The sequence below is a fragment of the Lampris incognitus genome, chromosome 18, assembly GCF_029633865.1.
Source record: "Lampris incognitus isolate fLamInc1 chromosome 18, fLamInc1.hap2, whole genome shotgun sequence".
NCBI lineage: Eukaryota > Metazoa > Chordata > Actinopteri > Lampriformes > Lampridae > Lampris > Lampris incognitus.
This window is the reverse complement of record NC_079228.1, coordinates 2235320-2307408: the sequence shown is the minus strand read 5'-3', so window position 1 is coordinate 2307408 and position 72089 is coordinate 2235320. Positions and strand designations below refer to the sequence as shown.

Here is a 72089-nt window from a genome sequence, read left to right as displayed (position 1 = left end):
TTATTCTCAAGTCACTGACATATGATTCAATGGACTCACCAGCCCTCTGATTGCGTGTGTTGAACTTGTGTCTTTCCGTTGTAATGTTGGACCGTGGGCTGCATATTGTTGTGGTTACACCGCCCCGAGCTGCCTCCCCGGCACGTTCAAGCCACTCCCCCAGCTCGGACGTGCCGGAAACATCCGAGCGCTCGGCTCGCGCTCTGAGACGAGCGCTGCACTGCACCAGGTGTTTGCCATCATCCATCAGGCACACCTGTGGCAATCAGGCAGCCTTCTACAAGAAGCCTCCCAGAACGTCTCTCAGTGCTTCGACGTACTGAACCCTGCGGTAAAGTTCTGACAAGCCCTCCAGCGTTCCTTGCTTTTCTGTTTATTCCCCAGTGTCTTATCTTCGTGTCTCTGTTTCCTCCCAAGACTCTCCCTCCGCGATTTCCGCGTCTCCCTCGTCCCCAGCGACCTTCACGTTTCTCCCCGGACCTCTCCTGCGATCTCCCCCCTTGTCCCTCTACCTGGACCCCTCCTTTCGGACTCGACTTCCCGGATCTCGGACCTGGACTTTCTCGGACAACCCCTCTTGGATCACGGACTGGACTTTCTCGCCAGGTGCACGCACATTTCTTCAACACCTCCTGGTCATTTACATACCGCACCACACATTGGCTAAAAACACTCACACATAGTTATACACGCAAACCACGGGACACCACACATAGTTTATTCACACATCCCACTAACAGAACGCCTTTTTTCACCATACAGTTCCCTCCCACAATAAAACCCCCCTTTGTAGACTTGGAAGTCATCTCGTGTCTGTCTGTCTTGGGTTTCGCCACACGGGTCAGGTTCTGGTGCGCGAGCATAACACATATCTCACCAAACTGTCTTTTCAGGCATTCGGGATCCTCATTGGATTCAGCGGGAACGAGGACTTGTCCTCCCTCGCCGGGTGCTCTCACTTCTGCTGCATACACAAAAGACCGTTCGCGTTCAATGGCCTCTGGTCCTGCTAAGTTGAGGAGGATGTATCCACGGCACGGGTGCGGGCTGGCTTGTCAGAGTGCCGCTGCCGCCGCCCGCGACGAAAATATCATATTCCTGCTCGAAGATCCGCCAGTTTTCATTGATGTTGCCATCAAAGACGAGAGGGTCGGGCCGCCGAAATCCGTCCGCCATGTTCGCTGATTAGCTCCGTAGGCTAGGTGGCATCGTTGTCCTCGCTAGAAAAAATAAAAAGTATCGGCCGAAAAAATGTGCGTGAAAGTTCCAAAATCTTCCGCTTCTGACACCATGTTTCGTGTTCTCATGAATGACGCAGGGTTAGTACTCATAACCTGGTTTATTAACCAACACGACGAGGATGCAATAAGACGGCATACGTGTAGCTGGCATCCGGCACTACCACCACGACCACGGTAGAGGCTAGTTCCCATCGATGCAGAGAACGGTCAACTGAGCATGCGCAAGTACTCGTTGCCTCCGTTGTTTGGGTAGGTTAAGGTTAGGGTTAGGGCGGGGTTAGGGTTAAAGTTAGCTAATCAGACGCAGAGTAGGGGTGGGTCTTCCTAGAATCCCAGCGCCTGGATGCTACGCGGGGCGTGTGGAGGCATGGCAGAGGCATTTCGCGCATGCTCAGTTGACCGTTCTCTACTCCATTTCCGTTCTCTGCATCGATGGGAAATAGCCCCTACATAACCACGCGGGCCCCCACCCGGTAACCGGTATAACTGAGTGTTCCTCAGTATGGTGTCTGCAGTGGCTCAATAAACATCAGCAATAACACAGTGACTGGTCTACAATAAGTATTCACACCCTTTGCTATGACACTCAAAATTGAGCTCAGGTTCATCCTGTTTCCACTGATCATCCTTGAGATGTTTCTACATCTTGATTGGAGTCCACCTGTAGTAAATTCAATTGGTTGGACATGATTTGGAAAGGCAAACACCTGTCTATATAAGGTCCCACTGTTGACAGTACATGTCAGAACAGAAACCAAGCCATGAAGTCAAAGGAATTGTCTGTGGACCTCCGAGACAGGATTGTATCGAGGCACAGATCTGGGGAAGGGTAAAAAAAATGTTTACAGCTTTGAAGGTCCCGAAGAGCACAGTGGTCTCCATCATTCGTAAATGGAAGGAGTTTGGATCCACCAGGACTCTTCCTAGAGCTGGCCGCCCAGCCAAACTGAGCAATCAGGGGAGAAGGGCCTTGGTCAGGGATGTGACCAAGAACCCGATGGTCACTCTGACAGAGCTCCAGCATTCCTCTGTGGAGATGGGAGAACCTTCCAGAAGGACAACCATCTCTGCAGCACTCCACCAATCAGGCCTTTATGGTAGAGTGGCCAGACAGAAGTCTCTGCTCAGTAAAAGGCACATGACAGCCCGCTTGGAGTTTGCCAGAAAGCATCTAAAGGACTCTCAGACCATGAGAAACAAGATTCTCTGGTCTGATGAAACCAAGATTGAACTCTTTGGCCTGAATGCCAAACATCACGTCTGGAGGAAACCAGGCACCTCTCATCACCTTGCTAATACCATCCCTACAGTGAAGCATGGTGGTGGCAGCATCATGCTGTGGGGATGTTTTTCAGCGGCAGGAACTGGGAGACTAGTCAGGATCGAGGGAAAGATGAATGGAGCAAAGTACAGAGAGATCCTTGATGAAAACCTGCTCCACAACGCTCAGGACCTCAGACTGGGGCGAAGGTTTACCTTTCAACACGACAACGACCCTAAGCACACAGCCAAGACAACGAAGGAGTGGCTTCGGGACAAGTCTGTGAATGTCCTTGAGTGGCCCAGCCAGAGCCCAGACTTGAACCCCATTGAACATCTCCGGAAAGACCTGAAAATAGCTGTGCAGCGACGCTCCCCATCTAACCTTACAGAGCTCGAGAGGATCTGCAGAGAAGAATGGGAGAATTACCCCAAATATAGGTGTGCCAAGCTTGTAGCTTCATACCCAAGAAGACTTGAGGCTGTAATCGCTGCCAAGGGTGCCTCAACCAAGTACTGAGTAAAGAGTGTGAATACTTACATACATGCAATATTTCAGTTTTTTATTTTTAATAAATTTGCAAAAATTTCTACAAAACCTTTTTCGCTTTGTCATTATGGGGTATTGTGTGTAGATTGATGAGAAAAAAAGGAATTTAATCCATTTTGGAATAAGGCTGTAACATAACAAAATGTGGGGAAAGTGAAGGGGTGTGAATTCTTTCCGGATGCACTGTATGTTATTGTTGTTCTTGAGGTTAGCCAGTGAGGCGGCGTAATCCACCACTTTGCCCACACTCCACTTAGAATAGAAGAACATGGGCTGGCTGGAGTCTTTAGGGTCTTTGGGAAGATACACCTGAAAGTAGGTCCTCGCCATCTGTGGCATTACCTTGTCTCCTGCAGCATGCAGTGTCAGTTTCATTAATGCCACTTTAGCTGCCATTTGAGGTTTGGGTATCTCCAGTTTCTCACACATGTGGCCATCTTGATGATGATGAGCCAAACAGAAATGTTTTTCACAGTGTGGACATATGACTGACAATAATTATTTCTCCTTGCATTATTGGAGTGAAGATGGATTACATGTACTGCCACCAGAAGTCTGAGACTCCTTTTTCACTGGCATCTCTAGACAAGGCAAAAAACACCATTACATGAATTAAAACAAAAGGAAGGAAATCTTTTTGATGATAGGATTCAATCTGACGATGTTTTCCGATGTCCACTTCAGCCAGAGTTTCTCTGCCTTCGACTTCAACTTGCTGGATGCTGGAGCCTGTCCCAGCAGTCATTGGGTGGCAGGTGGGGAGACACCCTGGACAGACCACCAGTCCATGACAGGGCCAACACATTCACTCCTAGGGACAATTTAGTATGGTCGATTCACCTGACCTACATGTCTTTGGACTGTGGGGGGAAACCGGAGAACCCAGAGGAAACTCATGCAGACATGGGGAGAACATGCAAAGTCCACACAGAGAACGATCTGGGATGACCCCCAAGGTTGGACAAGCCCAGGGTTTGAACCAAGGACCTTCTTGCTGTGAGGCGACTACACTAACCACTGTGTCACCATGCTGCCCAAAAAAAAAATACCAGGGATATCCAAATTACAGAAGAGGCTATGTATGTCTATAAAGACTCTTATGTGCAGTCATATAGAACATTTGCATATACCGTCTCACTCCATAGCTGCTCTTTATGTAAAAGATACTCCTACAGGTTGCTTAGGACATTTTACAGTGATCAGAAAATGTTGTGCTAGTCTTTTCAAGATAGGCATGCCAGTTCATTTGACTGATTCCGAAAGCAAAGAATTCAAATATCATTACAAAACATCTGCGAACGGGAACAAGACTTACAACCATAATATAATCATGTTGCGGTGTGAAACTAAACATAACTACTATAGAATAGTGATCACCAAAGAGGACCCTACTGTTACTGAATCAGCCACATACCTTTTTGAAAGATATGTGAATGTGTCAACTCTATTAATGTACCACCAGCAGACACTCCATGTTCTCAAGGGAATGAGTTGCCCTTAACCTAAAATTAGCCATATAATACTGGTTGGTCCTGGCAGCAAGGGTAACAATGAGGTAGCCAAACTTGGGGGTTGTGGTCCAGAGGAGCTAACTAGTGTTGTGTCGACCATTGCAATGGAAAATTGTCTTCTTCACACCATTAGCCTCCTCAGCTGCAACCTGGAAAATTGCCTTCATTTTGTGATGTCGCTGTTAAAAGCATTAAGATCTTTGAATGTTGAAACTAAACTTTAGCTTTATTACAATCCATCCTCTCCGTTACTTCTGATGGGATGATATTGACTAAACACGATGGAATATGGAGGTACAATGACAGTTCCAGCACGGTCATAGCTGTACTTGACAAAAGTAGTAAACCGTTAACAACAGCTGGACATGAGATGGAGGATGGGTGATCCCAGACTATGTAGGAAAAGCTTTACATTTTCATACTCTGAAATGGCCAAGCCAGCCTCAGATGTTTGTTCCAGAAGAATTATGCGGAAAGTATACATCAATTTACTGCCTCGAGGGGGCGCACTTGGAGCTTGTTCTTTGAGGAAAATTAAAAAAAGACGTGCTCCAGATTATGTCACAGAAGGCATTTATAAATATCTAAAGGCAATTTGGCTCAAAGATCCGGACTAAAGCAGAGAATATTGAATGAAACATATTGTTACTATATCTATTCATTGCGATGTAGAACAAGGCAAGAGAAAAAGCTGCCTCAGATATTTACTTTTTTCTGAATGACTGTATTTACACGGTGCAGAAGACAACCTTCAGGTTCAGTTTGGTGGGCTAACTAAACAATCAAAACGAAGGGGAAATTTTTCTTGATACTTTCAATGACCAGAATGATCAGTTCTCCCTTCAAGAGCTGAGAATAGATTTAAAGGGCTCAAAATTTAATGACTTTTGCCACCAGACATTCCAACTGCCTCAGTGCACATACAGTTGTGAACTTTGGGGTCACTATTTTATGGGAGCAGTGTTTCCTGAATCCTTTCACAACTTTTGAACCTTTTCACTATTTCTCATGAGTGTCATCGCTTGTGAGGTAGGCCACTTAGAAGGCACCGAGAATTGTCTTTGCACAGCCTTCGTTGAAGATGACCACCCAATGGTGACAGATGACCCCTGACCTGAACTTCAAAGATGAGGATTCTATGGCTGCACTACTGAAAATTTCTAAATGTAAAAGTGAGACAGACTGGTTTGGTTGGATGAAGTTGTTGCAAAGGAAAATGCCCTTTTAGCCAAATCCAAGGGGATGATGAGTAATATTGGCCATGACCGGTGACATTGTGGGGGTAGAGCTAGACTCTTTGGCGGCGGTTTCTGTGAGGGGGATGCTGTTGAAGTTATGTGCCATCATTGGCATTGTCTCCCACTCACTCCATGATGTGCTGGTCGAGTACTTTCAGTAATAGATTCATTCTGCCAAAATACACCTCAGGAGGTCAGTCCTGCCTGTGGCCAACTAACTTTGCAACTCCTCCCTCAAAGTGTCATTAGACTGGCCCTTCCACTTATTTTACCCTGTCGGTGTTTGTTTGTGCTGTTTGATGCTGCAAGTAATACAGGATAGACAGGTTGTTATATGCCGGAGCATGGTGCACATACGTATGTTTACACATTCTTATTTCTTATTTTATCTTCTATTTCTATTTATTTCCGTTTTCTAATTGTTTTTTCTTTACTAGAGCATGAGTGTCACGTATCGGGAAGGAACCCAGAAGCAGACGGGACAACCAGGTAAGGGAAGAATCCAGTCTTTATTGAAGTGACCGATCTCGGGGGTAGAGCAGGAGGTGGCTCTGTGGCAGGTAGGCAGGCAGGCAGAAGTCCATGAATGGCGACGTTCCAGCGAAGACTGGTCCATAGTGGAGGCCTTTTAAGGGTGAGGGTGATTGCCGGGGTGAAGGGGAGGGTCAGCAGGTGTCGCAGGTATCAGCTGGTGTAGCAGGTGTCAGCTGGTGTAGCAGGTGTCAAGGGCGATCGCTTTGATGTCAAGGGCGAGAGGCTGTGACAGTACCCCCCCTCCGAGGGGCGCCACCAGACGACCTACCAGGCCCGTCAGGGTGCGTCCTGTGGAAGTCCCGGATGAGGTTCGCGTCCAGGACAAGGCGACGAGGGACCCAACACCTCTCCTCCGGGCCATATCCCTCCCAGTCCACGAGATACTGCAGGCCGCGACCGCGGCGACGAGAGTCCAGGAGACGACGAACGGTGTAAGCCGGATGATCGTTGATCATACGAGGAGGTGGGGGCGGGGGGGCCGGAGGAACTAGAGGGCTGGTAGAGACAGGTTTGAGGCAGGACACATGGAAGGAAGGGTGAACCCGGAGAGTGCGGGGCAGCTTCAGACGGACCACAGAGGGGTTAATGACTTTGACAATGGGAAAGGGACCAATATACCTGGGGGACAGTTTTTTAGCGTCTGATCTCAAGGGTTGATCCTTGGTAGAGAGCCATACCTGGTCACCGGGGGAGTAGTCCGGAGCAGGGGTGCGATGACGATCCACCAAGCGCTGGTAACGGCCGGAGGTCCTGAGCAGTGCAGCACGGGCTCGCCGCCAGGTCCGACGGCACCGACGGACATGGGCCTGGAAAGACGGAACTGGAATGTCTACCTCTTGAGAAGGAAAAAGGGGGGGCTGATAGCCGTAAAGGCATTGAAAAGGGGACAACCCAGTAGCGGACGATGGCAAGGTGTTATGGGCATATTCTACCCGGGGAAGTTGTGAGGACCAAGAGGATGGGTTGGCAGACACCAGACAGCGGAAGACAGTCTCCAATGCCTGGTTGGCCCTCTCGGCCTGGCCGTTGGTCTGAGGATGGAACCCCGATGACAGGCTGACGGTGGCACCGATGGCAGAGCAGAAAGCCTTCCAGACAGCAGAAGTGAACTGGGGGCCACGGTCAGACACTATATCACGGGGAAGACCGTGGACCCGGAAAACCTCCCTGACCAGCAGATCCGCAGTCTCTCGGGCCGAAGGCAGTTTAGACAAGGGCAAAAAGTGAGCAAATTTACTGAAGCGATCAACAACAGTCAGTACAACGGTGTTACCGTCGGAGGCGGGCAGACCAGAGACGAAATCCAAGGACAGATGCGACCAGGGACGGTGTGGAACAGGCAGAGGGCGCAGCAGACCGGCACTGGCCCGAGTGGAGGGCTTATTCTGGGCACAAACAGGACAGGCAGAAACAAAAGACCCAGTATCCTCCGTCATGGAAGGCCACCAGAACCGCCTGCGGAGGAAGGCTAGGGTACGGGTTACTCCAGGATGGCAGGTAAGTTTGGAAGAGTGAGCCCACTGCAACACGCTAGATCTAACAGCGTCTGGAACAAACAAGCGCCCGGGGGGACCGTTACCTGGGTCAGGCTGAGTCTGTTGTGCTGCCATGACCTCCCTTTCAATTTTCCAGGTGACAGCCGCAACCACACAGGTAGAGGGAACGACGATGTCAGGTTGGAGCTTGGGCTCAGACTCCTCCCCATGCACACGAGACAGAGCATCGGGCTTGGCATTCCTGGAGCCAGGTCTGTACGTCAAAGAAAAATTAAAACGACCAAAAAAGAGTGCCCACCTGGCTTGGCGCGCGGTGAGTCGCTTTGCTGACTGGATGTATTCCAGGTTCTTATGGTCAGTCCACACTATGAAAGGGAGCTCAGACCCCTCCAGAAAATGTCGCCATTCCTCCAGTGCCAATTTCACCGCCAAGAGCTCACGATTCCCCACATCATAGTTCCTTTCAGCTGGGGAGAGACGGCGAGACAGGAAGGCACAGGGGTGTGTCTTGCCATCCTCACTGGAGCGCTGAGAAAGGACGCCCCCACCCCAATCTCAGAGGCGTCCACTTCTACAAAGAACTGCTTGGTTGGGTCTGGCTGGATGAGGATAGGAGCTGTGGTGAAGCGGTGCTTGAGGGCTTGGAAAGCTGCCTCTGCTACAGGGGTCCACAGGAACGGTCTGGAGGTGGAGTTAAGAGCGGTTAGTGGGGCCGCAACGCGGCTGTAGTTGCGGATTAACCGTCTGTAGAAGTTGGCAAAACCGAGGGACCTCTGAAGCTGCTTACGGCTGGTCGGGCTTGGCCACTCAAGAACCGCTCTGACCTTGGCGGGGTCCATTCTCACCTGCCCATCGGCCACGATGTAGCCTAGGAAGGTGACTGAAGGGGCATGGAATTCGCACTTCTCTGCCTTTACGAAAAGGCGGTTCTCCAGAAGCCGTTGAAGGACTTGGCGGACGTGCATGAATGCTCTGACAGGTCTCTGGAAAAAATCAGGATATCATCCAGGTAAACAAAAACGAAACGATCCAACATGTCACGTAGGACGTCATTGACCAGACTCTGGAAGACAGTTGGGGCATTAGTGAGACCAAATGGCATCACCAAATATTCAAAATGCCCCAGGGGGGTGTTGAAGGCAGTCTTCCATTCATCTCCGTCTCGAACCCGGACCAGGTGGTAAGCATTGCGAAGGTCTAGTTTAGTGAACACTGTGGCTCCCTGGAGAGAATCAAAAGCAGAAGTCATGAGGGGCAGAGGGTACTTATTCTTGACTGTGATGTTATCGAGGCCTCTATAGTCAATACACGGCCGGAGGGTCTTGTCCTTCTTGGCCACAAAAAATAACCCCGCACCAAGGGGTGATGATGACGGGCGAATAAGACCAGCAGCCAAGGAGTCCTTGATGTACCTCTCCATGGACTCCCGCTCAGGCTTGGAGAGGCTATATAGGCGGTTGCTGGGGAGGGGAGCGCCCGGCAGCAGGTCAATAGCGCAATCATAGGGGCGATGAGGAGGCAGGGAGAGAGCTTGCTGCTTGTTGAACACGGCTTGGAGGTCATGGTACTCTGGAGGCACCAGTGACAGGTCAGACTGGGGACAGACTGAGGCAGAGCAGACTGGAGGCATATGGCATGACAGACGGGACTCCAACTTGAAATTCTGGCCGATGACCAATCAATATGGGGACTAAGCTTAACCAGCCAGGGATGACCAAGTATAATGGGAACAAAGGGAGAATTGATAACGAAAAAACTTAACTCCTCTTGACGGTTTCCCGACAACAGGAGGCGCACAGGCTCGGTCTTAGAGGTTATCCGGGCCAGGAGACGTCCATCCAGCGCATTAGCTTCAAGAGGCTGGTCCACACTCACAGTGGCAAGACCTAGCTTCTTCACAACACTTGCATCCAAAAAGCTTTCATCAGTTCCAGAGTCAATTAAAGCCAAAAGTTTAGTGGACTGACCTTTAAAGCTGATGGTAGCTTGCAACTGGGTACGTGGACGAGGAGACAGAGGGCAGACAGTTGGGCTCACGAGGATCCTCCCCCTCCCTCGTGAGCCTGCTAGTTTGACGGAACGGTGAGGACAGGGGGCGAGAAAGTGACCAGGCTGACCACAATACAAGCAGCTATTCTCGGTAATGCGGCATTGACGCTCATCCGGGTTGAGCCGGAAGCGGCCGAGTTGCATCGGCTCGGAAGCTGGGGAAGAGTCACGCCTCGGGCTTTCTCGGAGGACGGCAACCTCAGTCGAGCGAGCTCGGCCCCCAGAGTTTGGAGGTGTGGCCCGTGGTAAGTTGTTGTGACCAGGAAAGCGGCGCGTCCTCTCTCGCCTCCGCTCCGGGAGACGGTTGTCCACACGAATGGCCAGGGTAACCAATTCCTCCAACCCTCCAGGCTCGGGGTAGGAAACCATTTCGTCCTTTATGGGTTCGCTCAGCCCGTTGGAAAAGCCGGCCCGGAGGGACTCGTTGTTCCATCCGCTCTCCGCTGATAGCGTACGGAACTCAACTGAGTAGTCAGCGACGCTGCGGGAACCCTGGCGGAGAGAGATTAGTCTTTTTGACGCATCCTTTCCCCGCACGGGATGATCAAAAACCTAGCGAAAGGCAGTGGTGAACTCAGCGTAGGATGAGGAAGTGGAGGCCCGCATCTCCCACACCGCTGTAGCCCAATCCAGGGCGCTTCCCCGGAGAAGACCCATGATGTAAGCGACTTTGGCTCCATCCGTGGAATATGACTGGGGCTGCTGGTTAAACACAATCTCACATTGCATCAAAAAAGGGCGACAAAGTCCAAAATCTCCATCATACTTATCGGGCGGGGCAACCCATGGTTCCTTAGCCGAAGTTGATGGCGCTGGGGGTGGCGGAGGCACCAAGTTGGGTCTGGATTCCGGAGATCTTTGAGCTGAGCCCACGGAGGGCGTCAGCCATCCCCTGTAGCACCTGGCTGTGCTGGCCGAGGACCGATTCCTGGTTGGCTACAGCCTGGCAGACCGTGGCCAGGTCTGTGGTGGAATGGTCTGCTGGGTCCATAGTGGCTGGAACGTACTGTCACGTATCGGGAAGGAACCCAAAAGCAGACGGGACAACCAGGTAAGGGAAGAATCCAGTCTTTATTGAAGTGACCGATCTCAGGGGTAGAACAGGAGGTGGCTCTGTGGCAGGTAGGCAGAAGTCCATGAATGGCGACGTTCCAGCGAAGACTGGTCCATAGTGGAGGCCTTTTAAAAGGTGAGGGCGATTGTCGGAGTGAAGGGGGGGTCAGCAGGTGTCAGCTGGCGTAGCAGGTGTCAAGGGCGATCGATTTTATGTCAAGGGCGAGAGGCTGTGACAATTAGTGTCTGTAATAGGACCCAAATTCCCCTCGGGGATTAATAAAGTATTCTGATGACCACCAGACAGAGGTTGATGTTTTTGGAAGGGTCAAGATGATTAATACATATGTTTTCTTATCTTATCTTGACTTCTTTCGATTGACACCTGAGTGGGACAAAAGTTCAAAAGAAGATGTACCACCTCTTCTCAGAATTTAAATTGATCATGTTACACGTTTACCTTTGTGTCAGTGCTGAACCACAGGCTTGGACTCAAAACGCAGACTCAGTTCACAAAAATCTGTCCTTTTAATAAGAAGGGGGTCGTACACAGGTGATCAGATAACAAGGCAACAGTGTCCAAATCGGCAGATGAAAGGCAGGGTCAAAAAGGCAAAAACAGGTCAGGAAACGATAGGGCTCAAGAAACTCACACAAGGAAAAAAAAATGCTGGAACGCTGTCACAAGGAACAAGACGAACTGGCACAGAAGGAAGGGAACACTAAGACTATATACTCTGGAGGAGGGGAGACAATTAGACACAGGTGCAACACATTAGGGCAGGGCGACACATGAGGGCAGGAAGTAAAGGACCTGAAACGAGACAAGAGGTGAGTATCAAAATAAAACAGGAAATACAAGACAAAGAACACTAGGAGAAACAAAAATATAACTTAACTATCCAGACAGTACCCCCCCCCCACGGCCGGCCCCAGGGTGGGCCCGATGGAAGTCCCGGATGAGGGAGGGGTCAAGGATGTTGCTGGCCGAGACCCAGGAATGTTCCTCCGGGCCGTATCCCTCCCAGTCGACCAAGTATTGGAAGCCCCAGCCCCGACGCCAGACCGCCAGGAGCTGGCGGACGGTGTAATCAGGGACACCATCGACGAACCGAGGGGGAGGAGGGGGCCTGGAGGCAGGGACCAGAGGGCTCTCTATGGCCGGTTTGATCTGACTCTCGTGGAAGGATGGGTGGACTCTCATGGCTCTGGGTAGTTTGAGCTTGACTGCAACTGGGTTAAAGACTTTGGAAATAGGGAATAGCCCCACAAACCTGGGAGCGAGTTTCCGGGACTCCACTCTGAAAGGCAGGTCTTTAGCGGATAGCCATACCCTCTGGCCGCTCCTGTAAGTGGGGGCAGGGATCCGCCGTCGGTCAGCCACCTTCTTGTAACGCTCGGAATTGCGGAGCAGGGTGCGTCGTGCCCGGGCCCAGGTATGGCGACAGCGGCGAACCAGAGCCAGTGCAGAGGGCACACTGACCTCCTTCTCCAGGGCAGGGAAGAGAGGAGGTTGATATCCATAGGCACACTGAAAGGGGGAGAGACTAGATGAGGAACATGGAAGAGAATTGTGTGCACACTCAACCCAGGTGAGCTGATTGCTCCATGTGTTGGGGCTCTGGGAGGCGAGGCAACGCATGCTGGTCTCCAGCTCCTGGTTCAGCCGTTCCGTCTGACCGTTGGTTTGGGGATGGTGGCCAGATGAGAGGCTGACGGATGCTCCCAGGAGTGAACAGAAAGCCTGCCAGAACTGTGCCACAAACTGCGGACCCTGGTCAGACACAATGTCCCTGGGGAAGCCATGGAGGCGAAAAACATGACGCAACATCACCTCGGCTGTCTCCTTGGCCGAGGGCAACTTGGGCAAGGGAACAAAATGGGCCATCTTCGAAAATCTATCCACCACCGTGAGGAAGGTGTTGTTACCTTCGGAAGGCGGCAGACCAGTCACAAAGTCCACGGAGATTTCTGACCAGGGTCGATGTGGCACAGGGAGTGGGTGAAGCTGACCAGAAGCTGGGCGTCGGGAGACCTTACTGCGAGCACACACAGGACAGGCTGCCACGTACTCTGTCACCTCCTCCTCCATGACCGGCCACCAGAACCGCTGTCGTATGACGAACAAGGTCCTTGCGTACTCCAGGGTGACAGGATAACCGGGAAGAGTGGGCCCAGTGGATGACCTGTGAACGCAAGACAGGAGGCACAAACAGCCGGTTCGGCGGGCAGCCGGCCGGAGGTTGACAGTTCACATTGGCCTCATTGACCCTTCTCTCAATGTCCCAAGTGACAGAACCCACAACACACGAGGGAGGAAGAATGGGAGTAGGAACTTTACAAGAGTTCTCAGAGGGAAACAAACGGGAGAGAGCATCAGGCTTTAAGTTCTTGGAGCCAGGGCGATAGGACAGGGTGAAATGGAACCGGTTGAAAATGAGACCCCACCTTGCCTGCCGAGAGTTGAGCCTTTTTGCTGTCCTCAAGGTTTTTATGATCCGTCCAGACGAGAAAAGGCTGTTCGGCCCCCTCCAACCAGTGCCTCCACTCCTCCAATGCCACCTTGATGGAAAGCAGCTCACAGTTGCCAACGTCATAGTTTCTCTCAGAGGCCGACAGCTTGCGGGAAAGAAAGGCACAGGGGTGTAGCTTATTGTCCTTAGCCGACCTCTGAGAGAGAACAGCTCCCACCCCCACATCGGAGGCATCCACCTCCACCACAAACTGCAGGTTGGGGTCAGGCAACGTGAGGACAGGAGCTGAGGTGAAGCTGGTCTTCAGTCTCTGGAAAGCGAGCTCAGCCCGGGGCTTCCACTGGAAGCTAAGCTTAGAAGAGGTCAGTGCATGAAGGGGGGCAGCAACAGAACTGAAATTTCTGATCAACTTTCTGTAAAAATTAGCAAACCCCAGGAATCGGTGAACCTCCTTACGGCTAGTGGGAGTGGGCCAATCACCAACAGCGCTAACCTTTTCTGGGTCCATCCTGACACCCCCCCCCCCTCAGACACGATGAACCCCAGGAAGGACACGGAGGGCACGTGAAACTCACACTTCTCAGCTTTGACAAAGAGTTGATGGTGGCGGAGGCGCTGGAGGACCCGCCGGACGTGCCGAATATGAGTTTGCTCATCTGGGGAGAAGATTAAGATGTCGTCCGGGTAAACAAAAAACAAACTCATTCAGCATATCCCGGTGGACGTCGTTCACCAGGGCCTGAAAGAAAGCTGGGGCATTGCCAAGTCCAAACGGCGTCACCAGGTACTCGTAATGACCACTGGGAGTGTTAAATGCTGTCTTCCATTCATCCCCCTCCCTTATTCCAACTAGGTGATAAGCATTCCTTAAATCCAGTTTAGTGAAAACCTTAGCACCATTTAGTAGTTCAAAAGCAGTGGAAATTAAAGGGAGGTGGTATCTGTTGCGAACGGTGATCTCGTTGAGTCCTCTGTAGTCAATGCAGCACGTGTACAGCCAGTGTATGGTTCCACAGCCGTGGTCAGCATTTCGTAATTCGGCACGCTGTTGTTCAGCAAGTTGTGTGTGCAGCTAGCCGTGTATCAGTCAACCAAACGATCAGCTTATGTTAGCTCATGTACAGTTTAGAAACAGCTAATGTTAGCTTGTGTACAGGAGGAAACACATTGTCAACCAACATTTGTATCATCTCGTCATTTATAGGCTGCGTTCACAACGCCACTAAATCTCAACAATTGCGACAGATAGTAAATCTGTGTCAGTCCAAACGTTTGTAGCTCAAACGTTTACAACAGGGATTAGAAACAGTCAAAGTACAGTCAAAGTACGGCTCACCAGTGCCCTCACCTTCACTGGCGAGCCCGGTCTTTTAACGGGCAGAAGGCGATGAAATGGCCCAGTTGGCCACAGTAGATGCAGCGACCCTCTGAAACTCGTAGCTGGCGTTCCTCTGGGGTCAGGTATGTTCGGCCAAGCTGCATAGGTTCCCCCGTGCCTGGGGGAGGCGCTGTGATAGAGACAGCAGGAGGAGTGCGTCGCCTGGAAGAATAATAAGAACAGTTGCTGACCTGTTGCCTCCGCTGGAGCGGCGGGGAACTGCAGGGTCTGGTTCTGCCTCTCTCTCTCTCACACACAGACTCTTGTCAAGCTTTATAGCCGGGGCTATAAGGGAATCCAGCTCTGCAGGTAGGTCCAGAGGGGCTAATTGGTCTTTGAGAGTGTCAGAAAGTCCATCAAGAAATGCATCAAACAAGGCTGGCTGGTTCCAATCACTCTCTGCTGCTAGAGTGCAGAAATATATGGCGTAATCAGAGGCCCTCTTCTTACCCTGTCGCAGTCTCACCAGGGCTCGGGCTGCCTCCCGTCCGGAGGCTGTCTGCTGGAAGATTTGGGTGAAGGTCTTAGAGACCAGCGACAGTGAATTGCAGATAGGTGGTTTCCGACTCCACTCTGCCATCGCCCAGGCTTCCGCTCTCTCAGTCAGGTGAGAAATAATGTATGCAATCTTTGAGCGGTCAGAGGGGAAGGCAGCAGCCGGAAGCTCAAAATGCAAATCACACTGGGTTAGAAAAGCTCTGCAGTCACCTGTGTCTCCGGAGAAACGCTCTGGTCTGGAAAGGTGGATAGGCAGGGACGGAGTGGCGGGCGCAGGAGAAGCAGCATCGGACCCAGAACCAGGAGGTGCCGCCGGTATCGATTCGCCAGAGCCCGGCGGGTTCTGTATCTTCCGCATTTGGTCAATGAGATGGTTGAGCTGGGTTCCGAAAGCTGCCAAGAGGGACTCCTGACGGTCTGTCAGCTCCTTCACTTCATGGTGAAGAAGACTGATCTGTTCATCTTGACTCTGGATCTTGTGAACCTGTGCCCGGAGCACAGAGCGTACTGTATCTGAGTCCGCTGAGTCCATGTTATGGCCAGTTCGTACTGTCAAAGCTGAACCACAGGCTTGGACTCAAAATACAGACTCAGTCTCAGGTCACAAAAATCAGTCCTTTTAATCGGAAAGAGGTCGGTACACAGGTGATCAGATAACAAGGCAACAGTGTCCGAATCGGCAGGCAGGCGAAAGGCAGGGTCGAAAAGGAAAAACACAGGTCAGGAAACTACAGGGCTCAAGAAACTCACACAAGGGAACAATGCTGGAACGCTGTCACAAGGAACAAGACGAACTGGCACAGAAGGAAGGGAACACTAAGACTATATACTCTGGAGGAGGGGAGACAATGAGACACAGGTGCAACACATTAGGACAGGGCAGGTAATCAGACAGGAGGGCATGAAGTAAAGGACCTGAAACGAGACAAGAGGGGAGTATCAAAATAAAACAGGAAGTACAAGACAAAGACCACTGGGAGAAACAAAAGATAACTTAACTATCCAGACGGGGCTTGACACTTTGTGCATCAACTTACATTATTTGCTTTTGTGTGTTAGTAAAGTATCCTTATGGGTTTGTGAATATTGTTTAATTAAAAAAAGTCCAGCAAGTACGTTGTGATGAGAAAAGTATTTTTATTTAGCACATCCTTCTTAGTCACTTCTGCTGTGTCCAAATCGTAATGATTAGACTTTATGGCACAAATGCAAATTACTGGAACGTTTGAAATGTTAAAGCACAAACAGATAAATGTAAATGTTCTTACAGTAATAAGTATTAGTTAGATAAGCATAAGCCAAAAAAAAGTCTGCACGACTTTAGCTGCAGAGCAACTTACGATGGTGATTCCTTTTGTTTAATTCTCTAATGACTGATCAAATCAAATCAAATAATCTGTAGTAAAACATGTTAGATTTCTGAGAAAAAAAACTGTCATCCAAAGTAGACAATCATGAGTGAGTAATTGTGCTTTCTTTAGACGTTTATTACACAATTGTTTTTTGTTTTGTTTTTTCCTTTGGTGTCTCATTGGCCAGAGTAGAAAGAATTACAAAGTATAAATACACAGAAACTGCAACACCACAGGATTAAATCACTAAACAAAAACATGAGATGGTTACTGTGAAAATGTTACTGTCATGGTATTTGTGATGCTGTGTTTTGTGGTGGAGGCTTGCCAGTATTCAATGTCAGCTGTAATGAGATTCAGAAGGTATCAACACGAGTCTTCTGTCGTTTTCTGATACACACTGAACGCTGTAATGTCTTGTACAATATCTAATGAGTAAGGAAGGTTGTACTACAGTGTACATCCTTATGGCTATCCATACTGCTAGCACTGAGGAAATACTGCAAAACGGATTAGACCCTTAGTATGTAAAACTGGTAGTCTGCTTTAAATCAAACCACATTGCTGTGAACTGGAATGAACGCAAGTAAGGAAGCCAACTAGGACGTGTTTAATGTACTGAAAGAAATACGCAAATGTCTCTGATGGTACCAATGCTGGGCTGAGCTAGAAGGTTATCATGATCTCATACTTCACTAGGCACGCAGAATGAACAGAGGTGTGGTGAATAAGGGGAATGGATAGCGTTAACATGCTGGGATGGACTGCAGAGCTGTAAGGGGGCGGCTGGGTTGTACATGCTTTATTTATCATGTGTTGTGCATGCGGTGGTGTGGAACACATGCTGGTGGCCCTTTATCATGTTGTGGTTTGGTGCCTGGTCCTCACTGGAGAATGCAGCTGCATTTGGACACCTTTTCCGCACTAAGGAGACCATGCTGTGTGGTGGCTAGCGACTGGATTAAGCTCCAGAAATGCTTGAAGGAGATGCCCTCGCCATCAGACACACCCATCTTTTGGAGGATCTCACTCAGTCCCAGCTCCGAGCCAGCACTCTGTCAACACACAATGCAACAAAACATGCTTATCATTGGGCTTTCACATTTTTGTTATTATAATAATAAGCAAAGGAAATAGTTTTTGCTTGGCTGATTTTATGCATGCTGAATATCCACTGTTGAGTTCAGTTCCTTCTCAAGCAGCTATAAATTCAGTCAAACTGCAGTTCATACTGTGAACATCTTATCCAGTCAAATGCAGCAAAATCTATGCTTAGTCTTATAGGCTCCATTTCCATTAAATTCCGTTTCAGAGTATTCCAAATGTTATCTTACATACCGGTTGGTGAAAGGAAAGTCTTTACAATGTTATGAATTCAACATGTAAATCATCGCCTGACCAGGTGGAAAACAAAGCCCAGCAAACACCGCCCTGAAAAAATGTTTTCTGTCTCAAACGTTGCATTCCCAGCCAACACGCTATTCACATATTTCATGGAAAGTAATAACCTAATAATAACTCTAACATCCTGCTGGTGATTGTAATGACTACAATGTTGTCTAGTGACGAGGTATTTTGATATTAGCTGCTATCTCTCTAACATAATTTCACTCCATAGAATAACCTTGACAGTGGGTCCGCGGTGGTGTAGCGGTCTAAGCATGTGTCGATGCAGTTTCCCACTGGGGACTGGGGTTCGCGCCCCGGTCTCGTCAGTTCCGACCATGGCCGGACTCGATGAAGCTGCAATCATTGGCAACGCCGTCTTGGGGAGGGGGGCGGAGTCGGCTTGTTTTCGTCACGTGAAGGCGTCCCTGTGTGTGTCGGAAAAAGCAGTGGTTCGGCCTGGAGTCGCCTTGTCACGAAAGTGGGGAGGCGTCTCCTTCCAGACTGCCGGCCGGAGAGATGCAGTTGGCGAACGCATGCAGTACGAGGGTGGTGTTTGAATTAAAATAGGGATCGATTGGCCACTAAATTGGGAGAAAATCAGAAATAAATTTATAAAAAAAAAGAATAACCTCGACAGTAAAAACTGCATTTATGTTTATTGAGCAGGTGAAAAAATTTACCAAACTAACTCCTCATCACGGTGCAAGACACAGATGAAAATCTTGCTGCAGTTCCCTTCTCTCATTATGTGAGAAATTTTAAATCATATAAATAATTTAATTTCAACTAGCATGTTTCAGAGAAAGAAAGGAATGAAGTATGTTTCAAAGTTAAGACTTTCATTCCTCTTTGAAACATGCTTGTTTCAGAGAAGAGGAATGAAAGTCAGTAGGAGGACGGAATACCTATGTGTGAACGAGAGGGAGGACAGTGGAATGGTCAGGATGCAAGGAGTGGAGGTGACGATGGCGTATGAGTTTAAATACTTGGGGTCAACTGTCCAAAGTAACGGGGAGTTGGCAAGCCCACAAGCAGAGATCCTGCGGCAGTTGCAAACCATCACGGCGGCTCTCACCATCCAGCCACTGGGCCAGCCTGCCGCTGGAGTCGTGGGTAACCCGCCCCCCTGGGCCCGCTGCCCCGGTTAACCCTGTGGGGCTCAACCCGGTTCCCCGGGAGCCCTGCCTCTCCAGCCCACGACCGTTTGATGGCAACTTTGAGACCTGTGGCACGTTCATCATGCAGTGTTAGCTGGTCTTCCTGCACCAACCCAGCATGTTCACGTCTGATGCTGCCCGGGTCGCTTACGTGACCAACCTGCTCACAGGCCGAGCAGCTCAGTGGGCCACTGCTTCCTGGTCCATGAAGGCCAGTTTCCGCCTCATCTACGAGGCCTTTGAGGCGGAACTATGGAAGGTTTTCCACCATCCAGTCGGTGGCCAGGACCCTGGTGCTCGGCTGAGCAGTATCCAGCAGGCCAGAGGCAGTGTCACAGACTACTCGGTGGAGTTCAGGCTGGCCGCAGCTGAGAGCGGCTGGAACGACCGGTCACTTCGGGTCACCTTCCGGAGAGGTCTCAGCAAGGCTGTCAAGGACCAGCTAGCCACCCGGGAGGAGCCCACCTCCCTCGGGGACCTGATCAAGCTCGCCATCCGCATCGACGGACGCCTCCGGGAGAGGAGGCGTGAGCGAGCCCTGCGTGGATCCCCGTCCATTCCCCAGTCGTCCAGCACTCCTAACAGGACCCCTACTCCTGATCGCCCCACTTTCCCTGTGGCCGACCACGACGGGGGAGGAACCTATGCAGCTGGGGCACACGCGCCTTAGTCCGGCCGAACAGGAGGCCCGGTTCAAGGCGGGTCAATGCCTCTACTGTGGCCAGAAGGGACATCTGATCAGCGGCTGCCCCACTCGGTCAAAAGACTAGGCTCACTGGGGCCCCGGGAGATCCTAGTGAGCTGCCTTTCCTGTTCCCGCCGTCCTGCCCCACAGAACCATCTAGTTAGCGTTACCCTGGCCTGGACTGACCAGCGGCTCACGGTGGGTGCACTCCTCGACTCGGGGGCTGATGAGTGTTTCCTGGACTCAGAGTTTGCTGCCCAGGCTAACATCCCGCTAGAGATGCTGGAGAAGCCCATGGAGGCCTTCGCGCTGGACGAGCGCTGCCTGGCCAGCGTCACGCAACGCACCCACCCTGTCTCTCTCACCATAGCAGGTAATCATGTGGAGAGACTTCGGTTCTACATCATCCAGTCCCCGTTAGTCCCTGTGATCCTAGGGCGCCCCTGGTTCGCGCAGCATGAGCCACACATCGCCTGGGCCTCCGGTGCCATCATAGAGTGGAGCTCCTCCTGTCATGCCCAATGTCTCCAGGCTGTTCCCACCCCATCCCCCCGACGTGCCCCTAGTGCCCCGCCTCCCGACCTCTCCTCTGTTCCCCCTGAGTACCATGAGTTAGGTGAGGTTTTCAGCAAGACCCGGGCCCAATCTCTTCTTCCTCATCGGCCTTTTGACTGTGCTATCGACCTCCACTCTGGGGCACCCCTTCCCAGGAGTCGTCTGTACAGTCTGACCATCCCCGAGAAGGCTGCGATGGACGAGTACATCTCCGAGTCCTTGGCAGCGGGGCTCATTCGGCCCTCGTCCTCCCAGGTGGCAGCTGGATTCTTTTTCGTGAAGAAGGACGGGGGACTCCGACCATGCATTGACTATCGCCAACTCAATGAGATAACCGTCAAAAACAAGTACCCCCTTCCTCTCATGAGTCCCACCCTTGAGCCCCTCATGTTATGTCTGCACACATCGACAGTGCTGCATTTGATTTGGTGCTGTTCTATTGTGCTGGGATCGATTGGTGATGCCTGCGGGCTCTGGGTTGTTTGATCGGGTCTGCCTGTGATGCTGTGTCAGTCTAAATAAAGAATGCAACGTAGCGGTTGTGTCGAGCGACAGCGCTGTGTCCTGACGTGATTTCTAAATACAATATTGGCGACGAGGATGGCTGATATCTCTCTCCCACCACCTGCCCCCTTCCTGGCGTTACCTGGCGAGCCTCCGGTACCATGGACTCGCTGGCTACATAGTTTTGAAAATCATATCATCGCCTCAGGGCTCGACGACGTGAGCCAGGCTCGGAAGACGGCTCTGTTGCTACACTGCTTGGGAGCAGAGGGTCATCATGTGCTCGGGACTCTGGGGAACGTCACAAGCTTTGACGAAGCTGTGGGACTTATGAGCACCCATTTCGCTGCTCCACAGAGTGCCCTCCTTCGGCGATCTATATTCCGTCAGCGACACCGACTGCCTGGTGAGTCTGTGCAGCAGTATGTAGCTGATTTGCAAGGGCTAGCTAGCTCATGCAAGTTTGGCGCGCTTCAGGACGAGATGGTTCGCGACCAGCTAATCGAACACACCAACAACGCAAAGGTGCGTTGCGAGACTCTCCTGCTGGAAAAAGACGATCTGCTGCTGTCCAGAGCAATTACCATCGCACTACAGGTTGAGGGAGCAGCTGAGTGTGCTGCTATGCTAAATACACAGCAAGTGGCCACCTCCAGTCAAGCTGCCAACGACTCCTCCCTCTACTCACGGCTGCCCCTCGGGACGCAACCCAGCCAGAGCGAGGCGGGCGCCGACTCCACTGGGGACGTCTTGCAACTGCAACGACGGCGGTCTCGGCCCCGCCCTCAACAGTCCTGTGGTAACTGTGGGTCTCGGTCTCATGTTTCAAGGGCTCAGAACTGCCCTGCCCGTGGCCAGACATGCCGTAGCTGCGGTAAGCAAAATCACTTTGCCAGCGTCTGTCGATCTTCACCGGCTGGGTCAGAGGGCCACACCCCCCAGTCTTCAACCGCCGTCATTCACAAGGTGAGCTCTGGGCCAGTGTCATTCAAATCATGCACAGTCAACATTAATGATGTGTGCATCCCCCTGCTGTTGGACACCGGTGCAGGTATGTCTCTCCTGAATGTTGATACCTACATTCAATTTTTCGGTTCACTGCCACTGTCCACACCCTCAGCTGTCCTCTGTGGGTATGGTAACTCCAAAATCGATCTGGTTGGCTCTCTCCAAGTGACTGTCCGCTATGGAACCAAGCTGGTGCCCAATGCAGTTTTTCATGTGGCACGCCGTGGGGCCAACCTGATGGGCCTGGACCTGTTCTCCGCTCTGGGGTTCTCCCTCTTAGACACAGGGGGGGCAGCAATCCTGACTGTTGCCACACCTTGGCAGCAGAAGTGGCCATCGCTGTTTATGGGGCTGGGCTGCCTCTCCGCCTTTGCCCATCAACCTCTCCTCAACCCTGCTGTGAAATCTGTCATCCAACCACTGCACCGCATCCCGTTGGCTCTCCGTGATGGGGTCTCCGCCGAGCTGCAACAACTGCTGGAAGCTGGCATCATTGAACCGGTGGATGCGTCACCTTGGGTCTCAAACCTCGTGGTGGCTAAGAAGAAGTCAGGGGGCCTGCGTGTCTGCGTCGATCTACGTGCAGTAAATAAGGCAGTGGTCCCTGATAAGTATCCACTGCCCACCTCAGAAGAACTCACTGCTCAGTTCTATGGCTCTGAGGTGTTCTCCAAGCTCGACCTCAGACAGGGGTACTTACAGGTGCCCCTCCACCCCAGCAGCCGAAACCTCACAGCCTTTGTGACACATGCAGGAGTGTTTCGCTACACCAGGATGCATTTCGGTCTCAGCTCCGCCCCTAGCTGCTTCCAGAAAATCATGGTCTCCGTACTGGCTGGCATACTGGGCGTGGCCATTTATCTGGACAATATAGTGGTACACGGGCCCACCAGTGAAATCCACAACAAGCGCCTCAACATGGTCTTCGCAGCCCTGTCCAAGCACAAGCTAACTCTCAATGCTGAGAAATGTGTCCTCTCTGTGCCAGCCATCGACTTCGTGGGGTTCCGGCTGTCAGCGAGCGGTGTAACTCCACTACAATCCAATGTGGACGCCATTCAGGCCATCCCTGAGCCCAGCTCGGCCGCCCAGGTCGCCTCCTTCCTGGGTATGACAAGTTACTACCTGAGGTTTCTTCCCCAGTACTCTGCGACCACAGCCCCCCTGCGCCAGCTGCTGCGTAAGGACGAGCCATGGGTGTGGTCAAAGGCATGCAGTGACGCTGTGCGTGATCTCAAGACTCAACTGACTTCACCACAAATGTTGGCTCACTTCGACATCTCCAGCTCCACCTTTGTGACCTGTGATGCATTAGCCACAGCGATAGGGGCCGTGCTGTCTCAAACCCAGAACGGTGTGGAGAAGCCCATTGCCTTCGCCTCCCGTGCCCTCAACCTGACCGAGCAGCGGTACTCCGTGGGTGAGCGTGAGGCGTTAGCCTGTATCTGGGCTTGTGAAAGGTGGCACCTCTACCTCTATGGCCGCTCCTTCACCCTCAGGACAGATCACCAGGCCCTGACAGCGCTGCTGTCCACATCTGGGACAGGCCACAAACCCCTGAGGTTGCACCGCTGGTCTGACCGCCTCCGCCAGTACAACTTCAGCCTGCAGTTCACCCCAGGCAGAGACAATGTTGTCGCCAACCTGTTCTCTCGCTCTGTCTCCACCCCAGCTCCACAGACGGACACTGACTGTGTGGAAAAGGACATTGTCCAAATGCTACACACACCCCTCCAGGCCACTGTCTCTCTGCAGGAGCTGAGGGCAGCCTCCGAACAGGACCCTGTCCTCTCCCAGCTCCGCACCTACATCCAGAACGGCTGGCCTCACAAGGTCCCAGAGGAGCTGGCTGCATTCGCCCGAGTCAGACAGGAGCTCTCCTGCTGGAACGACACCTGCGTGGCACATGGGTTTTGCACAGTGGTCCCAGCTGCTCTCCGTGCACGTGTTTTGAATATGGCGCATGAAGGCCACCTGGGCATTGTGAAACTGAAACAGCGCTGCCGAGACCTGGTGTGGTGGCCGGGGATAGACAGAGATATTGAGGCTCTGGTGAAGGACTGTTCTGCCTGCCTTGTGAGTGGCAAGACTGGCCACCAGGCTCCCCCACCCCTGCAACCTCTCGCCTGGCCCTCTCAGCCCTGGGAACACCTGCAGTTGGACATTTGTGGTGAGATCCATGGAGTTCCCCACCACCAACGCTTCATGGTGGTCGCCTACGATCTACACTCAAAATGGCCTGAACTCACCACTTCTGGCACTGTGACCTCACAGATCATCATCGACTTCCTGGACTCTCTTTTCTCTCGCTGGGGCCTCCCAAAGACCATCACCACTGACAACGGCCCTCAGCTGGTCTCTGCTGAGTTCACTGCTTATCTCGAAAGCAAGGGCATCCGTCATATACGCACTGCGTACTACCACCCCCAGGCCAATGGCGGCGTTGAACGTTTTCACCAGTCACTGAAGAACGGCCTCAGAGCACACATGGCCCAAGGGTGCTCTTTCACGCAGGCCATCCGTCACACTCTGCTGCACTATCGGGCCACACAGCACTCGACCACAGGCGTCTCCCCAGCCTCTCTCATGCTAGACTGGGAACTGTGCATGCCCCTTGACAGGCTCCGCCCCTCCACACCCCAGGCACCTCCCTCTGGGGTCAGAGCCTCAGTCACTCGTCAGCAGACGCGGATGAAGCAACGGTTTGACCAGTCAAAACGAACCAGGGTGCCAGACATCAATGTGTCGGACTGGGTCAGGGTCCGCAGGCCCCACAGGGACAATAAAATGGCTTCATACTGGTCCTCTCCTCTCCAAGTCACCCGTCAGCTGGGCCCAGCCACTTACCTCCTCAGCGATGGCACTTGGTGGCACTCCAGTCGTCTACGGAAGGTGTCAGCTCCGCCACACACAGCTGGTGACACAACCTTAGCCATTCCCTCGGCATGGCGAGATGCCCCGGGGCTTCATGCAGCTCCTACACGGGCCCCAGACATTCCTGGGCCTCAGATTCCCCTGCCTTCTCCCTCCCCACCTCGGCCTGCCCAGCCTCAGGCCGCCCCGCGACCTGTTCGCACACGTTTACGCCCTGGCCATCCAGAGGACTTTGTGTCAACGTTTCATGTTTGAAATCCTACCGGGGGGGGGGGGGGATGTTATGTCTGCACACATCGACAGTGCTGCATTTGATTTGGTGCTGTTCTATTGTGCTGGGATCGATTGGGGATGCCTGCGGGCTCTGGGTTGTTTGATCGGGTCTGCCTGTGATGCTGTCAGTCTAAATAAAGAATGCAACGTAGCGGTTGTGTCGAGCGACAGCGCTGTGTCCTGACGTGATTTCTAAATACAATACCTCACCCAGGCTACAGTCTTCACTAAGCTGGACCTCCGGTGTGCCTATCATCTGGTCCGGATCCGGAAGGAGGACGAGTGGAAGACAGCCTTTAAGACGCCCCGGGGTCATTATGAGAACCTGGTCATGCCGTTTGGCGTCACCAACGCCCCGGCGGTATTCCAGGCTCTCATGAATGACATTCTCCGCGACATGTTCGACGAGTTTGTGGTGGTGTACCTCGATGACATCCTCATCTTCTCCAGGACCCTCGAGGAACATGTCCAGCAAGTCCGCCGGGTACTCGAACGTCTCCTCCGGAACCGGCTCTTCGTCAAGGCAGAGAAGTGCCGGTTCCATCCCCCTTCCGTTGACTACCTGGGCTTCGTCGTTGAGAGGGGACAGACCTGAGCCGACCCCCGCAAGATCCAGGCTGTGGTGGACTGGCCCGATCCCACATCACGGAAGGAATTACAGAGCTTCCTCGGGTTTGCGAACTTCTATCGGAGGTTCATCCGGAACTACAGCCGCGTGGCAGAACCTTTCACCAGGCTGACCTCCCCCTCCCAGCCGTTCATCTGGTCCCCGGCTGCCCGCTCTGCGTTCCAGTCCCTCAAGGAGAGGTTCACCAGCGCCCCGGTCCTGCTCCACCCCGACCCCAAGAGGCAGTTCATCGTAGAGGTGGACGCTTCGGACACCGGGTTGGGGGCTGTCCTCTCCCAGCGGTCAGCGTCTGACCAGAAGGTCCACCCATGCGCCTTCTTCTCTCGCCGGTTCCTCCCCGCCGAGGAGAACTACGACGTCGGTAACCGGGAGCTGCTGGCAGTGGTGGCTGCTCTGGAGGAGTGGCACCATTGGCTGGAGGGGGCGGAACAGCCGTTCACCATCTGGACGGATCATAAGAACTTGATGTTCATGCGGGCAACCTCAATGGTCGGCAGGCACGGTGGGCCAGCTTCCTCAGTCGGTTCGACTTCACGCTGACGTATCGACCCGGGTCCCGCAACATGAAGGCAGACTCCCTGTCCCGACAACACCCGAGGAGGGAGCCAGCTACAGAGGAGCCGACTCCCATCCTTCCTGAGGCCAAGGTGGTTGGCGTGGTTACCTGGGGCGTCGACACCGTGGTCAGGCAGGAGTTGCGCTCCCATCCCACCCCGAGCCACGTCCCTCCACGCCGCCTATTCGTCCCGGACGCAGTCCGGCCCCGGGTTCTCCAGTAGGGCCATGCCAGTCAGCTTGCTTGCCACCCGGGTGTCCACAGCACCTTCACCTTTCTGGCTCGGCGTTTCTGGTGGCCCACCATGAGGATCGATGTCAGGGACTTCGTAAGGGCCTGCTCCATCTGTGCTCGCAGCAAGGCCTCTCACCAGGCACCCGCGGGTCTGCTGCAGCCCTTCCCAATTCCAAGCCGGCCCTGGTCCCATGTGGCATTGGATTTTGTCTCCGGACTGCCTCCCTCCCAGGGTAACACTGTGATCCTGACAGTGGTGGACCGCTTCAGTAAGGGAGTGCACCTGGTGGCCCTCCCCAGACTCCCATCGGCTTCTGAGACGGCGGACCTCCTGACGAGCCACGTGTTCCGTCTCCACGGCCTTCCCCTGGACGTCGTCTCGGACCGAGGGCCCCAGTTCGTCTCCCAGGTATGGCGGGCCTTTTGTAAGGGGTTGGGTGCCTCTGTTAGTCTCTCCTCTGGCTATCATCCACAGACTAACGGGCAGACGGAGAGGATGAACCAGAGCGTGGAGTCTGCCCTCCGGTGCGTGGCCGCCAAGAAGCCCAGCTCCTGGAGCTGGTTCCTCCCCTGGGTCGAGTATGCCATCAACTCCCTGGTCAGCTCTGCCACCGGCCTCTCACCTTTTGAGGTGTCCCTGGGCTACCAGCCACCCCTCTTTGCTGCGCAGGAGTCGGAAGTGGCAGTTCCCTCCGTGCAGGCCCATCTGTGTGTGGCTGTCCTCGAAGGATCTCCCGCTTCAGTCCACCGCGAAGAAGCTGAACCTCCGGTTTGTCGGGCCCTTTGAGATCAGGAAGGTTCTCAGCCCCGCGGCGGTGAGTCTGAAGCTTCCGGCTTCCTTGAAGACTGTTGTGTAGTCGGTTCATTCATTGTTCATGCATTGCAATACCACTACGCCACCAGAGGGCGCAGTAGCCTAATGATTGTTGCTGAGTGTAGTACGGTGCTGAGGGTGATGAAGAAGTGAGGTAAAAAGAAAGGAGTTGAAAACGTACGGTGCTTGTCTCTTGCCTCGTTATTATTTTACAGCTATACTAATGTGATAAAGTCTAGTATAGGACAAATTGGCGACGAGAAATGGCGACTGCAGCTGTGCCCTTACTTGCTTTATTTCTGCCGTGTGCCGGACAACCTACAATTCCGTTCGACATGTGGGCTAGGATGTTTGAGAACTATCTGCTAGCCATTGATGCGGATGGTGATGACCGGCCAGACACGAGGTTACTTGCACTTCTTTTACATTGTCTGGGTACAGAGGGCCAGCGTGTGTTTTATACACTTGCAAATGCAGGTAGGACTTACAAAGAAGCAATGATGGCACTGCGTGCACACTTCAACCCAGCCATAAATGTTGTGGTGGAACGTCATAAGTTCAGGCAGAGAATACAGAGACCGCAGGAGTCCATTACAGAGTATGTTGCCGCGCTGCACGAGCTTGCCACAACATGTGGGTTTGACAACAATAGAGACGAAATGATACGTGACCAGATCATTCGGCGTATCCATTGTGCAAAGATACGCGAGAGACTGCTAGGACAAGCAGATGCAAATTTGACACTTGAAAAAACACTCCAGATTGCATGCCAGGCGGAAGCTGCCATCGGGTATGCGCGCACGCTAGGTTCAGAGTCCCAGGTTCCCGTGCAAGCTGTAACGTCGAAGCCTAAACGTCCATTCGAAAATAAAGGGAAATACAACCGCTCCGCACAGCCTGCAAACGCCACTCCAAGACAGGACAGATGTTGTTTTAGGTGTGGGTCGTCTACTCATCTTGCAAATGCTCCAGACTGCCCTGCCCTGAAGATGACTTGTCGGAAATGCAATAAAGTAGGTCATTTTGCCAAAGTTTGTAAATCTTCTGAAAGGTCATGTGAAAAGTCTACCAAAAAAAGTAGATGAAGTTGTTGTGCAAGTGCTGGGAATTAACGCAACCCAACCAGCTCAGAAAATATCATGTGAAGTGACTATTAATGCCAAGTCAACTTCTTGCCCAGTAGAGCTAGTGGTGGATACGGGCGCCGCTGTGTCCATCATTCCTGAACCCGTCTACAGAGAGCATTTCAGCGATGTGCCCCTGACAGGGGCACATCACACCCCTGTCGCTCGTGGAGCCTATGCGAGCATGTCTGCGTGAGGACACATTTCAGTGGACTTCAGCAGCTCAGGAGAGCTTCGAGGCGGTGAAGGACCGTATTGTAAACAACCCAGCGCTGTCCGTCTTCGACCCCAGCCTCCCCACCTATGTGTCTACGGACGCATCCGATTATGGCTTGGGGGCCATACTGACACAACTACACCCAGATGGGACAGAACGTACAGTTGCATGTGCCTCACGCACACTTAACACCGCTGAAAGCAAGTGCTCCATTGTTGAAAAGGGGGCGTTGGCCTGCGTGTGGGCCGCTGAAAAATGGAGGACCTTCTTATGGGGTACTAGGTTTACACTACGCACGGACCACCAGGCTTTGACCACACTACTTGCAACAAAAGGCCTGGGCCGCGCAGGGATGCGTATTGCGCATTGGTCTGCGAGACTACTGTGCTTTACATACAACGTGGAGTACCGTCCTGGCTCACAAAACCAGGCGGCCGACTGCTTTTCCCGTTTGCCCCTCCCTGCAGACGAGGATACAGAGCCAGTGACCGAGCCGGAGCTTGTTGCTCTGTTGGACACAGAACTGAAAGCTCTTTCAGTAAAAGACTTTACGGAGGCATGTGAGGCGTGCCCTGAGCTCACAGCTCTTAGAGCACAGATAAACAGGGGCTGGCCTAAGACAGCTAAGTCCCTACCAGACGAGCTCAAACCACACTTCGCCACGAGAAATGAACTGTCAATACAGGATGTGATTATTTACAGGGGGCCTCACCGACGACTTGTGCCAGTTGCCCTACGGAAGCAGCTGGTGGACTTGGCACACGAGACACACCAAGGGGTGGTCCGCACCAAACAGAGGCTGCGGGACTTATACTGGTGGCCCGGTATGGACACGTGTGTGCAGGAGACTATCCGCTCATGTGGATCGTGCCAGATGAATGATAAAAGTGCCAAGATGCATTCTGCTCCTCTCCAGCCCATCCCACTCCCGGATGCCCCATGGCAGAAAGTGGGGATAGACATAGTGGGACCGTTCAAGTCAGCTACTTGGGACTGTCGCTTTGCTGTGACACTGACTGACTACTACGCAAAGTGGCCAGAGGTCGCTTTCACTTCAACTATCACTACCGCTGCAATCACTACCTTCCTGTCTGCTGTGTTCTCCCGGTTTGGAAATCCTATCGAACTGGTGAGTGACAATGGAACACAATTCACCTCTACCGAGTTTGCAGACTACCTTGCAGCGAGAGACAATAAACACAGTAGAGTGTCTCTTTACTATCCACAAGCGAATGGAGCCGTGGAGCGCTGGAACCGCGCTCTCAAAGAAACACTACTCTCTGCCGAGCAGGAGAGAAGGCCATGGAAGCCATACGTACAGGATTTCTTGTCCACCTACCGTGCTACCCCACATGGCACCACCGGGGTGTCACCGTATGAACTCATGTACAACCGACTGATGCGCACCAAAGTGAACATTGGCCCTGCACGAAAACCTGACCCACTGTCGGAGGAACAACTACGCAGTCGGGTTGCTGCCAAACAGGAGGCATCGAAAACCTACACTGACAAGAAAAGGGGAGCACGTGTGCCTAAGATCAAAGAGGGAAGCTTAGTCAGAGTGAGGAAACCTTTCCAGGTGAAAAGGGAACTGTCTAAGTTTCAGAGACCTACCCGAGTGATACGCAAAGCTGGTTCGAGTGCTTATGTGCTAGAGGATGGGCGTACGTGGAACGCTGCCCACCTCTCTCTGGTCCCTGAAAGCGGAACAAACAGGGAATCCGATCCAGAGCCAATTGACAACCCTGCTCCAGTGCCGGAGTCGGCCCGACAACCTGAGCCGCCCCAACAACCAGTTGGCACTGGGGTCATGGACAGACCTGTGAGAGTAAGAAAGGAGCCTGCTTGGCTGAAGGACTATGAACACTAGTTAGTCCAATGGACGGTGAGAAATGAGGAGAGAATAAGTGGATGTGAAAATGTGGAAAAAAAATACTGTTGATACTAAAATGTGAAAAAAACAATGCTGTGACTAAGAAAAAAAAGAAATGTTTGTTTTGCACTGATTTTGATTGATACCATGTTACTGTGATTTTAGTGCCTTGTGATTGAAAGTGCCTATGTTACACTGATTAACATTTTTGGGATTACAGGTTCAAGATTTCCTGCTATATTTTATTTACAGTAATATTACAGTGGAACTGTGGTTCATGGTTATTGTGGTTGATGGTTACTATAACATTTCTATTGTGGGAAGTTGTGTTGATGCTGATAGCACTTGAGTTATTGTACTACTGATGTCTGTGACATGGGACATAGCATTTTCATGTACGGGTAAGCTTCTTAAGAGAGGGGGAATATGTTGTGTAGTCGGTTCATTCATTGTTCATGCATTGCAATACCACCACGCCACCAGAGGGCGCAGTAGCCTAATGATTGTTGCTGAGTGTAGTACGGTGCTGAGGGTGATGAAGAAGTGAGATAAAAAGAAAGAGTTGAAAACGTACGGTGCTCGTCTCTTGCCTCGTTATTATTCTACAGCTACACTAATGTGATAAAGTCTAGTATAGGACAAAGACCCATCCCGTGTTTCCTGTGTCTCGGGTTAAGCCTGTCTCCCACAGTCCTCTGATGCCTCCGGCCCCGGCTCCACCTCCCCCTGAGATCGTGGATGGGCACCCCCAGTGGATGGTCCGCCGGCTGCTAGAAGTCCGGCGCCGAGGTCGGGGGTTCCAGTATTTGGTGGACCGGGAGGGCTACGGTCCGGAGGAACGTAGCTGGGTCTCCCGCCAGCTCATCCTGGACCCTGGGCTGCTCACTGAGTTCCATCATTCCCATCCCGACAAGCCGGGCAAGTCGCCTGGTGGCTCCCGTGGAGGGGGGGGGGGTACTGTTATGGCTCGCCCACCCCGCGCCGTGGCTCGCCCACCCCGCGCCGGCAGCCAATCAGCTCGTCAGGGCTGGGCTTAGCCGTCAGGGCTGGGCTTAAGTTTGGTGGCCTCCCACGCGGCCGTTGTCAGTTCGTGTTATAACCTCCTCGCAGTAGCGGCTACTCTTCCCTCACGGCCCTTTTCTCTCCGAACTCACCCCAGCCCTTGGTTCATGTTTTCCCTTGCAAAGTTTCCCCGTGGAAGTATCCTGCCGTGTTCCCGTTTTGGATTACCCTCGAGTTTTTCCCCTTGGACTTTCCGTTTTTTCCTTGTCGCTCATTGCCTTCCTGTGTTTGACTATTTGTACGCGTAAGGAATAAAGTACGCCAGTTTTCGGCTAACCCCATCTCTGTCTGGTGTCGTGCGCTTGGGGTCTTCCACAAACCCTAACAGTCTGCTCGCTGAGATTCCGGACCTCACAATGCTCATCTTCTCATCAGCAGTCACCAAGCATGGAGTGGAACTCTACATCACCACCAAGGGCCCCCCAGTCTACGCCCGTGCACGGCTCCGCGACCCAGCCAAGCTCGCCATTACCAAGGTGGAGTTTGCCAACATGGAGCGCCTCGGCATCGTGCGCCTTTCCGACAGTCCATGGACCTCGCCCCTGCATATGGTCACGAAGGCTAACGGCGGCTGGCGCCCATGTGCTGATTACCGCCGCCTTAACAACGTCACGACGCCAGACCGCTACCCCGTCCCGCACATCCAGGACTTCGTGCACTTGGCGGGGGCCGTCATCTTCTCCAAGGTTGACCTCGTGCGCGGATACCACCAGGTGCTGGTCCGCCCACAGGATGTGCCGAAGACAGCAGTAATCACGCCGTTCGGCCTGTTCGAGTTCCTGAGGAAGCGGTTTGGGCTCAAGGGAGCTGCACAGACCTTTCAGCGGCTCATGGACTCTGTGCTGCGAGATATGCCGTTCCTGTTTGTTTACCTGGACGACATTCTCGTGGCCAGTACGTCCGCAGCGGAGCACCTGGTCGACTCCGGCAGCTGTTCGAACGGCACAGCTAGCATGGGCTCGTCGTCAACCTGGCAAAGTGCCAGTTGGGCCTGCCAACCATTGACTTCCTCGGGCACCAGGTTACAAAGGACAGAGCAACCCCCCTCCCTGACAAGGTGGACGCCTTCGCCAGGTTCCCACGCCCGAACACGGTGAAGTCCCTGCAGGAGTCCCTGGGCATGGTGAACATTTACAACCGGTTCATTCCCCGGGCGGCTCATTTCATGCGCCCCCTGTATGAGGCTCTGAAGGGTAAGGACCCCAAGGGCCCAGTGGACCGGTCGGAAGAGAGGAACCGGGCGTTTGAGGACGCTAAGTCTGCGCTGGCTGATGCCGCCTTGTTGGCGCAACCATCACCAACTGCCCCAGTAGCACTCACCATGGATGCCTCAGATTACGCCGTGGGGGCAGTGTATGAGCAGTGGGTGGGCGGAGCCTGTCAGCCGCTTGTTTTTTTTCATCCGCCAGCTGCGCAGCAGTGAGAGGAAATACAGTACCTTCGACCGGGAGCTTCTTGGCCTGTTTCTCGCCATCTGCCGTTCCTGCTGGAAGGCCGCCGGTTCTCTGTTGTAATACAGTAATTTGACAATGGGTGTCGCTAATGCGCTGTACTGTCCTCTAGTGTCTGCTTGTATATGCGGTTTGACTTTCTGTCACAGCCTCTCACCCTTGACATCAAAGCGATCGCCCTTGATACCTGCTATGCCAGCTGACACCTGCTACACCAGCTGACACCTGCTACGCCAGCTGACACTTGCTACACCAGCTGACCCCCCTTCACCCCGGCAATCGCCCTCACCCTTAAAAGGCCTCCACTATGGACCAGTCTTCGCTGGAACATCGCCATTCCTGGACTTCTGCCTGCCTGTCTACCTGCCAGAGAGCCAACTGCTGCTCTACCCCTGAGATCGGTCACTTCAATAAAGACTGGATTCTTCCCTTACCTGGTTGTCCCGTCTGCTTTTGGGTTCCTTCCCGATACGTGACAGTACGTTCCAGCCACTATGGACCCAGCAGACCATTCCACCACAGACCTGGCCACGGTCTGCCAGGCTGTAGCCAACCAGGAATCGATCCTCAGCCAGCACAGCCAGGTGCTACAGGGGATGGCTGACGCCCTCCGTGGGCTCAGCTCAAAGATCTCCGGAATCCAGACCCAACTTGGTGCCTCCGCTAGCCCGGGATCCGCCCCTCCAGCTCCGCCACCCCCAGCGCCATCAACTTCGGCTAAGGAACCATGGGTTGCCCCGCCCGATAAGTATGATGGAGATTTTGGACTTTGTCGCCCTTTTTTGATGCAGTGTGAGATTGTGTTTAACCAGCAGCCCCAGTCATATTCCACGGATGGAGCCAAAGTCGCTTACATCATGGGTCTTCTCCGGGGAAGCGCTCTGGATTGGGCTACAGCGTTGTGGGAGATGCGGGCCTCCACTTCCTCATCCTACGCTGAGTTCACCACTGCCTTTCGCCAGGTTTTTGATCATCCCGTGCGGGAAAAGGATGCGTCAAAAAGACTGATCTCTCTCCGCCAGGGTTCCCGCATCGTCGCTGACTACTCAGTTGAGTTCCGTACGCTATCAGCGGAGAGCGGATGGAACAAAGAGTCCCTCCAGGCCGGCTTTTCCAACGGTCTCAGCGAATCCATAAAGGACGAATTGGTTTCCTAACCCGAGCCTGGAGGGTTGGAGGAATTGGTTACCCTGGCCATTCGTGTGGACAACCGTCTCCGGGAGCGGAGGCGAGAGAGGACGCGCCGCTTTCCTGGTCACAACAACTTACCACGGGCTACACCTCCAAACTCTGGGGGCCGAGCTCGCTCGACTGAGGTTGCCGTCCTCCGAGAAAGCCCGAGGCGTGACTCTTCCCCAGCTTCCGAGCCGATGCAACTCGGCCGCTTCCGACTCAACCCGGAGGAGCGTCAACACCGCATCACCGAGAACAGCTGCTTGTATTGTGGTCAGCCTGGTCACTTTCTCGCCCCCTGTCCTCACCGTTCCGTCAAACTAGCAGGCTCACGAGGGAGGGGGAGGATCCTCATGAGCCCAACTGTCTGCCCTCTGTCTCCTCGTCCACGTACCCAGTTGCAAGCTACCATCAGCTTTAAAGGTTAGTCCACTAAACGTTTGGCTTTAATTGACTCTGGAGCTGATGAAAGCTTTTTGGATGCAAGTGTTGTGAAGCAGCTAGGTCTTGCCACTGTGAGTCTGGACCAGCCTCTTGAAGCTAATGCCCTGGATGGACGTCTCCTGGCCCGGATAACCTCTAATACCGAGCCTGTGCGCCTCCTGTTGTCGGGAAACCATCAAGAGGAGTTAAGTTTTTTCGTTATCAATTCTCCCTTTGTTCCCATTATACTTGGTCATCCCTGGCTGGTTAAGCATAGTCCCCATATTGATTGGTCATCGGCCAGAATTTCAAGTTGGAGTCCCGTCTGTCATGCCATATGCCTCCAGTCTGCTCTGCCTCAGTCTGTCCCCTGTCAGGTGTCAAGCTCTGAGACCTCTGACCTGTCACTGGTGCCTCCAGAGTACCATGACCTCCAAGCCGTGTTCAACAAGCAGCAAGCTCTCTCCCTGCCTCCTCATCGCCCCTATGATTGCGCTATTGACCTGCTGCCGGGCGCTCCCCTCCCCAGCAGCCGCCTATATAGCCTCTCCAAGCCTGAGCGGGAGTCCATGGAGAGGTACATCAAGGACTCCTTGGCTGCTGGTCTTATTCGCCCATCATCATCACCCCTTGATGCGGGGTTCTTTTTTGTGGCCAAGAAGGACAAGACCCTCCGGCCGTGTATTGACTATAGAGGCCTCAATAACATCACAGTCAAGAATAAGTACCCTCTGCCCCTCATGACTTCTGCTTTTGATTCTCTCCAGGGAGCCACAGTGTTCACTAAACTAGACCTCCGCAATGCTTACCACCTGGTCCGGGTTCGAGACGGAGATGAATGGAAGACTGCCTTCAACACCCCCCTGGGGCATTTTGAATATCTGGTGATGCCGTTTGGTCTCAATAATGCCCCAACTGTCTTCCAGAGTCTCGTCAATGACGTCCTACGTGACATGTTGGATCGTTTCGTTTTTGTTTACCTGGATGATATCCTGATTTTTTCCAGAGACCTGTCAGAGCATGTCATGCACGTCCGCCAAGTCCTTCAACGGCTTCTGGAGAACCGCCTTTTCGTAAAGGCAGAGAAGTGCGAATTCCATGCCCCTTCAGTCACCTTCCTGGGCTACATCGTGGCCGATGGGCAGGTGAGAATGGACCCCGTCAAGGTCAGAGCGGTTCTTGGGTGGCCAAGCCCGACCAGCCGTAAGCAGCTTCAGAGGTTCCTCGGGTTTGCCAACTTCTACAGACGGTTCATCCGCAACTACAGCCGCGTTGCGGCCCCACTAACCGCTCTTACCTCCACCTCCAGACCGTTCCTGTGGACCCCTGTAGCAGAGGCAGCTTTCCAAGCCGTCAAGCACCGTTTCACCACAGCTCCTATCCTCATCCAGCCAGACCCAACCAAGCAGTTCGTTATAGAAGTGGACGCCTCTGAGATTGGGGTGGGGGCAGTCCTTTCTCAGCGCTCCAGTGAGGATGGCAAGACACACCCCTGTGCCTTCCTGTCTCGCCGTCTCTCCCCAGCTGAAAGGAACTATGATGTGGGGAATCGTGAGCTCCTGGTGGTGAAATTGGCACTGGAGGAATGGCGACATTTTCTGGAGGGGACTGAGCTCCCTTTCATAGTGTGGACTGACCACAAGAACCTGGAATACATCCAGTCCGCAAAGTGACTCACCGCGCGCCAAGCCAGGTGGGCGCTCTTTTTTGGTCGTTTTAATTTTTCTTTGACGTACAGACCTGGCTCCAGGAATGCCAAGCCCGATGCTCTGTCTCGTGTGCATGGGGAGGAGTCTGAGCCCAAGCTCCAACCTGACACCATCGTTCCCTCTACCTGTGTGGTTGCGGCTGCGGCTGTCACCTGGAACATTGAAAGGGAGGTCATGGCAGCACAACAGACTCAGCCTGGCCCAGGTAACGGTCCCCCCGGGCGCTTGTTTGTTCCAGACGCTGTTAGATCTAGCGTGTTGCAGTGGGCTCACTCTTCCAAGCTTACCTGCCATCCTGGAGTAACCCGTACCCTAGCCTTCCTCCGCAGGCGGTTCTGGTGGCCTTCCATGACGGAGGATACTGGGTCTTTTGTTTCTGCCTGTCCTGTTTGTGCCCAGAATAAGCCCTCCACTCGGGCCAGTGCCGGTCTGCTGCGCCCCCTGCCTGTTCCACACCGTCCCTGGACGCATCTGTCCTTGGATTTCGTCTCTGGTCTGCCCGCCTCCGACGGTAACACCGTTGTACTGACTGTCCTTGATCGCTTCAGTAAATTTGCTCACTTTTTGCCCTTGTCTAAACTGCCTTCGGCCCGAGAGACTGCGGATCTGCTGGTCAGGGAGGTTTTCCGGGTCCACGGTCTTCCCCGTGATATAGTGTCTGACCGTGGCCCCCAGTTCACTTCTGCTGTCTGGAAGGCTTTCTGCTCTGCCATCGGTGCCACCGTCAGCCTGTCATCGGGGTTCCATCCTCAGACCAACGGCCAGGCCGAGAGGGCCAACCAGGCATTGGAGACTGTCCTCCGCTGTCTGGTGTCTGCCAACCCATCCTCTTGGTCCTCACAACTTCCCTGGGTAGAATATGCCCATAACACCTTGCCATCGTCTGCTACTGGGTTGTCCCCTTTTCAATGCCTTTACGGCTATCAGCTCCCCCTTTTTCCTTCTCAAGAGGTAGACATTCCGGTTCCGTCTTTCCAGGCCCATGTCCGTCGGTGCCGGATCGTCATCGCACCCCTGCTCCAAACTACTCCCCCGGTGACCAGGTATGGCTCTCTACCAAGGATCTACCCTTGAGATCAGACGCTAAAAAACTGTCCCCCAGGTATATTGGTCCCTTTCCCATTGTCAAAGTCATTAACCCCTCTGTGGTCCGTCTGAAGCTGCCCTGCACTCTCCGGGTTCACCCTTCCTTCCATGTGTCCTGCCTCAAACCTGTCTCTACCAGCCCTCTAGTTCCTCCGGCCCCCCCGCCCCCACCTCCTCGTATGATCAACGATCATCCGGTTTACACCGTTCGTTGTCTCCTGGACTCTCGTCGCCGCGGTCGCGGCCTGCAGTATCTCGTGGACTGGGAGGGATATGGCCCGGAGGAGAGGTGTTGGGTCCCTCGTCGCCTTGTCCTGGACGCGAACCTCATCCGGGACTTCCACAGGACGCACCCTGACGGGCCTGGTAGGTCGCCCGGTGGCGCCCCTCGGAGGGGGGGGGGGGTACTGTCACAGCCTCTCGCCCTTGACATCAAAGCGATCGCCCTTGACACCTGCTACACCAGCTGACGCCTGCTACGCCAGCTGACACTTGCTACACCAGCTGACACCTGCTTCACCCCGGCAATCGCCCTCACCCTTAAAAGGCCTCCACTATGGACCAGTCTTCGCTGGAACGTCGCCATTCATGGACTTCTGCCTGCCTGCCTACCTGCCACAGAGCCACCTCCTGCTCTACCCCCGAGATCGGTCACTTCAATAAAGACTGGATTCTTCCCTTACCTGGTTGTCCCGTCTGCTTTTAGGTTCCTTCCCGATACGTGGCACTTGAAAGAGCAACAGGTTATGGGCCCAGAGCGTCGCTAAAAGGCTGTTTTACACGGAGTTTTGTGTGAGATAAACGGTGTTGTGGAATTCACAATCGAAGATAAGCTGTTTATTGACAAGCTGAGCGGACCAGAGAACTGGGCAACGTGGAAATTTCAGATGGAACACTTGCTGAAAGCGAAAGGACTATGGGGCCTGCTAATGGAGACGGATATCCTAGCCGCAGATGCTAATGCACACGCACAAGCTGAATTCACGAAACGGAGAGAGAAGGCATTCTCTGTGTTAGTGCTGAATGTAAGTACACCCCAGTTGTACCTGATAACAAGTTGCCAGCCTCCAAAAGAGGCTTGGAACACGCTGAAAGGTCATTTTGAGAGAGATACTTTGGCAAATAAACTGTTCCTGAAGAAAAAATATTTCAGATGTGAAATGAAGGAAGGAGAAAGTTTAAATAAACATTTAAAACGAATGAAGGTACTGGCTGATCAGCTAGGAGCAATAGGTTCTGTGATTGAAGAGGAAGACCAAATTATAACACTCTTGGGTAGTTTGCCACCAAGCTATGCTACAATTGTCACTGTGCTAGAAAGAAAGATTGACAATTTGACACTGCAGTTTGTTCAGCAAGCATTAATAAATGAAGAGCAAAAGCGAGTGAATGCCAATGATAACTCCAGTGGTGCTACGTCAGGTGGTGCATCAGCCATGTCCTCACAATTTCGTGGAGATATGCAGGCTAACTCCAAGGCAGTGGGAGCTGAAAGACCAAGCACGTGGAGATGTTACAAATGTGGGAAAGAAGGACATATAAAGCGCGACTGCCCAAGTTGGAAAAAGAAAAAGAAAACCCACAAGGCCAAAAGCATGATGTGTGAAGATGCAGAAGATTCGTCTGAAAGTGCCTTTGTCGCTAAAGAGGCCACAACAGGTTGAATGGTTGGTTGACTCGGGAGCATCAAAGCACATGACATGTGATAAAGAAATTCTTCAAGACTACCAGTAATTCTCAAAAGCACAGTCTGTGAAACTTGGTGACGGCGGGGTGGTTGACGCCCTAGGACTTGGCAATGTCAAAATGAGAATGACTTTCAAAGTAAGTGATGTAAAAAATGTCACAATGTATGATGTGCTCTATGTTCCAAAGCTATCTGGGAATCTGTTCTCAGTGGGAGCTGCTGCCAGAAAAGGAAATACGGTGCAGTCCAAGAAGTCTCGCTGCTACATACATGGGAACGATGGAACTCTTCAAGGAAGGGGAACACAAAGATGTGACGGGCTGTATCAGCTGGACGCCGAAGGAAGTTCGTCTGTCTGTCATGGTGCATCAGTAGCAGCCAGCTTGTGGCACCAGCGCCTGGGTCACACCACCAAGCTGAAGGAACTAAAATATCTGGTGAACGGAGTGGACTTCTCTGCAGAGAAAGAGGTTCCTTTCTGTGAAGGATGTGTGGAAGGCAAGCTGTCTAGAAAGCCATACAAGCCAGTTGGAGAAATCCGTTCCAAACGCAAGTTGCAGCTGATCCATAGTGACGTCTGTGGTCCCATGCAGACTGAATCTATAGGTGGTGCAAAATATTTTGTGACTTTTATCGATGATTAAAGCCGGACATGAGTCACATGAAAGTGTTTGGCCGTGTTGCTTATGCACATATCCCAGACATAGATAGAAGAAAACTGGACAAGAAGGCTGTGAAGCTTCGTTTCATGAGATATGCAAACAATGCCAAAGGCTATCGCCTGTTTGATGAAGAGAAAAGGAGGATTCTAATTAGTCGTGATGTCATCTTCAATGAATCAGACTTCGACTGGAAACAGGAAGTGGAAGTGACCTACTCACAGAACAAGGTAACCATGAACACAGATGAGAGTGGAACACCAGATGACGAGGTCACTGTTGATGAAGCTGCTAGAGAAGGCGGCAGAATCAGAAGGGCTCCAAGGAGATATGGATATGATGAGTTTGCTGATATAGTGACTGTTGATCATTATGCCAATGTGTGTCGTGTCATAGAGCCAAGCACACTGAAAGAAGCAATGATGAGTACTAATGCAAAGGAATGGCAGGAGGCGGCTGACTTGGAATATGAGTCGCTGCTGGAAAGTGAGACGTGGGATTTAGTGGATTTAACAAGGGATAGAAAGGCCATAGGATCAAGATGGGTGTTCAAAGTCAGCAACATAGTGATGGACAAGTGGAGAGATACAAGTGCAGACTCGTCGCCAAGGGCTACTCACAGTTGTATGGTGCTGACTATGATGAAACGTTTTCACCCGTGGTACGATTCAGCTCAATTCGTACATTACTGTCCTTTGCCATCCAGAACAATCTACATGTGCACCAGATGGACGTAGTAACTGCATTCCTTAATGGACACCTGGAAGAAGAAATCTACATGGAGCAACCAGAGGGATACATCAAACCAGGGCAGGAGCACCTGGTGTGTAAACTGAAGAAATCAATCTGTGGACTGAAGCAGTCTCCTCGCTGCTGGAGCAAGGCTTTCACGGAGTTCATGATGGAAATTGGATTTAAACAGAGCACATCAGACCCCTGTGTGTTTGTGAGATCAAGACAAGAGCTTGAGATACTCGCTGTTTATGTGGATGATCTGATTCTGATTACGGAGTCGATTGCAATCATGAACGATTTGAAAATGGCTCTCAAGAAGCACTACAAGATGAAGGACATGGGTGAGCTGTCCTATATCCTGGGCACCTCTGTTGTCCAAGACAAAGAAAAGAACTGTGACTTCCTTCATCAGAAGCATTACATTGAAGCCATTCTTCAGAAATATGGGATGGATAATGCAAATCCTGTTGCAACTCCTGCTGATGCCAATGTCAAATTGAAAAAAAGTGATGGTGTCAGCAAGCCTGTGAACCAAAGTACCTATCAGTCCATGGTAGGAAGTCTGCTGTATGCTGCGATGGCCACACGACCAGACATAGCTCAAGCAGTGAGTGCAGTGTCAAAGTTCAACGCAAATCCAGATGCTGCACATCTGACTGCTGTGAAGAGAATACTTCGATACTTGAAAGGTACAGTGAACCTTGCTCTCAAGTATGAGCGGTCAGTCTGGAACTTTGATCGGCTTCTCAGATGCTGACTGGGCCGGTGATCAGGATGACCGCCACTCAATAACCGGCAACATATTCTTACTGAGTGGAGGAGCAGGGAGCTGGCTCAGCAAGAAACAGGCAACAGTTGCACTTTCAACAGCAGAAGCCGAGGACGTCGCACTCAGTCAAGCTGCTCAAGAGGGTACCTGGCTGAGACGATTACTGAATGATCTCGGAATGGATGCTACACCCACAGTGATCCTGGAGGACAACCAAGGAGCCATTGCAATTGCAAAGAATCCAGTGGATCACTCAAGGACTAAACACATAGACATTCACTACCACTACATCCGTGAATGTGTGCAGAATGGACAAATAGAACTGCAATGTTGCCCAACAAATGACATGAAGGCAGATATCTTGACCAAGACACGGACTAAACAGAAGTTTGAATATCTTAGGAGAGAGATTGGGCTTTTCCCTATGTAATTCTGTTTACTGTAATAGGCAGTTTTCTCTGTTGAAAATGGTAAGAAAGCTGTAAGCAAGGTAAAAGGAGTAAGAAAAGGAATCTTGCAAGTTTTTTTTCAATTTAAAGATTTATTATCTTGACATTATTTGTGAAGGAGAGCACGGCTCTTAGTAATATAATGTAGTGTGAAGTGCCTTAATGCCATTGTAAAATTTAGTGGGAGTGTTGTAATACAGTAATTTGACGAAGGGTGTCGCTAATGCGCTGTACTGTCCTCTAGTGTGTGCTTGTAGTTCCGGTTTGACTTTCTGAATAAACACGTGAAAGACGTCCACAAGCCACTGACATTCGCCATGGCCAAAGCCACCGAGCCGTAGTTTGGTTGCCAACAGCGCCAGCTCTCTTACATCTCCGAGTTCACCACTGACATCCGCGACGTGCCGGCGACGATGTTGGGGGCCGTTGGGACTCGACTACGCAGCCATGGCTGCAGACCAGGCTGCTGACACAGAAGTGCAGGCCTACCAGACCGCTGACACCGGGCTGCAGTTGAAGGATGTGGTGTGTGACGACACCGGGGCCACGCTTCTCTCCACGGGATAGCCCCAGTCCATGGTGCCCACATGTTGCGATGGGTTTTCGACGCCATCCATGGCCTTTCACACCCAGGCGTGAAGGCGTCAACGAAGTTGGTGGGGGCCAAGTTCGGGTGGCATGGCCTCAGGAAGGACGTTAAGGACTGGGCAGGAACCTGCGTGGCGTGTCCGCGCTCCAAGGTTCACCGCCATACCGAGGCACCCCTGACGCTGTTCCCAGTGCCTGGGAGGCGTTTCGACCATGTCAATGTGGACCTAGTAGGACCCCTCCCTCCTCCTGTGGTTTCACTCATCTCCTTACCATGGTGGACAGGACCACTAGGTGGCCAGCGGCTATTCCGTTGTCAACCACCACGTCTGCTGAGGTGGCCCGGGCGTTCATCGGGTCCTGGGTAGCCCGGTTTGGCACGCCATCTGATCTCACTTCTGACCGGGGCCCGCAGTTCACATCCAAGCTCTGGACTGCAGTCGCTGAAAGCCTAGGGGTGAAGCTGCACCACACCACAGCAGGCAACAGTTTATGTGAGCGGTTTCATCGTTCTACAAAGGCCGCTCTTCGGGCCAGCCTCACAGACAGTAGTTGGGTCGACTGGCTCCCATGGGTCATGCTTGGCCTGCGGACCGCCCCTTTACTTAGGAAGACCTCCAGTCCCGGGGGAATTTCTCCCAGATGGCGTGGCACCCTGGTCTGCCACCCGCCAACGGACAGGCCGGTTCAACTGGCCCAGCACCCTCGGCGTGGACGCCCCCCTGCCCCTACACCTGTCAAGAGGAGCTGTTTTGGCCGTAATATTTGCCCCCCACCACGTTAAAAAAAAAAGTCTTGTTGTCATGGTGAATTCTGAGGGGGCGTGTGTAGTGACCTACTTGCAGGTTACATATTCACCATGTGGGCCAGAGACGGTCCCTTTAAGACAGTGGGCGGGGGTAAGGCTGAGGTTTAGCAGAATGAACTACTGACTTAGTTTTAGTTGGAGGAAATAAATGACCCCACGGCTGTGTGGTCAAAAGGAGAAGTGGTCTCGTCTCCTTTCTTTCATCCTCCACACTACTATACTATACTATACTATACTATACTATTACTTTTCGTACTACTACTACTTTCAGCTGTTCCCGTTAGGGGTCGCCACAGCGGATCATCCGTTTCCATCCCTTCCTGTCCTCTGCATCTTCCTCTGTCACACCAGCTACCTGCATGTCCTCCCTCACCACATCTATAAACCTCCTCTTTGGCCTTCCTCTTCTCCTCTTCCCTCGCAGCTCCACATTCAGCATCCTTCTCCCAATATACTCAGCATCTCTCCTCCACACATGTCCAAGCCATCTCAGTCTTGTCTCTCTTGCTTTGTCTCCAAACCGTCCAACCTGAGCGGTCCCTCTAATATACTCGTTCCTAATCCTGTCCTTCTTCATCACTCCCAGTGAAAATCATATCATCTTCAACTCTGCCACCTCCAGCTCCTCCTCCTGTCTTTTCGTCAGTGCCACTGTCTCCAAACCATATAACATAGCTGGTCTCACAACCATCTTGTAAACCGTCCCTTTAATTCTTGCTGGTACCCTTCTGTCAAACATCACTCCTGACACTCTTCTCCACCCACTCCACCCTGCCCGCACCCTCCTCTTCACCTCTCTTCTGCACCCCCCGTTACTTTGGACAGTTGACCCCAAGTATTTAAACTCATCCACCTTCATCACCTTGCATCCTCACCATTCCGCTGTCCTCTCTCTCATTCACGCATAGGTATTCCATCTTTTTCCTACTGACTTTCATTCCTCTTCTCTCCAGTGCATACCTCCACCTCTCCAGGCTCTCCTCAACCTGCACCCTACTCTCGCTACAGATCACATGGTCATCCGCGAACATCATAGTCCATGGAAACTCCTGCCTGATCTCGTCCATCAACCTGTCCATCACCATTGCAAACAAGAAAGGGCTCAGAGCCGATCCTTGATGTAATCACACCTCCACCTTGAAACCGTCTGTCATTCCAACCACACACCTCACCATTGTCACACTTCCCTCATACATATCCTGAACCACTCCTACATACTTCTCTGCAACTCCCGACCTCCTCATATAATACCACACCTCCTCTCTCGGCACCTTGTCGTGTCGTATGCTTTCTTTAAATCTACAAAGACACAATGCAACTCCTTCTGGCCTCCTCTATACTTCTCCATCAACATTCTCAAAGCAAACATCGCATCTGTGGTGCTCTTTCATGGCATGAAACCATACTGCTGCTCGCTGATCATCACCTCTCCTCTTAACCTAGCTTCTATTACTCTTTCCCATATCTTCATGCTGTGGCTGATCAACTTTATACCTCTGTAGTTGTTACAGTTCTGCACATCGCCCTTGTTCTTGAAAATCGGTACCAGTATGCTTCTTCTCCACTCCTCAGGCATCCTCTCACTTTCCAAGATTGTGTTAAACAATCTAGTTAAAAACTCCACTGCCATCTCTCCTAAACATCTCCATGTCTCCACAGGTATGTCATCAGGACCAACTGCCTTTCCACTCTTCATCCTCTTCATAGCTGCCCTCACTTCCCCCTTGTTAATCCACGGAACTTCATGATTCACTATCCCTACATCATCCAACATGCTCTCTCTCTCATTTTCTTCGTTCATCAGCCCCTCAAAGTACTCCTTCCATCTTCTCAGCACACTCTCCTCGCTTATCTATCATTGATCGCCCTAACTGGCTGCACATCCTTCGCAGCTCGGTCCCTCTGTCTAGCCAATTGGTACAAGTCCTTTTCTCCTTCTTTAGTGTCTAACCTGTCATACAACTCACCATAAACCTTTTCCTTTGCCACCTCTCTCTTTGCTTTACGCTGCATCTCCTTGTACTCCTGTCTACTTTCTTCATCTCTCTGACTATCCCACTTCTTCTTTGCCAACGTCTTCCTCTGTATACTTTGCTGTACGTCCTCATTCCACCACCAAGTCTCCTTGTCTTCCTTCCTCTGTCCTGATGACACACCAAGTACCTTCCTAGCTGTCTCCCTCACTATTTCAGCAGTGGTTGCCCAGCCATCTGGCAACTCTTCACTACCACCCAGTGCCTGTCTTACCTCCTGCCTGAACTCCACACCACAGTCTTCCTTCTTCAACTTCCACCATTTGATCCTTGGCTCTGCCTTCACTCTCTTCCTCTTCTTGGTCTCCAAAGTCAACCTACAGACCACCATCCGATGCTGCCTAGCTACGTTCTCCGCTGTCACCACCTTGCAGTCTCCAATCCCTTTCAGATCGTGTGTTCTACATAAGATATAGTCCACCTGTGTGCACTTTCCTTCACTCTTGTACGTCACCCTGTGTTCCTCCCTCTTCTTGAAATATGTATTCACCACAGACATTTCCAACCTTTTCACAAAATCCACCACCATCTGTCTTGATAGAAGGAAACTATGGGCCATCTAAATAACCAGTCAAAGCTATTGAAAAGCCTTTGATTTTTTTAATTTTTGATGACACTGTAAAAAACGGTATTATTGTAGACAGTGCGGTGTATTTAATGTCGTTTTTAATATGGAAACTGCTGCCAGTTGGTAAAGACAAGCTAATTTTTTCTTTTCTTTTCGTTTTTTTGGAGAAGCTAAAATGTTGCTTCACATTTACAACACAGTATGACATGCTGCACTGGTTAACACAGGCATGTATCAAAAATGAGGCAAAACACCACAGAAGCTGAGCAAAGAACATCACACTTGGTCTGAAATGGGGCTGAGTCCGTGTTTGTTTCTGTGTCTGTGTGTCGCCAGGTGTGTTAGCTGAGTGAGTCAGGGAGCCGCACCCTACTGGAAACAATAGTGGGTATGGCTAGTTAATCGCTCCTACCTTTGTCAGGTTGGGCAGCTGGGATGAGAGAAGACCTTTGAATTCTTCTTTCTTCAGCACTGCACCATTGTCCGCCGCTGCCGCATGGAACTGCGTGACCAGCGTGTCGATGGCCTTTTCAAGTTCGGAGAACTAGACACAGAGTGAAGATGAAGGTGGGATTACATCTTGTGGTGTATAAATTTATATATATATATGGGGACACAGTGCAGAAAGTAGAGGGCCAAAGTAATAATTCTGTTCAGTCAAACATTCCTTTACACACAGTCCCATTTGTGCTTATGACCATACCAACTTCAGCAGTATTTGAAAAACATTCCCACCATAATAATGGCTTGGTATGTAAGAAAAGGGACAGGTCGAACTGGATAAGCCATTTATCCTCTATTTGTTAAGTCAACCTAAAAATAGGGAGCCTTATAACACAACCTAACTGTCAATACATTTGACAAAAAGTCAGGGCTTGCACATTATATAGAAATCAAATGAGTAACAAAGCACCATAAACAATCCCAGAATACTCATAAAATTATTGTTAAAGACAGACCACCTGAAGTACCCGATGGGCTCGTTCATATCGTTCATATTGTTCATATTGTTCATATTGTATATTGTTCATATTGCTTATATTGTCATATTGTTCATATTGCTCATATTGTCATATTATTCATATAGTTCATATTGCTCATTGTGTTCATATTGTTCATATTGTTCATATTGTCATATAGTTCATATTGTTCATATTGTCATATAGTTCATATTGTTCATATTGTCATATAGTTCATATTGCTCATTGTGTTCATATTGTTCATATTGTTCATATTGTCATATAGTTCATATTGTTCATATTGTTCATATTGTGATATAGTTCATATAGTTCGTATTGCTCATATTGCTCATATGGTACATATTGCTCATATTGTTAATATTGCTCAAATGGTTCATAATGCTCATATTGTTCATATTGCTCATATTGTTCATATAGTTCAAACTGTTCATATTGTCATATTGTTCAAACTGTTCATATTGTCATATTGTTCATATAGTTCATATTGCTCATATTGTTCCTATTGTCATATAGTTCATATTGTTCTTATTGCTCATATTGCTGATATGGTTCATATTACTAATATTGTTCATATGGTTGATTTTGCTCATATTGCTCATATGGTACATATTGTTCATATTGTTCATATTGCTCATATTGTTCATATTGCTCATATTGTTCATATTGTTCATATTGCTCATATTGTTCATATTGTTCATATTGCTCATATTGCTCATATTGTTGATATGGTTCATATTGCTCATTGTTCATATTGCTCATATGGTTCATATGGTTCATATTGCTCATATTGTTCATATGGTTCATATAATTGCTCATATTGCTCATATTGTTCATATTGCTCATATGGTTCATATGTTTCATATTGCTCATATTGTTCATGTGGTTCATATTGTCACATTTTTCATATTGCTCATATTGTCATATTATTCATATTGTTCATAGAGTTCCTATTGCTCATGTTGTTCATATTGTGATATAGTTCATATAGTTCATATTGCTCATATTGCTCATATTGCTCATATGGTTCATATTGCTCACATTGTTCATATGGTTGATATTGCTCATATTCCTCATATGGTACATATTACTCATATTGTTCATATTGCTCAAATGGTTCATATTGCTCATATTGTTCATATGGTTCATATTGCTCATATTGTTCATATGGTTCATATAATTGCTCATTTTGCTCATATTGTTCATATTGCTCATATTGCTCATATTGCTCATATTGTTGATATGGTTCATATTGCTCATTGTTCATATTGCTCATATGGTTCATATGGTTCATATTGCTCATATTGTTCATATGGTTCATATAATTGCTCATATTGTTCAAAATGCTCATATGGTTCATATGGTTCATATGGTTCATATTGCCCATATGGTTCATATGTTTCATATTGCTAATATTGTTCATGTGGTTCACATTGTCACATTTTTCATATTGCTCATATTGTCATATTAATCATATTGTTCATATAGTTCATATTGTTCATGTTGTTCATATTGTGATATAGTTCATATAGTTCGTATTGCTCATGTTGCTCATATTGCTCATATGGTTCACATTGCTCACATTGTTCATATGGTTGATATTGCTCATATTGCTCATATAGTACATATTGCTCATATTGTTCATATTGCTCAAATGGTTCATATTGCTCATATTGTTCATATGGTTCATATTGTTCATATAGTTCAAATTGTTCATATTGTCATATTGTTCATATTGCTCATAATGTCATATTATTCATATAGTTCATATTGCTCATATTGTTCTTATGGTTCATATAGTTCATATTGTTCATATAGTCCTTAATGCTCATATTGTTGATATGGTTCATATTACTAATATTGTTCATATGATCGATATAGCTCATATTGCTCATATGGTACATATTGTTCATATTGTTCATATTGCTCATATTGTTCATATGGTTCATATTGCTCATATTATTCATATTGTTCATATGGTTCATATTGCTCATATTGCTCATATTGTTCATATTGCTCATATGGTTCATATGGTTCATATTGCTCATATTGTTCGTATGGTTCATATTGCTCATATTGTTCATATTGCTCATGTCGTTCATATGGTTCATTTTACTGATATTATTCATATGGTTCATATTGCTCATTGTTCATATTGCTCATATTGCTCCTATGGTTCATATGGCTCATATTGCTCATATTGTTCATATGGTTCATATTGTCCATATGGTTCATATGTTTCATATTGCTCATATTGTTCATGTGGTTCATATTGCTCATTGTTCATATTGCTCATATTGCTCCTATGGTTCATATGGTTCATATTGCTCATGTTATTCATATGGTTCATATGTTTCATATTGCTCATATTGCCCATATGGTTCATATGTTTCATATTGTTCATGTGGTTCATATTGCTCATATTATTCATATGTTTCATATTGCTCATATTATTCATATGGTTAATATTGCCCATTGTTCATATTGCTCATATTGTTCATATTGTTCATATTGTTCATATTGCTCATATTGTTCATATTGTTCATATTGCTCATATTGCTCATATTGTTCATATTGTCTATTTTGCTCATATTATGCATATGGTTCATATTGCTCATATTATTCATATGGTTCATATTGCTCATTGTTCATATTGCTCATATTGCTCATATTGTTCATATGGTTCATAATGCTCACATTGTTCATATTGCTCATATTGCTCCTATGGTTCATATGGCTCATATTGCTCATATTGTTCATATCGTTCATATGTTTCATGTTGCTCATGTTGTTCATATGGTTCATATTGCTCATATTGTTCATATGGTTCATATGGTTCATATGGCTCATATTGCTCATATTGTTCATATGGTTCATATGTTTCATTTTGCCCATATTGTTCATGTGGTTCATATTGCTCATATTATTCATATGGTTCATATTGCTCATATTATTCATATGGTTCATATTGCTCATTGTTCATATTGCTCATATTGCTCATAATGTTCATATTGTTCATATTGCTCATATTGCTCATATTGTTCATATTGTTCATATTGCTCATATTGCTCATATTGTTCATATTGTTTATTTTGCTCATATTATTCAGATGGTTCATATTGCTCATTGTTCATATTGCTCATATTGCTCATATTATTCATATGGTTCATATTGCTCATTGTTCATATTGCTCATATTGCTCCTATGGTTCATATGGCTCATATTGCTCATTGCTCATATTGCTCATATTGTTCATATGGTTCATATGTTTCATGTTGCTCATGTTGTTCATATGTTTCATATTGCTCATATTGTTCATGTGGTTCATATTGCTCATATTATTCATATGGTTCATATTGCTCATATTATTCATATGGTTCATATTGCTCATTGTTCATATTGCTCATATTGCTCATATTGTTCATATTGTTCATATTGCTCATATTGCTCATATTGCTCATATTGCTCATATTGTTTATTTTGCTCATATTATTCATATGGTTCATATTGCTCATTGTTCATATTGCTCATATTGCTCATGTTGTTCATATGGTTCATATTGCTCATATTGTTCATATGATTCATATTGCTCATATTATTCATATGGTTCATATTGCTCATTGTTCATATTGCTCCTATGGTTCATATGGTTCATATGGTTCATATGTTTCATATTGCTCATATTGTTCATGTGGTTCATTTTGCTCATATTATTCATATGGTTCATATTGCTTATATTATTCATATGGTTCATATTGCTGATATTGTTCAAATGGTTCCTATTGCTCATATAGTTCATTTAGTTCATATGGTTCATATTGTTCATATAGTTCAAGTTGTTCATATTGTCATATTGTTCATATTGCTCATATCATCATATTGTTCATATAGTTCATATTGCTCATATTGTTCATATTGTCATATAGTTCATATTGTTCATATAGTCCTTATTGCTCATATTGCTGATATGGTTCATATTACTTATATTGTTCATATGATTGATATTGCTCATATTGCTTATATGGTACATATTGTTCATACTGTTCATATTGCTCATATTGTTCATATGGTTCATATTGCTCATATTGTTCATATTGCTCATATGGTTCATATGGTTCATATTGTTCATATTGCTCTTATTCATATGGTTCATATTGCTCATTGCTCATATTGCTCTTATGGTTTATATGTTTCATATTGCTCATATTGTTAATATGGTTCATATCGCTCACACTGCTCATATTGTTCATATTGCTCATATTATTCATATGGTTCATATTGCTCATTGCTTATATTGCTCTTATGTTTTATATGTTTCATATCGCTCATATTGTTAATATGGTTCATATTGCTCATATTACTCATATTGTTCATATTGCTCATATGGTTCATATGATTCATATGGTTCATATTGCTCATATTGTTCATGTGGTTCATATTGCTCATATTATTCATATGGTTCATATTGCTCATATTATTCATATGGTTCTTATTGCTCGTTGTTCATATTGCTCATATTGCTCATATTGCTCATATTGTTCATAATGTTCATATTGCTCATATTGTTCATATGGTTCCTATTGCTCATATTATTCATATGGTTCATATTGCTCATTGTTCATATTGCTCATATTGCTCCTATGGTTCATATGGTTCACATTGCTCATATTGTTCATATGGTTCATATTGTTCATATGGTTCATAATGCTCATATTGTTCATGTTTCATATTGCTCATTGTTGATATGGTTCATATTGCTCCTATGGTTCATATTGCTCATATTATTCATATGGTTCATATGTTTCATATTGCTCATGTTGTTCATATGGTTCATATTTCCCATATGGTTCATATGTTTCATATTGCTCATATTGTTCATATTGCTCATATGGTTCATATGGTTCATATTGTTCATATTGTTCATATTATTCATATGGTTCATATTGCTCATTGCTCATATTGCTCTTATGGTTTATATGTTTCATATTGCTCATATTGTTAATATGGTTCATATCGCTCACACTGCTCATATTGTTCATATTGCTCATATTATTCATATGGTTCATATTGCTCATTGCTTATATTGCTCTTATGTTTTATATGTTTCATATTGCTCATATTGTTAATATGGTTCATATTGCTCATATTGCTCATATTGTTCATATTGCTCATATGGTTCATATGATTCATATGGTTCATATTGCTCATATTGTTCAAATGGTTCATATTGCTCATATGGTTCATATTGCTCATATTGTTCATGTGGTTCATATTGCTCATATTATTCATATGGTTCATATTGCTCATATTATTCATATAGTTCCTATTGCTCGTTGTTCATATTGCTCATATTGCTCATATTGCTCATATTGTTCATAATGTTCATATTGCTCATATTGTTCATATGGTTCCTATTGCTCATATTATTCATATGGTTCATATTGCTCATTGTTCATATTGCTCATATTGCTCCTATGGTTCATATGGTTCATATTGCTCATATTGTTCATATGGTTCATATTGCTCATATTGTTCATATGGTTCCTATTGCTCATATTATTCATATGGTTCATATTGCTCATTGTTCATATTGCTCATATTGCTCCTATGGTTCATATGGTTCACATTGCTCATATTGTTCATATGGTTCATATTGTTCATATGGTTCATAATGCTCATATTGTTCATATGTTTCATATTGCTCATTGTTGATATGGTTCATATTGCTCCTATGGTTCATATTGCTCATATTATTCATATGGTTCATATGTTTCATATTGCTCATGTTGTTCATATGGTTCATATTGCCCATATGGTTCATATGTTTCATATTGCTCATATTGTTCATGTGGTTCATATTGCTCATATTATTCATATGGTTCATATTGCTCATTGTTCATATTGCTCATATTGCTCATGTTGTTCATATGGTTCATATTGCTCATATTGTTCATATGATTCATATTGCTCATATTATTCATATGGTTCATATTACCTCATTGTTCATATTGCTCCTATGGTTCATATGGTTCATATGGTTCATATTGTTCATATGGTTCATATGTTTCATATTGCTCATATTGTTCATGTGGTTCATTTTGCTCATATTATTCATATGGTTCATATTGCTGATATTGTTCAAATGGTTCCTATTGCTCATATAGTTCATATAGTTCATATGGTTCATATTGTTCATATAGTTCAAGTTGTTCATTGTCATATTGTTCATATTGCTCATATCATCATATTGTTCATATAGTTCATATTGCTCATATTGTTCATATTGTCATATAGTTCATATTGTTCATATAGTCCTTATTGCTCATATTGCTGATATGGTTCATATTACTTATATTGTTCATATGATAGATATTGCTCATATTGCTTATATGGTACATATTGTTCATACTGTTCATATTGCTCATATTGTTCATATGGTTCATATTGCTCATATTGTTCATATTGCTCATATGGTTCATATGGTTCATATTGTTCATATTGTTCATATTATTCATATGGTTCATATTGCTCATTGCTCATATTGCTCTTATGGTTTATATGTTTCATATTGCTCATATTGTTAATATGGTTCATATCGCTCACACTGCTCATATTGTTCATATTGCTCATATTATTCATATGGTTCATATTGCTCATTGCTTATATTGCTCTTATGGTTTATATGTTTCATATTGCTCATATTGTTAATATGGTTCATATTGCTCATATTGCTCATATTGTTCATATTGCTCATATGGTTCATATGATTCATATGGTTCATATTGCTCATATTGTTCAAATGGTTCATATTGCTCATATGGTTCATATTGCTCATATTGTTCATGTGGTTCATATTGCTCATATTATTCATATGGTTCATATTGCTCATATTATTCATATGGTTCTTATTGCTCGTTGTTCATATTGCTCATATTGCTCATATTGTTCATATAGTCCTTATTGCTCATATTGCTGATATGGTTCATATTACTTATATTGTTCATATGATTGATATTGCTCATATTGCTTATATGGTACATATTGTTCATACTGTTCATATTGCTCATATTGTTCATATGGTTCATATTGCTCATATTGTTCATATTGCTCATATGGTTCATATGGTTCATATTGTTCATATTGTTCATATTATTCATATGGTTCATATTGCTCATTGCTCATATTGCTCTTATGGTTTATATGTTTCATATTGCTCATATTGTTAATATGGTTCATATCGCTCACACTGCTCATATTGTTCATATTGCTCCTATTATTCATATGGTTCATATTGCTCATTGCTTATATTGCTCTTATGGTTTATATGTTTCATATTGCTCATATTGTTAATATGGTTCATATTGCTCATATTGCTCATATTGTTCATATTGCTCATATGGTTCATATGATTCATATGGTTCATATTGCTCATATTGTTCAAATGGTTCATATTGCTCATATGGTTCATATTGCTCATATTGTTCATGTGGTTCATATTGCTCATATTATTCATATGGTTCATGTTGCTCATATTATTCATATGGTTCTTATTGCTCGTTGTTCATATTGCTCATATTGCTCATATTGTTCATAATGTTCATATTGTTCATATTGCTCATATTGTTCATATGGTTCCTATTGCTCATATTATTCATATGGTTCCTATTGCTCATATTATTCATATGGTTCATATTGCTCTTTGTTCATATTGCTCATATTGCTCCTATGGTTCATATGGTTCATATTGCTCATATTGTTCATATGGTTCATATTGTTCATATGGTTCATAATGCTCATATCGTTCATATGTTTCATATTGCTCATTGTTGATATGGTTCATATTGCTCCTACGGTTCATATTGCTCATATTATTCATATGGTTCATATGTTTCATATTGCTCATGTTGTTCATATGGTTCCTATTGCCCATATGGTTCATATGTTTCATATTGCTCATATTGTTCATGTGGTTCATATTGCTCATATTATTCATATGGTTCATATTGCTCATTGTTCATATTGCTCATATTGTTCATATTGCTCGTATTGCTCATATTGCTCATATTGCTCATATTATTCATATGGTTCATATTGCTCATATTATTCATATGGTTCTTATTGCTCGTTGTTCATATTGCTCATATTGTTCAAATGGTTCATATTGCTCATATGGTTCATATTGCTCATATTATTCATGTGGTTCATATTGCTCATATTATTCATATGGTTCATATTGCTCATATTATTCATATGGTTCTTATTGCTCGTTGTTCATAATGCTCATATTGCTCATATTGCTCATATTGTTCATAATGTTCATATTGCTCATATTGTTCATATGGTTCCTATTGCTCATATTATTCATATGGTTCATATTGCTCATTGTTCATATTGCTCATATTGCTCCTATGGTTCATATGGTTCACATTGCTCATATTGTTCATATGGTTCATATTGTTCATATGGTTCATAATGCTCATATTGTTCATATGTTTCATATTGCTCATTGTTGATATGGTTCATATTGCTCCTATGGTTCATATTGCTCATATTATTCATATGGTTCATATGTTTCATATTGCTCATGTTGTTCATATGGTTCATATTGCCCATATGGTTCATATGTTTCATATTGCTCATATTGTTCATGTGGTTCATATTGCTCATATTATTCATATGGTTCATATTGCTCATTGTTCATATTGCTCATATTGCTCATGTTGTTCATATGGTTCATATTGCTCATATTGTTCATATGATTCATATTGCTCATATTATTCATATGGTTCATATTGCTCATTGTTCATATTGCTCATATTGCTCATGTTGTTCATATGGTTCATATTGCTCATATTGTTCATATGATTCATATTGCTCATATTATTCATATGGTTCATATTGCTCATTGTTCATATTGCTCCTATGGTTCATATGGTTCATATGGTTCATATTGTTCATATGGTTAATATGTTTCATATTGCTCATATTGTTCATGTGGTTCATTTTGCTCATATTATTCATATGGTTCATATTGCTTATATTATTCATATGGTTCATATTGCTCATATTGTTCATATTGTTCATATTGCTGATATTGTTCAAATGGTTCCTATTGCTCATATAGTTCATATAGTTCATATGGTTCATATTGTTCATATAGTTCAAGTTGTTCATATTGTCATATTGTTCATATTGCTCATATCATCATATTGTTCATATAGTTCATATTGCTCATATTGTTCATATTGTCATATAGTTCATATTGCTCATATAGTCCTTATTGCTCATATTGCTGATATGTTTCATATTACTTATATTGTTCATATGATTGATATTGCTCATATTGCTTATATGGTACATATTGTTCATACTGTTCATATTGCTCATATTGTTCATATGGTTCATATTGCTCATATTGTTCATATTGCTCATATGGTTCATATGGTTCATATTGTTCATATTGTTCATATTATTCATATGGTTCATATTGCTCATTGCTCATATTGCTCTTATGGTTTATATGTTTCATATTGCTCATATTGTTAATATGGTTCATATCGCTCACACTGCTCATATTGTTCATATTGCTCATATTATTCATATGGTTCATATTGCTCATTGCTTATATTGCTCTTATGGTTTATATGTTTCATATTGCTCATATTGTTAATATGGTTCATATTGCTCATATTGCTCATATTGTTCATATTGCTCATATGGTTCATATGATTCATATGGTTCATATTGCTCATATTGTTCAAATGGTTCATATTGCTCATATGGTTCATATTGCTCATATTGTTCATGTGGTTCATATTGCTCATATTATTCATATGGTTCATATTGCTCATATTATTCATATGGTTCTTATTGCTCGTTGTTCATATTGCTCATATTGCTCATATTGTTCGTAATGTTCATATTGTTCATATTGCTCATATTGTTCATATGGTTCCTATTGCTCATATTATTCATATGGTTCATATTGCTCATTGTTCATATTGCTCATATTGCTCCTATGGTTCATATGGTTCATATTGCTCATATTGTTCATATGGTTCATATTGTTCATATGGTTCATAATGCTCATATTGTTCATATGTTTCATATTGCTCATTGTTGATATGGTTCATATTGCTCCTATGGTTCATATTGCTCATATTATTCATATGGTTCATATGTTTCATATTGCTCATGTTGTTCATATGGTTCATATTGCCCATATGGTTCATATGTTTCATAATGCTCATATTGTTCATGTGGTTCATATTGCTCATATTATTCATATGGTTCATATTGCTCATTGTTCATATTGCTCATATTGTTCATATTGCTCATATTGCTCATATTGCTCATATTGTTCATATTATTCATATGGTTCATATTGCTCATTGTTCATATTGCTCATATTGCTCCTATGGTTCATATGGTTCATATTGCTCATATTGTTCATGTGGTTCATATTGCTCATATTATTCATATGGTTCATATTGCTTATATTATTCATATGGTTCATATTGCTCATTGTTCATATTGCTCATATTGCTCATATTGTTCATATTGTTCATATTGCTCATATTGTTCAAATGGTTCCTATTGCTCATATAGTTCATATGGTTCATATTGTTCATATAGTTCAAGTTGTTCATATTGTCATATTATTCATATGATTCATATGGTTCATATTGCTCATATTGTTCAAATGGTTCATATTGCTCATAAGGTTCATATTGCTCATATTGTTCATGTGGTTCATATTGCTCATATTATTCATATGGTTCATATTGCTCATATTATTCATATGGTTCTTATTGCTCATTGTTCATATTGCTCATATTGCTCATATTGTTCATAATGTTCATATTGTTCATATTGCTCATATTGTTCATATGGTTCCTATTGCTCATATTTTTCATATGGTTCATATTGCTCATTGTTCATATTGCTCATATTGCTCCTATGGTTCATATGGTTCATATTGCTCATATTGTTCATATGGTTCATATTGTTCATATGGTTCATAATGCTCATATTGTTGATATGTTTCATATTGCTCATTGTTGATATGGTTCATATTGCTCCTATGGTTCATATGGTTCATATTGCTCATATTATTCATATGGTTCATATGTTTAATATTGCTCATGTTGTTCATATGGTTCATATTGCCCATATGGTTCATATGTTTCATATTGCTCATATTGTTCATGTGGTTCATATTGCTCATATTATTCATATGGTTCATATTGCTCATTGTTGATATTGCTCATATTGCTCATATTGTTCATATTGCTCATATTGCTCATATTGCTCATATTGCTCATAATGTTCATATTGTTCATATTGCTCATATTGTTCAAATGGTTCCTATTGCTCATATAGCTCATATGGTTCATATTGTTCATATAGTTCAAGTTGTTCATATTGTCATATTATTCATATGGTTCATATTGCTCATTCTTTCATATTGCTCACATTGCTCATTTTGTTCATTATGCTCATATTATTCATATGGTTCATATTGCTTATATTATTCATATGGTTCATATTGCTCATTGTTCATATTGCTCATATTGCTCATATTGTTCATATTGCTCATATTGTTCAAATGGTTCCTATTGCTCATATTATTCATATGGTTCATATGTTTCATATTGCTCATATTGTTCATGTGGTTCATATTGCTCATATTGTTCATATTGTTCATATTGCCGATATTGTTCAAATGGTTCCTATTGCTCATATAGTTCATATAGTTCATATGGTTCATATTGTTCATATAGTTCAAGTTGTTCATATTGTCATATTGTTCATATTGCTCATATTATCATATTGTTCATATAGTTCATATTGCTCACATTGTTCATATTGTCATATAGTTCATATTGTTCATATAGTCCTTATTGCTCATATTACTGATATGGCTCATATTACTAATATTGTTCATATGATTGATATTGCTCATATCGCTCATATGGTACATATTGCTCATATTGTTCATACTGTTCATATTGCTCATATGGTTCATATGGTTCATATTGTTCATATTGGTCATATTATTCATATGGTTCATATTGCTTATATTATTCATATGGTTCATATTGCTCATTGTTCATATTGCTCATATTGCTCATATTGTTCATATTGCTCATATTGTTCAAATGGTTCCTATTGCTCATATTATTCATATGGTTCATATGTTTCATATTGCTCATGTTGTTCATATGGTTCATATTGCCCATATGGTTCATATGTTTCATATTGCTCATATTGTTCATGTGGTTCATATTGCTCATATTATTCATATGGTTCATATTGCTCATTGTTCATATTGCTCATATTGCTCATATTGTTCATATTGCTCATATTGCTCATATTGCTCATATTGCTCATAATGTTCATATTGTTCATATTGCTCATATTGTTCAAATGGTTCCTATTGCTCATATAGTTCATATGGTTCATATTGTTCATATAGTTCAAGTTGTTCATATTGTCATATTATTCATATGGTTCATATTGCTCATTCTTTCATATTGCTCATATTGCTCCTATGGTTCATATGGTTCATATTGCTCATATTGTTCATGTGGTTCATATTGCTCATATTATTCATATGGTTCATATTGGTCATTGTTCATATTGCTCATATTGCTCCTATGGTTCATATGGTTCATATTGCTCATATTGTTCATGTGGTTCATATTGCTCATATTATTCATATTGTTCATATTGCTGATATTGTTCAAATGGTTCCTATTGCTCATATAGTTCATATAGTTCATATGGTTCATATTGTTCATATAGTTCAAGTTGTTCATATTGTCATATTGTTCATATTGCTCATATTATCATATTGTTCATATAGTTCATATTGCTCACATTGTTCATATTGTCATATAGTTTATATTGTTCATATAGTCCTTATTGCTCATATTACTGATATGGCTCATATTACTAATATTGTTCATATTATTGATATTGCTCATATCGCTCATATGGTACATATTGCTCATATTGTTCATACTGTTCATATTGCTCATATGGTTCATATGGTTCATATTGTTCATATTGGTCATATTATTCATATGGTTCATATTGCTCATTGCTCATATTGCTCTTATGGTTTATATGTTTCATATTGCTCATATTGTTAATATGGTTCATATTGCTCACATTGCTCATTTTGTTCATATTGCTCATATTATTCATATGGTTCATATTGCTTATATTATTCATATGGTTCATATTGCTCATTGTTCATATTGCTCATATTAATCATATTGTTCATATTGTTCATATTGCTCATATTGTTCAAATGGTTCCTATTGCTCATATAGTTCATATGGTTCATATTGTTCATATAGTTCAAGTTGTTCATATTGTCATATTATTCATATGGTTCATATTGGTCATTGTTCATATTGCTCATATTGCTCCTATGGTTCATATGGTTCATATTGCTCATATTGTTCATGTGGTTCATATTGCTCATATTATTCATATTGTTCATATTGCTGATATTGTTCAAATGGTTCCTATTGCTCATATAGTTCATATAGTTCATATGGTTCATATTGTTCATATAGTTCAAGTTGTTCATATTGTCATATTGTTCATTTTGCTCATATTATCATATTGTTCATATAGTTCATGTTGCTCACATTGTTCATATTGTCATATAGTTCATATTGTTCATATAGTCCTTATTGCTCATATTACTGATATGGCTCATATTACTAATATTGTTCATATGATTGATATTGCTCGTATCGCTCATATGGTACATATTGCTCATATTGTTCATACTGTTCATATTGCTCATATGGTTCATATGGTTCATATTGTTCATATTGGTCTTTTATTCATATGGTTCATATTGCTCATTGCTCATATTGCTCTTATGGTTTATATGTTTCATATTGCTCATATTGTTAATATGGTTCATATTGCTCACATTGCTCATTTTGTTCATATTGCTCATATTATTCATATGGTTCATATTGCTCATTGCTCATATTGCTCTTATGGTTTATATGTTTCATATTGCTCATAATTTTAATATGGTTCATATTGCTCATATTGCTCATATTGTTCATATTGCTCATATGGTTCATATGGTTAATATGGTTCATATTGCTCATATTGTTCAAATGGTTCATATTGCTCATATTGTTCATATTGATCATATGGTTCATGTGGTTCATATTGCTCATATTATTCATATGGTTCATATTGCCTATATTATTCATATGGTTCTTATTGCTCATTGTTCATATGGTTCATATTGCTCATATTGTTCATAATGTTCATATTGTTCATATTGCTCATATTGTTCATATGGTTCCTATTGCTCGTATTATTCATATGGTTTATATTGGTCATTGTTCATATTGCTCATATTGTTCATATGGTTCCTATTGCTCATATTATTCATATGGTTCATATTGCTCATATTATTCATAATGTTCATATTGTTCATATTGCTCATATTGTTCATATGGTTCCTATTGCTCATATTATTCATATGGTTCATATCGCTCATATTATTCATATGGTTCATATTGCTCATTGTTCATATTGCTCATATTGCTCCTATGGTTCATATGGTTCATATTGCTCATATTGTTCATATGGTTCATATTGTTCATATGGTTCATATTGCTCATACTGTTCATATGGTTCATATTGCTCATATTATTCATATGGTTCATATTGCTCATTGTTCATATTGCTCATATTGCTCATATTGCTCCTATGGTTCATATTGCTCATATTGTTCATATGGTTCATATTGCTCATATAGTTCATATTGTTTACCTACAGGGATGTGGCCAGAACACTGAGCAGTGGACGAAGACAGGTGATAGCACACAGCTGTCCTTTGTATCATATGCACACAAAACACACAAATTAACAAAGTGAATGCAAGCTGAAGGGTCTGTTCCCAGCTTAGAGCCAGTTTCTCATCAGCCATCACTAGGCCCAGTCACAATGCTGTCAGGCATACCAGGTCCTGCATGCAGGACTGTGGCTATTACTAATACACATCCACTGGTTTGTTTGACCACGTCAGATAATGCGCTAAACAACAGGTCGGTAAACAACAGGTCGGTAAACAACAGGGCAGTAAACAACATGTCGGTAAACAACAGGGCAGTAAACAACGGGACTGTAAACAGGACAGTAAACCACAGGACAGTTAAATTATTTAAGCTAAGATCTCCTCGAAAACTCCAGCTCAGAATGCAGTTTGACGGTAAAACCAGGCGCGTAATACAAACGCAGCTCGTTTCAGTCGGGAAGTGGATTCAGCTTCACATTTTTCTCTTTTTTATGACAACTTGAGACCTGTGACAGGAGCTACAAACTCCAGTATGTCTAGGAATGACAAATGCGGAATGCCAGCCGATGCCTCGCCATGAAGTGCTGCAGATCTGGAAGGCGCAAGGACAGCCTCTTCTGAGCAGCTTTGCATATGACCTAGATTAACATTCTTGCGCTGTGTCTCTTGATCAAACACCAGTTTGAGCGACTTGGTGGAAAAATGTCGCTAAATCGTCAAACTTGCGCCAGCAGGCCACCATGTTTTAAATGGATGATGAGAGTTGACAGAAGATTAGATCTACGACTTCATAAAATGTATCGTCATCTTTGCGCAAAATCTCACAGTAAAGTTCGACAGCTGGCGTTTCTACCGCCAAGAAAAAGTGACGATCAAATGTAAAGGTTGGTCAAAAGAAAAGCTTACCTGCGCCATTTCGGACCTTTCGTTGCTAAAGTGTGGTTATTTTATCTTCCGGACTCTGGGTGATAGTTACTTTTCTCTCTGAGTGTATCTGTGCTTCTGTCACAAGTTGGCAAGATTCCTGAATCCTCCCCCCCGGAAAAAAAGAAAAAAAACTGGATTCCATCTTCCGTGTGTGTCAGGAAGAGAAATGGGCTGTTTTCCTACGGAATCCACACTGTAAAGTTCGCAATGCGCGCCGTGCGTCATGCCGCCCCGTGCTCAACTCCAACTCCGGGCTTTAGACGCGTGTAAATGAGCTTCATACAGTTATTGGTACAGATGTTTGTATGGATATTGTAAAAGCAACTGCGGCACAAAACCAGCTCGTTCCACATCTGGAAACCTTTAGTGGAGTTCCAACTTGTTTGGCTTACGCAATAACCGTCTACACGTTTCGACAAGTTTCCCATACTTTGCCATGCTGTGTTAAAGGTTCTGGTAGTAGACATCCTCTAATCACCCAACAAGAGCCTGTACATGTAACGTGAACGCAAGTGTGTTCTGGTTTGTGTGTTTGCCTTTTGTAAAATGATATTGGCGAGAAATCAGGTATTACCACATTCTTGTATTCAGAAAATGACTTGGTCATCAGAGAGAAGGCAGGTTAGTAAGACTTGCCCCACAGGTACAAGAAGAACTATTAGTGTAACCGGTAGGTTACATTAGCCTACCCTGTGTGAAAAGCTGACAGTCCTTTCCCTGAAGACTTGTCTACTACAGTGACGTGGTGCAGTTCATGTTCTCATTTGTGAGGCGTTCAGGGCGAGTCAGACGACCTGCAACACAACTTTGCTCTGCATGCTAGCATAGATAGTGGCTGGTCTCCCCAGGGAGAAGGGTGTGTCGAAACGTTGGGCTTCCCTCTACCCCTACCCCTCTGTCCCGTCTTTCTCTCGTGTCCTCGCAGCTTGTCTTCTTGGAAAGAAATAGTTACCACACCCGATCTGTACGGAGTCATGGGAGGATAAAGAGCATTGTTACAGTTCTGGGTCTGCAGCATTTCTCAACGTTCCCCACCTCGTCTCATCATCATAAATTAGCTATTAGCAGATGCCCAAACCACACCAACACCTTGCGTATCATCTAACAGCGTGTTGAGTGCCTTGTTTTATTGTGTCCCAACTTCCAAGACTAACCTATATTCTGGAATTAGGCTGTCCTTTATTCTTTTGCTGTTCGGCTTTCACGTGATTGAGAAATAATGTTCACATTACAAATTAATCTTGGCAGTCATTTAGACCAGGGGTTCCTAAACTTTTCCATGCCAAGGACCCTTAATAGCCGTAGCCTCTGGCTGGGGCCCTCCCATTGCGACATGGCTTAAACATTTTTTTAAGTTACACTGGCAAAAATAAAAAAAAAATCAAACATACAGCTTCTTAATATTTCCTTATTTTTTTGATTGCAATATTAATTTAATTTACATTTCAAATAATTTCTCAGTTGTATTATATTCAATATTCTTTCTTTTAGTAACCAAACATTCATTGTCATTTGTGCTTTACAATTTTCATCAAAAGTTCTTTATTTTAGTATTTTTTCTTATGATTCTTATTACTGTTTGATATATTTAATTTTATTTTTATTATTAGTTTTTTCAACTGCATTTTTCATTTTCTTCTCCCGGACCCCCTAGCGCCTCCTGGCGGCCCCCACTTTGAAAACCCGGGATTTAGATTACAGCCCGCAGTGTACAGCGTAGCGGACTCTATGGACACAATTCCCCATAATCGTCTGGTCTACGAAAGTCTTTCCGGGTTAACAGGGTGAGCTACGACGATGATTGGTTGGAGCAGCGCCATGTTGCTCGGGCAGTTGGGTTTGAAGAGAGAAATAAAAGTCACGCGCGTTCGTGTAGTCAGTGAGAGAAATTGTCCGTCTCTTCTTTCTTGCAATTTCCAGACTGGTGACCCCGACGTTTGTCTGCTGGACGTTTCCAGAGACAACTCTTCATGAACGTGACGACTAATGCGGTTTCTCTCAAGCTGCTGGAGTTCTGGGAGTCGTCCGCCTCGGCTTGGTTAGCCCAGACAGAAGTGCGGGAAAACTCGGCAGTTCAACAGCAAAGAGAGTGGTGAGCCTCCTCAACAATCCTCCGCAGCAGGATAAATACCAGACACTCAAGGCTCACCTGTTGAAAGCTTTTGAACTTCCTCTTAATCCAACTGTTTCTGCGACAGCTGCCTTCTCAGGTACGGGCTGCTTTAGCCAACACCGCCGTCACTGACTGTCGTGCTGTGGCCGAGGCTGATAAGTTTTTCCTGGCTGGTCGACAGCACTGCGCCGCCGCGTTTTTTCCCGCCCAAACATTTTCCCCACTGCCTGGAGACACAACAGTCGCCGCCGCAGCACCAGCTCCTCAACGGCGGCAGGACCACGGCCAGTGTTTTTACCACGCAAAGTTTGGACCCAAGGCCAAGCGGTGCCGATCTCCGTGCAGTTTCAGCGCCGCGGGAAACATCGGGGCCGGCGCTCAGTAGTGGGCATGTGCGTCGGCCGAACTCGCAGGCTGCTCTTCATCCAAGATACCATCTCTGGACGGCGGTTCCTGCGCGACACATGCGCGCAGAGGAACGTCCTGCCCCCATCGAGAATAGACATCCTGTCCTGCGGATATGCCCCCCCCCCCCCATGGAAGCCGCAAACGGCAGCCCCATCCGCACTTATGGTACTAGGTACATGAAGCTGTGCTTTGGAGGACAGGGACTTTGTCACGGTTGGGACTTTGTCACGGCAAAAGCGGCCGTCCCCCTCCTCGGCGCAGATTTCCTATGCGTCTATGGGTTGCTGGTGGGTGTCATAAACCGCCGCTTGATCGACGGTGTCACGTTCTGCTCGTATGGGTGTACTCTCAGTGGAGTGGACTCCTTCAGACTGTTTAGCATGCTCTCCGCCGCAGACGATTTTCTCCGGCTTCTCACTGAGTTCCTGGTCCTCACAAAGTCCACCTTCTCGTCTTCCATTGCCAAGCATGGAGTGGAGCATGGCCACCACTGGCCCACCAGTCTATGCTCAGGCTAGGCACCTCGATCCGGCGAAGCTCACCGCCGCTAGGGAAGAATTCGAGAATATGGAGCGCCTCAGCATCATTCGCCGCTCCAACAGCCCGTGGGCTTCACCCCTCCACATAGTCCCGAATCCTGGCGGCGGGTGGCGCCCGTGCGATGATTACCGCCCACTCAACAATACTACAAATACGGACCGCTACCCAGTCCCACACATCCAGGATTTTTCGCCCACCTAGCTGGAAAAGGAATATTTTCCAAAGTGGACGTTGTCCGTGGATATCATCAGGTGCCCGTCCACCTGCTGGATGTCCCCAAAAAGGTGGTGATCACCCCATTTGGACTGTTTGAGTTCCTGCGCATGCCGTTTGGCCTCAAAAACGTCGCGCAGATATTCCAGTGCCTCATGGATTCGGTGCTACGGGACCGTAGCATCCTCGTCGCCGGCACCTCCAAAGCGGAACACCTGTCCCACCTCCGGACTCTTTTCGAGTGGCTCAGCCAGCACGGGCTGATCATCAATCCAGCCAAGTACCAGTTTGGGCTGTCAACCATCGACTTCCTTGGACACCGAGTCACCAAAGACGGGGCGGTACCCCTCCTGTCAAAGGTGGGTGCTGTCGTGAACTTCCCGCGACCGCTCACAGTCAAGTCCCTACAGGAGTTCCTCAGCATGTGGAACTTTTACCACCGCTTTATCGCCCGAGCGGCTCAACTCATGCGACCCCTGTATGAGGCCCTGAAAGGCAAGGCCACCAAACACACTGTGGACTGGTCTGCGGAGAGGGACAAGGTGTTTGTGGACACTAAGACTGCTCTGACTGATGCAACAATGCTGGCGCACCCGTCACCCAAGGCTCTGATCGCCATTACTACAGACGTTTCTGGCTACGCAGTCAGGATGGTGCACGAGCAGTGGGTGAACGGCGCTTGGCAGCCGCTCACTTTCTTCAGCCGACAGGTAAGCCCCAGCAAACAGAACTATAGCACCTTCGATGGGGAGCTCCTCGCGATCTACCTCGCCGTTCAAAACTTCCGTTCCCTGCTGGAGGTTCGCCAATTTATGGCGTTTGTGGATCACAAACCACTGACGTTCGCCATGGTCTGCCCACCAGCAACGACAGCTCTCCTACATCTCGGAGTTCACCGTGGACATACAGCATGTTGCTGGCAAAACCAACCTCGTCGCCGACTGCCTCTCCCGGGCCATTGTGAGGGCAGTCCACTTGGGTCTTAACTATGCCCGCATGGCAGCTGACCAGGCAGCTGACCAGGCCGCTGACCCGAATGTGCAGGCTTTCAGGACGGCTGTCACAGGGCTGCAGTTAAAGGACGTGTCTTTCGAGGACGCTGGCACCATGCTCTTGTGCGACATCTCCACGGGCCGGCCCCGGCCTGTCATTCCCACTAGCTGGAGGCGGCGTGTTATCGACGCTGTCCATGGCCTCTCCCACCCTGGCAAAAAGCCGTCTCAAAGGATAGTTGCGGCCAAGTTCATCTGACACGGGCTGAGAGACTGGGCTGGCACCTGCGTGGATTGTCAGCGTTCTAAAGTGCACCGCCACACCAGAGCCCCCCTGGCAAAGATCCCAGTGCCTGAAAGGAGGTTCGAACACATAAATGTGGACCTAGTGGGGCCCCTGCCCCCCACCCACAGTTTTACTTACCTCCTCACCGTGGTGGACAGGACCACCCGATGGCCAGAAGTCGTCCCACTGCCATCGACGACGTCCACCAACATACCCCGGACGTTCATCGGGACCTGAGTCGCCCAGTTCGGCACCCCATCTGATCTCTCCTCGGACCGGGGCTCACATTTTGCGTCTGAGCTCTGGAACGCAGTTGCAGAGAGCATAGGGGTGAAGCTCCACCACACCACCGTGTACCACCTGCAGGCCAATGGGTTGTGCAAGCGGTTTCATCGCTCTATAAAGGCCGCTCTTTGGGCCAACCTCAAGGATGGCAGCTGGGTCGACAGGCTCCCGTGGGTCATGCTGGGCCTCAGGACCGCCCCTAAGGAGGACCTCCAGTCCTTGTCTGCTGAACTGGTTTACAGACAGCCACTGTGGTCCCAGGGGATTTCGTCCCCAACACCACGGTCCCCTGGTCTGCAGCCCATCAACAAACCACACTCCTGGATAAGGCCAGAGCTTTCGCACCGGTCCCCACTTCGCAACACGGTCTCCCACAGTCTCACATCCCCGCAAGTCTGCAGTCAGCGGAATACGTTTTCATCTGCCATGACTCCCCCCCTGGACCCCTGCAGCCTCCCTGCAATGGGCCATTCCGTGTCCTGGAGACCGGGAAAAAGCACTATGTCGTGGAAGTTGGCAACAAGCCAGAACGCATTTCATTGGATCGCCTCAAACACGCTCACCTGGACTTGGACTGACCTGTTGGTCTTGACCAGCCCCCACGGCGGGGGCGCCCTCCTACACTGCCCCCACCCCCCAAGAAGGCCCCTAAGGTTCCTCCGCCCGGACTCCCATGCCGCCGCAGGGTCCCTCAGGCCCCCTCTGTGGGCAACCCAGCCTCTGCACCTGTTCAGCGAAGCCGCTGCAGCCGTCCCATCTGCCCCCCTCCACATTGACTTATGGTGAATTTTGGGGGGACGTATATAGCGAACTTTATGGAAATAATTCCCCATAATCGATTCTGGTCGCTTTAATAAGGTGTTTCCGGGTTAACAGGGTGAGCTACGACGATGATTGGTTGGGGCTGTTTCATTCTGTTCCATTCTTTACTTAACCCTACAGAATGGACGGTTAAAGCTTTACTAGCTTACTTAATACTTTATTAACATAAATCCTTCAGTCATACAGTTCCGTTACTTTCATCTCTAGCCAACATCACTCGGGGTCTGTGTCACACTCTAATTGCTCCCCAGAACCACAAACTAGGAATAACAATCCTAGTGTTACATCTCTTAGTCAACATATCATTTACAGTAAGTGGTCCATATTATCAATAAACATAAGAATTATGTTATCAACAGATCAGTGAATAAATCAATCAACATGTACACTCGTAGATAACTAAATTTATACTCTAACGTCATACTTTGTATTCTTATAATAATTATTAACAACAATATCAATTCAAATATCCATAATCAAATATTTTGAGAAACAAACTGTTTAAACATTCCACTTCCAAATCTCTTTCCTTCTTTTCTTTTTGTTTTTTTTTCAACCAAACCTTACACTCTTGTCTTTGCAAGAGTCCAAAACCCATATTCTTATCACTGGGTAAAGTCTTTCAGGTAGCAAGGTCTGATAATCTGACGACCCGACCTTGTAGTGTTAGTGTGTTGGTCCCCTGCTTGACTCCAATCTACCTCTTCCACTCTTGGCGTGTGTCTCTCAGTCCTTCTCTGTGTAGACATGGCAGATGTGCAGTGGTTGCGCCTGAGATGACGACGATTCCTTCTCAGAACACCTCCTGACTCCAGCTCCATCTCATACGATCTGTGGCCCACTGTCGTGCAAAGTGGGCCTTTAGCTTTCTGATCACTGTGCTACTCTTAGTGTCTGGTAGATAATCTATCTCCCAAAAATTGGACTAGTAGTCTACAGTTATCAAGTAGTCTTTGTTATTAAAGGAAAACAGGTCTGTCCCTAACTTGGCCCAAGGTCTGTATGCCATAACATGAGGGTGTAGTGTCTCTCTTTGTTGCTTAGGGTCTACTGACCTGCATATGTCACATTTGGAGATGAAAGTCTCTATGTGCTCATTAATTCCTTGCCAGTATACACTTTCCCTCACTCTCCTGAGACATCCTTCTACTCCAAGATGTGAGGAGTGGATACGATGAGTGCATCGGGTATCACTGCTCACTCTCCCCTAAATACTATGCCATCCTGAAAACTCAGTTCATCCTGGAATGAGTGGTAGTGCTGGATGTATGCTGGGATGTCAGTTTTGTTCTGTGGCCATCCTGTCAGAATCACGTTTGTCACCCTCTGTAACTTTGTGTCCTCTTTCGTAGCAGATCTAATTGAGCTCAGTCTCCCTGTAGAGATGGGAAGGTAGTTAACCATGTTCACAGTCTCTAACTCTGTCTCAATTTCTCCCTTTGTGCTGTCTGGTAAGTATGCCCTACTCAGCATATATGCCAGCAACATTTCTCAGCCTGGTACGTAGATCACTCTGATGTCATACTTTTGCAGCCTCAGTAGCATCCGCTGCAGTCTCTTTGGTGCACTGAGAAGTGGCTTACGGTGAATATTCTCCAGCAGCTTATGGTCGCTCTGTACAGTCACCGGTCTGCCATAGGTATATTGGTGAAACTTTTTCATCCCAAACACTATCGCCAAGCATTCTTTCTCGATTTGGGCATATCCCCTCTCAGTAGGTGTGAGTGCCCTACTACCGTATGCTACTGGTTTACCTCTCTGTGTCAGGGCTGCTCCCAGTCCTGTTTCTGATGCATCACACTGTAGCGTCAACTCGTCATCCTGGTTGTAGTATTTCAGAATCGGTGCATTGGCTATTTTGTCTTTCAGCCTCTGAAACGCTTCCTCCTGTACATCTTTCCATTCCCACATGTTCTCTTTGTGTGTGAGTTGTCTCAAAATCTCACAGTCATCTGACAGGTGATCATAGAATTTTGACAGGTAGTTTACCATACCCACCAGTCTGTGTACCCCCTTTACATCTGTTGGCCTCGGCATCTCCCTGACTGCACATACTTTTCTCGGGTCAATCGCAGTCCCTCAGTCGTCAGCAGGTGTCCAATGTAGGGTACTTCTGGTCGTCGTAGCTTGAATTTGTCTGTGTTCAGTTTGATGTTTCGCTCTCTGCACTTGGTCAGGAAGCGTCTGAGCTTCTCGTTGTGGTCCTGGTTTGCCTCCTCCTGTGTCGCCCCTTCAGCTGTGATCAACACATCATCCACTATGATGTGTACTCCAGATAAGCCCTCAAGCGCCTGCATGAGCTCCCTTTGGAAGACTTCTGGTGCTGGACTTATACCCATCGGCATTCTCAGCCAATGGTACCGGCCAAATGGGGTGGAGAATGTGGTTAGGTAGCTTGACTCTTCCTCTAATTTAATGTGCCAGAAGCCGTGCTTTACATCACAAACTGTGAATACTTTTGCCTTTGACATCTCTGGGAGGATGTCATCTATCGTAGGTAGGGGAAAGTGGCTCCTTTTAAGTGCTCTATTCAGTGGCTTTGGGTCTATACAGATTCTTGGCTTCCCATTCGGTTTTGTCACTGAGACCATACTACTTATCCAGTCTGTGCTCCGCTCTACTGGTGTGATGATCCCTCTTTTCTCCAGATCCTTGAGTTCGTCTTTAAGAGGTGCCATCATAGCAACTGGCACTCTGCGTTTTGGCAGTTTCATGGAAATGTTGTACAACAGCCTGATTATTATGGCTAAACAATTTATCCATAGATCTAGATTTATTAAGTCCAGGCCACTGTTCTTAGTCTTCATGAATGAATTAATAAATTTTAAGAAAGCACTGAAATGTATACAAACCAATTTTATTGTTTTGTGAAATACCAAAAGATGTGTAATACCTCAGTCTGATTTGTACAATTTGCTAATTTGTTACTCCACCTCTCCAGGCTCTCCTCAACCTGCAGCCTACTCTCGCTACAGATCACAATAATCGCGGATGACATTGTGATCTGTAGCGAGAATAGGGTGCAGGTGGAGGAGAGACTGGAGAGGTGGAGGTATGCACTGGAGAGAAGAGGAATGAAAGTCAGTAGGAGCAAGACGGAATACCTATGCATGAATGAGAGGGAAGACAGTGGGATGGTCAGGATGCAAGGACTGGAGGTGATGAAGGCATATGACTTTAAATACTTGGGGTCAACTGTCCAAAGTAACGGGGAGTGCAGGAGAGAGGTGAAGAGAGTGCAGGCAGGGTGGAGTGGGTGGAGAAGAGTGTCAGGAGTGATGTGTGACAGAAGGGTACCAGCAAGAGTTAAAGGGAAGGTTTACAAGATGGTAGTGAGACCAGCTATGTTGTATGGTTTGGAGACAGTGGCACTGATGAAAAGACAGCAGGAGGTGGCAGAGTTGAAGATGATACGATTTTCACTGGGAGTAACGAAGAAGGACAGGATTAGGAACGAGTATATTAGAGGGACTGCTCAAGTTGGACGGTTTGGAGACAAAGCAAGAGAGACAAGATTGAGATGGTTTGGACATGTGTGGAGGAGAGATGCTGGGTATACTGGGAGAGGGATGCTGAATATGGAGCTGCCAGGGAAGAGGAGAAGAGGAAGGCCAAAGAGGAGGTTTATGGATGTGGTGAGGGAGGACATGCAGGTGGCTGGTGTGACAGAGGAAGACGCAGAAGACAGGAAGAAATGGAAACGAATGATTCGCTGTGGCGCCCCCTAATGGGAGCAGCCGAAACTAGTTAGTAGCTAATTTCTTATAGTTATGACCAGATTTTGTTCTTTTGTTCATATAATAAAGTTGTTAAAAAACCTTACCTATAGTGTACCTGTAATATGGAAGCAAATAACAGCACATACAACTAATTGTAATCAGATGTATTTTGTTTCAATGTTTTGTTTTAGTTTTACAAAAAAAAATCAAGGATTCGACGACAAACCTGGATAAACA

At 46.9% G+C, this 72089-nt stretch overlaps 1 protein-coding gene and 1 pseudogene across 1 annotated transcript; both read right to left on the bottom strand.

The window, feature by feature from the left end:
• LOC130129084 (AN1-type zinc finger protein 1-like) overlaps nucleotides 1-4729 on the bottom strand; it is a 6264-nt pseudogene extending 1535 nt beyond the window's left edge.
• Nucleotides 4730-16399: 11670 nt separating this feature from the next.
• s100v2 (S100 calcium binding protein V2) lies at nucleotides 16400-62607 on the bottom strand. The gene is made up of 3 exons (XM_056298193.1): nucleotides 62454-62607; nucleotides 46138-46269; nucleotides 16400-17689 (listed from the first exon to the last, which is right to left on the bottom strand). Exons 1-3 carry the CDS (start codon nucleotides 62460-62462, stop codon nucleotides 17519-17521), a joined length of 312 nt encoding a protein of 103 aa, XP_056154168.1. The 5' UTR covers nucleotides 62463-62607; the 3' UTR covers nucleotides 16400-17518.
• Nucleotides 62608-72089: the final 9482 nt, after the last annotated feature.

Bases quoted from the DNA above. Each gene is read 5' to 3' on its own strand.
- s100v2 (XM_056298193.1), bottom strand. The intron at 17,690-46,137 runs GTAGGAGCGATT...GTGTGTTGACAG, and splicing joins AGCTGCCCAACCTGACAAAG to AGTGCTGGCTCGGAGCTGGG.